The sequence below is a fragment of the Hemiscyllium ocellatum genome, chromosome 5 (assembly GCF_020745735.1).
Source record: "Hemiscyllium ocellatum isolate sHemOce1 chromosome 5, sHemOce1.pat.X.cur, whole genome shotgun sequence".
Lineage (NCBI taxonomy): Eukaryota > Metazoa > Chordata > Chondrichthyes > Orectolobiformes > Hemiscylliidae > Hemiscyllium > Hemiscyllium ocellatum.
The window spans coordinates 9843699-9915787 of NC_083405.1; positions in this window are offsets into that span (position 1 = coordinate 9843699).

Below are 72089 nucleotides of genomic sequence, written 5' to 3' on the forward strand. Positions count from 1 at the left end.
CCTCATTTAATCGAGAAAACTGTATTTCCTGCTCAGAATGTGATCTCTCTGCAATGGAGAGAGGAAAACAGAGTCGGTGACAAAATTGAGATCACTTACGTTCTTTCCAGAATCAACAAAGACTATCCCGATCTTTCAGTCTCTTGTAACTTCGACATTATACTGTTTTCCCACCCTTCAGTCTCTTTGCCTGTATTCCTGATGAAGGACTGTTGATTTTACTGTTCCTCGGATGCTGCCTGAACTACTGTACAATTCGAACCCCACTCTAATCGAGACGCTGTGTTCCCAGGCCACTATTCCGGTCTCTGGTTTGCTGCCGTGCACCTTCAAGGAATAACACAAGCTGGAAGACCTGCAACTCATTTTCTACCGACAGAGCATGCAAACTTTAGGTCCCAACATCGAGTTCAATCATTTTTGAACCCGTCTGCCCTCTTCCACATTCTTCACCCATGCTTCCATCCCGACAGTTCCGAAGACAGATCATTGGACTCGAAATATTAACTTTCCTTTCTCATGAAATATGGACAGGAGCTGCCGATTTTGTTCAGACCTTTTGGCTTTACTTCAGGGAAATTTGATTGTCCGTTGTAATCGCCAGACTGCCGGAAGCTTCTGATTGCAGGATGATATATTCAGAGGAGATGACAGGAATGGCAAGGGCTGGACCATTTCCATTGTGAAGGTTGGGGGATGTTTATCGAAGAGCAGAGAAAGATCTTTGACTAACCGATTAACGTGCACATTATATGAAGAGGATAGATATGTATGAGAGGGATCAGTCTGTATTTGGAAGGAATAGAGTGACATAAATGAAATACAGGAGACTGGATGTTTTGAGGAGAATGTGCAAGAATGCTTTCACCAGTCGAGTGTTGCTTATCTGGAAATCATTATCTGAGCATGTGGTAAAGGTACGTGTCATGAGAACGTTCCAGCAGTCTGTAGCCGAACACTTGAAGAGCCAGAGCACACGTGGAGAATGAACAGATGGGTGTCCCGAACGCAATGGGTCAAAGACAAATTTGTGTGCTAAAAGGAAGCGCCAGGCGTGGCTCTGTGGTGCAATGGATAGCGCGTTGGACTTTTATGCCGCTGCTTAGGTTGCAATTCAAAGGTTGTGGGTTCGAGTGTCATCAGAGTCGAATGTTGGTTTATGGTTTGGAAGGTGGTCAGAGCAGACTAGGCTGCTCATCTGCAAAACCAACAGTATTCGTACAGAAACCCAACTGTCTCGAAACGGAACATTTTCCTCTCACAAGTTTAAATTTTCGATGTCTATCAATGATAGAGACCAATAAACATCTGTTAGTCAGTAGGCAACACGATGATGTGTATCAGCTGGAAAAAGACACAAAATTGTTGTGTCAGCCATGATGATATTGAATCATGGAGCGGGACGAGATCGGAATTAATAATGGGCTCCTTTGTGTCTGTGCCATTTCTGGCCTTGCATAAACTTATTCAATCTTCACTGTTTATAAAAATCATGCCACGTCCTCGTGGGTGCAGTATGCTGAATATTGTTGTCGTTGTGTGCAGTGTGGGTCGATGCGTCATATGAACATGCCGATGGAAGTTGGTAAAATTTCAGTGAATCGAATTCCCTGACGAAGTGAAGCCGATCGATGGAAAACCCCAGTCCAGTGGCGACATAACATTTCCGGTGATCAACGCAGGACACTATGGTAAAAGTGTGCAGCATTCAACAAAGTCGACTTTCGCCACATTTTTCTATGCCACATTTTCACCACATTTCCGGGACGTTACTGTAATCTCTAAGCTCTCACGTTTAACAGGAAGAACATTCAAATGGCCGACTATCCATTACTAATGTCCTGAATTCACACACACACACGCGCATATATGCACATATTTTTATATCCACACAGATACAAATGTATGTGCGCATGCATGTATATGTCTGTGCATATATATTTAAAAGTTACAAAAGAACGTTGAGTAAAACCGCATTTATTCGAAAAAAAAAGATTTCTTGGAGTGCTCTGTCCTTGGGAAATGCCTCAGTTACTTAAGACCAGCCATAAATACTCCCTGAGTGAATATCCAACACTCAATAGAGATACAGAGGTGATTTTTACAAAAAATGACGTGTTTCATACCGCTGATCCTGCGCTGTGTTAAATTCTGGAAAGGATGTTTAGCTCTTTTCACATTACTGGTTTTGCTGCAAGCTCGCACAGGCCATTAAAGTAATCCACAAAATATTAGATTTATCTGATTGGACATTTTGACTGTTATCAGAAAAACTGGAATCGAAACGATAACGATGTTTTTAAGTATTGCTGTGAAAATTATTGAATTGCAGTATGAATATTTTTCATGGCTTGTTAATGGATATTTTGGGGGGAGATGAGTGAGACAGTATATGGACTCACTCCCTTCTCTGTGATTACAGCCAAATGTTCCAATGCAACACATGAAAGGATAAAGGTGCATTACATTGGCAGGTCAGTTCCCACTCATGATAGTATAGTTTCACTTTGATTATCGCCATCGTCTAAAGTATTAGCTGAGTTGGAAGATCATGATCCTGAGGGTATGCTGAGACATTGCGAGAATTAATCCCACACTGTTGGCTTCACTTTATATCATAAACCAGTTATGCAGCGGACTGAGCTAACCGGCTTCCTTTTCATGCTCAGTTTTATTTTCAATTTATAGAAGTTCACGTGGAACAAGCTGCTGAACCTTGCCTCACAATCAGCACATGCTGTTCTTAGTCGTACTCATTTGCAGGTGTTATGAAGTTTCTTTCCAATTAACTTTATTAATTACAGAGTGTGCACGTAACGCGTACCCATCATGGCCGCCCAGACTCCCTGTCACGGTGAAATTCATTCCTTGCGTGTCTGCACGCGTCTTCACAAATATATTAGGATCAGCTTCTCAATAATCTTTCCAGCAAAAAAAGTAATCATTTTCGAATTCAACTGCTGTAGAAGGAAAAGGATAACTTGCCAAACATCTCTTTATCATTCATCGCTGGTTTTGAAGTTCTAAAGTCTTGATATAGATCCATCCGAATGAAGGAATTTCCCTCCTGTTTACTCTCAGCAAATTCTCATCGCCTGGAAACCTTCCATACGGACACAACTCAGTTCTACCTGGTGTCACGCCGCATGATCTATTCGTTTTTTCCACCAACCCATGAAAACTCGCCTTGTCTTTTCAAATGGCATTACCCCTCAATACATCGATGGCTTCCTTTCCATTTTTTGTTTCCAAGTAAACGCTGTCCATTCTTCCTGACGTCTTTTCATTCCAGTTATCGCCATCCATGTCTTTTATTATCTCTTTATATCCCTGTATAGTCCATGTTGGGAAAGGATGCTGGGTCCAATGCAACACATTCATTATTTAAGGATTCTATCGCAGATACACTCAACACTATCCCCATCAAGGCTACTCTGACTGAGCTGCTTCGACCGATCGACATGTTGATTAAATTACTGCATGATAAGTACCATACATTTTTTTCATTTCTTATTTATGTCTTTGTTTACTGCCCTCACCAATGTCATCTTAAAGTTTGGAGGCGGATAGACTCCGACAGTCATTGACATTTTCTTCTTAAAACTTCTAATTTCCTCCCAAATAGATTCAATCACATTCTCCATAGAAACTAAATCATCTGTTTGCATCGGTCTGAGGTTGTCCTTCAATGTTTGGGTTACACGACCTTCCTTACTATCCTTTCTGTCCTTCCAAATTGTCTCATACCAGTGAATATATACCTCCCAGTCTTGACTATGCTGTCTCCAAGTCTCTGCAACGTGTATTAAGTGTTTTGCAGAATGCCAACTTCTATAGCCAAAAGTGTCCCTTATCTTCCGGTTCACTGCTCCTTTAGCACAGAACCATGTTTCCAAGCGAACGTCTCTATCTCATCTTACTGCAGTGTTGCACCATAGCTTAGCGCATGCTGAATAAGCAGCAGACCATTTTCTGCTTGAGGAACCCACGACCCTCCAGATCAATTTCAGTCATTTTAGAGGCCTGAAGTTTCCCATGTGTTGGCCCCCGACACACTCACCAAGCCTAGTCACACACTACCTTTGGTTAGTCATAAACAGTCTTTGTGAGCAGTTGATAATGCTCCAACAGATCATTATCAATTCCTATGTCCAACTGCTCGTGTCTCTCTTTCGGCTCTATCCCGACATCTCGTTTCCTCCTAATTTCTGCACCCCCACATATCTTCTGCATATCGACCGAAGTTTTCCTGGAAATCATCAGTGCCAAGGACGGGGTCACTGAATCAAAAATGTAAACTTCGATTTGTCTTTTCAGCATTTTTTCGTCTTGCCCCTGAGTAAGCTTGATACTGTGCTTCTGTAATGACCCGCTGCACATAAGACAGAACTGTTTTCATCCTGAAAGTTTCTCTTGTTGATGAATCCCATTACAATGTTTGCCACTGGCATCGACTTCGTAGGTCAATGAAAATAGAAATCATGTGTTTGGGATATGTGCCGCAGCTCTGTTCGAGATATGATAAACAACAAGAGAGCAACATCTCCGTCATGTCAGATGGGAACAGATAGGAATCTCCACAGGATTTGGAATTAAGTCAATGTCTTTCAGTTGGAGAAAATTCAAACCATTTCTCACTGTAATAGCCTGTGGTTATCAAAGCAAATATTTCATAACCACAAATGCTTAATACAGCGTTTTCAAGCTAAAATATCTGAATGACCTTCCTCCAGAGTGACAGTACAGTCGTGTCTGCAAATGGAATAACTGACTGAATCACTTTACTTGTTCAGCAAGCAAACAGTCCTCTTGTGGCAAGATATACGGGCAGAATGCAGGAGGAGGGATGGAAAAGTTCTTAAGCAGTTTGACATAGGGACTGAGGAAGTTTTCGCGGTTTTCTGGATTGAAATGGGCATATTCCCAATTCAGGATGAACTTGTATCTTATGTTCCTCTCTGTGACAAGGGAGGAAATTACAGGTGTTCGGAGCAATGGTTTACTTTCATCTTTGGGTTTGTAGTGGACTGGACTAACGCAAGATTGGGAGAGTTAAACCAGAGAATCACACAGCAGTGAGTCTCACATCAATTGAAGGGAACCTTTTGGGGCAAACCTTGAAGGAAAGTGTTAACTGCCACTTCAACAGGCAAGGTTTCATCAGGGCGAGTCATCATGGTTTTGTTTCAGAATGTCATACCTAACAGATTGGATTAAATACAATTTATTGGCAAGTGATCAGGTTTTTGTTTTGAACGAGGTTAGTGAAGTTGATGTTATTTGTGTGGATTCCAACATAGCCTTCAACACGACACCACTCTTATGATTGGTAGGAGGGTACAAGTGAAAAGGGATTTTAGTTCCCTGGCACTTGGATACAAACATAAATGGTGGTGGTAAGAGACACAGGATGGTGATGGAAGGCTGTTTCTTGTGACTGGAACTGGTGTTCAATGATGAAACACAAGGATGAATGCTGGGTCCCATGTCGTTTGTGAATGTGTGTAAAGAATGTAGAACAAGTTAGGAGGAAATGATAAGCAGAGTTGTCGATGATACGAATCTTAGCAAAGTTGTTAATAGTGAGGAAGATCCTTTTAGGATGGAGGAGCACAGAAATGGATTTATCAAATGTCACATTCAGAGAGGCGACGTTGAAACTAACCATGAAAAACATGAGGTGATGCACATTGGAAGAAACACATCAACTGATTACTCAATGATTGACAGGACACGAGGAAACCAAGGGGAACAGAGAGACTTTGCATGTTGGTCAACATATCCGTGAAGGCAGCAGAACATATTGACAATCACAACTTTATCAGTCAAGGCAAAATTTATAAAAGCAGATGAAGTGGTGCCACAAGGAGACAATGTGGTGAAGAAAGTACTTGGCACGCTTTTCGTTATTAGTCAGAAAGTCGATTATCCAAGTTGGAAGATCATGTTGTGGCGATATGGAGCATTGGTGAGATCACATTTAGAATACTGTTTACAATTATGGTCAACTTCTACAGGAAGGATTTTGTGAAAATTGAAACTGTGCACACTTGATTTACAAGGATGTTGGGGGAGCACAGGGCTTCAGATAAGCATGGAGATGGGGTCAGCAGGGGCTTTTTCGCTGGAATGTTCCAGCCAGTGTGTCACGTTCTCATCGTTTATGAAAACATGAGGGGCATGGATCGACAATTGGCCTAAATCATTTGCGCAATATGTTGAAGTTCAAAACTAGAGGGCACAGGTTTTAGGTGACAGGCATTGAGACACACTAAACAACAGATAGAGATTGACAGAATGATGGTTGATTTCCAACAGGCATTGGTTAAGCTCAGTCTTTGGTTTTAAAAATAAGCAATTTCTTTGTGAAAGCAGTTTGGCAGATAAGTCGTGAATAGAACATTAGTGGTATTAAAATTGAGTGATGTACCGTTGAATAAGTGAGTGGGTAAAATATTGTCCAATGAACTCTGAAATGAAGAATGCCGTATTTATAAGGAACAATCAATAAAAATCTTTTCAATTAACTGTGATATTGCAGGACTCTGAACTACACACCGAAATGGCTGTGCTGGGATATGAGTCACATTGACTTTTCTGCAGGAGCATCAACTGTTTCGGAAGTCAAATTAATATTTTTCATCTGTTCGGCAATGGCGAAGCCAATATCTATTCCACCATTCCTCTCAGAACCTGACAGGGTGAGCATGCATTGCCTGATTGAAACATTCCAGTTGATGAAACTCGTTTTTCCTTTGAGAAACAGAAGTAGCAGTTATTAAATAGAAGATTTCTCTTTTCCTTTACCAACTTTATATTCAAACATTCTGTTGCACTGAGAGAATGCAGAATTCTACAACAATTTTTATCCCTCAGATAATCAGCCTCTGCAGTTTTCTGTTCTTTAGTGATCTGAATGACCTGATATTCATGGGGAAAAGAATATTGCAGTTTTTCTCGCATGCGGCAGAAGAACCAACTGAGTGGTGACAGGTGCATCTTAAATTTCTAAAGCAGTTGAGTGGAGGTGGTGTCGTGTTAAAAGCGTGGATCTTGAAAAGTACCCCTGGTAAGGCAGCATCCATGGAGTAGGAAAATCGATTTTGGAGCATAAGTTCTTCGCTAGGTATGTTCGAAACGTTGACATTCCTGGTCCTCAGACGTTGCCTAAACACTGTGCTTTCTAGCGTTATCCTTCCTGACTACAATCTCACACATCTGCAATCCTCGCCTTCTACTTAGATGGGGGTAGTGTCAGATACTGTTCCTGAGAATTAACAACATATTCGTAATGATAGTTTGGATATGCAGTTGGAAGCGCATCACTGATGTAAATCATTCTCTACCTCCCAATCTGCCAAGCACATGCAGGTCCTGCACCTCCTTCATTGACATTCTCTAAACACCTGACGCCTGAAAGAAGAAGGCCTCATCTTCACGTTGGGACCTTGATGCCACATGGGATCACCAGTTTCCTCAATCACCCTTCGCTCACATTATTCTAGTTTCATGACTCCAACTCAGCATTGCCCTTATGTCATGCACGTCACCTTTCCAATCTACCCGCTCCACCTCCTGTCAGAACTCATATCTTACTTTCCACCTTTATCTGCTCATCACTTTCTCAGCTATCACGCCCCCAAATTCCCAAACCACCAATTTATCTCTCAGTCCCCACGGCCACAAACCTCTTTCCTGATTAGGCGTTTATGTCTGAAACTGGAATTCTCCCGCTCCTCGCATGCTGCCTGAGCAACTGTGTTTTCCATCGCCACACTGTCGGCTCTGAGTTCTGGCATCTGCAGTTCTCACTTTCTCCACGGCGCAGTATTGTGTAAAAGTCACATTATTGAAAAAGTGCAGTTTCCGTGCATTTCTAAGTTGTTAAGTTCATTTGCTCAATCGGTTCTAGATGGAGTATTGAGAGTCTTTCTGCAATTATCATTATGGCAGGGATGTGACAGCATGGAAACTGTGCAGTCCAAATTTACCAGGATATTCTGTTCGTAGAATTTCAGTGATGAAGATTGTTTGGACAGACTGCGCTGTCACAAAGATGCTCTCTTTTAAAAAAAACAACGAGCTGTACTTTTCCTCAAGGATTATGTGTCTTGACTTTTTTTTAATCTAAGGCATTGTAAATCAGTTCAGGCTCCGAATCAGATGAAGTGTTATAGTGATGCAATTCTTCGCTGTGAGGCCTTTTTTTTCTCCATCAACAGCTGAGGCTTGAGGCCAAAGACTCTATGTTTTAGAAATGAACTGTATAATGGTAAAAGAGTGGTCATTCTGGAATGCTGTATTCCAGTTTTTAGATCCTGCAGCAGTGGTGTACTAATTAATAACTTCTCTCCTTCTGCCGTTCGAATTTTTAACCGTAAGGTTCTGTTTCATTTTCACTGTGTTTAAGGTGCTTTTTTTCGGAATGTTGTGTACTTTCAGAACAACATAATTCAGTCTATTTTGGAAGGACTAAGTTCTGTGGGTATTCTATATATTTTTTTATTTTTCTATCCTTGATTTTGTGAATTTTTATAATTAGCTAATTCCGTAATTATCACTGTACACTTAACGAAAAAGAATATAATGTTACGATCTGGGTTGTCTGTTTAATAACATTTTGAATGATTTAGCCTAGCTCATAACAAATTGGAAGATAGTTGATGGATTAAAAGAGCAACCGATATGTGCCTGCGTCGTCATTCCGGGTGTTGATTTGGGTTGTCATAGACAGTTCTTGGGAAAGCATGTCTCATTTAGGTACAAAGGGTTGTTTGACTATGGACGATGAAAAGTTGGCATTTTTACAAAAAACTGATTCAGGCCAGGCTTCTGGAATAAGCAAAATGCTGGGGTTGTATTTGCCTCTTTCTGTGAGAAAAGGAGAGTTCACTCCCCGCAGTAGCTCAGCATTTCACCCAGATGGAAAACTCATGAGAAATTGCAGAGATGTTTAAATGTTAATTGAATATGAAGCAGCTTGAGGTAGACGCGAGAGATAAGGAAAAGAGACCAGATTTCAAAGAGTTTCATGTACGATTCGAAGAAGAGAGAGCAGAAGAGCAGAGAGAAAGGGAGACACAGATTGAACTTCAGAAATTGGCAATTACTAAAGGAATTCACATTAAAACGCTGGAGATAAATGCTGAAGATAAGCTTACACTGGAAGAGCATATTGTTAAAACGACAAAGAGTGCAGCTGAAATGGCTGATTGTAATGAACTGATCCATAAAACAAGGATGGGCTTCCAGAATCATTTTAAGACTGAGGGATAGAAATTGGGAAAAGAGAAATCCTCACGTGGAAAGGGAAAGTTAAATCTCTGTGAAGATCATGAGGATAACTTATCACAGGATATATAGGAAAACCTTGAAGGGAACAAGATCTGAGGTTTTCATTGCAATAAAGTAGGCCACATGAAATCAGTATTGGAGAACTATGGAAAGCACTGTAAAATCAAATGCACGAAAACAAAACAAGCCTGGATGTTTTGTTGGCATGGTAATAGAAAGCACAGTGGAGGCTGGAAAGCTGCATCAGAGTGCACAAACCGATCAGAGGTTGCTAAGGGGGAAGTGCAATGTCAGCTTTAAAAATATACCTGCAAAGTTAAAGGTTATTTACCTTGGCGAGGAGAAGCAAATAGACAGGTAACAGTATATAGGGACACAGGATCGTCTCAGTCTGTGATGCAGAAGGATGGGGAAATATGTACTCCTGAAGAACTATGTGTACAGGAATTCATGGTGGGATGAAACATTGCTCAGTGATGTACAGTGAAGCTAGAGTGGGCAGAAAAGAGTGGGGAGTTTTTAGTGGGAGTTCTGGACAAACTCTCAGCTCCAAGAATACAATTTGTGCTTGCAAATAATATAGCTCAATCACCGGTTAGCCTGCTCCATGCTCCAGTTGAAAAGCCAGTCGAGCTGCAGGCAAGAGTAGCAATGCAGGACGTTGATAAAGGAATTTTCCCAGATTGTGTCTTTACGCGATCACAGAGTCACAATCGAAAGCAGGAGAAATCAAAAGGCACGGATTAGGAAGCTGAAAAATGATTGCATCCATTTATGTTAATTAGGACTCATTCCCATCTTTTATTGAATGTAGGGAATCTACACAATGCATCAAGATTACAATGTTTTTAATATCAAGTAAGTGGGACACAGCAGGGGACAAACGTTAAAAATGCAAGTATATTCAGCTCAGCTATGCTACTGAGTTACAGCAGAAAGATGAAAAATTACAACACTTAGATCAGAAGACATATATTCTGAAGGAGAGTGAATGCATCCCTGTGTGATATTACTTAGCAAATGATATGTTAAGGAGGAAATGGAGACCAACATATATTCAAGCATGTGACAAATGGGCAGAATGTTTTTTTTTCCAGTAGGGTACAGAAAAGTGGTGCTGCGAGTGCCGCATGTGCCAACACATTGAATGTCACTTAGGCGTGAGGAAAATGGAAGTTAAACTACGAAGACATTTTGACTGGCCTGGATTGCAGATGAATGTAATTGAATTTTGCCTGACGTGTCATACATTTCAAACCATGGGAAATAATAAAGCCTGCACCTTTAATACATGCTGCAGCGTTCAAGGAATCTGTCTTAATTGTCTTGATGCATTGTGTAGGTTCCCTACGTCCAATAAAAGATGGGAATAAGTATTAATTAACATAAATGGATGTATTGACGAGATTTCCAAATGCTGTTCAATTCTGCAAGATGACAGCTAAAAGGATTGAGGAAAAATTACGATTTTTTAAAAAAAATCTAAATAAAGACTACTATCAGAGACACAATTAGATCAAGGGTCAAACTTCACATCCAACTTTCTAGGGAGTATATAGATAGCTTCGGATTAAAACGAATCAAATCCACTGTGCACCATTCAGAATCACATGGTGCACTGGAAAGGCGACGTCAATTATTAAAGACTGTGTTGAGGTTTTTTGGTTCGGAGTAGCCAGATTATTTCCATAAGGGAGTTGCGGCAGTGCTGTTTGCGATCTGAGATATATCAAAAGAATCCACAAAACTAAGATCATCTGAGACCAATTTGGGGCATAAAGAAAGAGGACCATTAAAATTTAATAAGGAATATTAATAAGTCAGGTTACAGAGACCACGCATTTGGACGATGTGTCAAATTTCAGAATTGGACTAAATAATGTTGGAGAGTTGTCGAGACAGCACTTGAAATTATCGCAGCAAATTGTGAAGCAGTATTTAAGTGTATGAGAAACAAAAAAATCTGAATTTTGCCACTGGGAACAATGTATTTATTTAAATTTCATTAATTGGTGAAACTTTAAAGCAAGGTTTCGAAGACCTTATCAAATTAAGAGGAAATCGAGTGAGGTTAGCTACTTGATAGGAACTCCTGGCATGAAGGAATCTCACAGAACGTGTGATGGGAATATGCGCTAATGGTATTTTAGCAGAGAACGAACGCAAGGGGAGAATGTGTTATTGAATACAACACACTGGGAAGAACCAATTTCAGCGAATTCTGCATTGGACGTTCCTGCTATAAAATTGGACAATGCAAAAGTTTTCCAGTATTGGTAAAGTTATTCAGTTCTCTTCCAGAAGAATATCGTAAGAGTTATTACTCTTGCATGCTGAAATAAACTGGGAATTAATAACCTATTTGTAGATTATGTAAATATAGGAGATGCTGTTCTGATTTCGTAACATCCTTGCAGGCATAACCCTATAAAGTTGGTGCAAGTTTATAAGGAGATGTCACGTATGTTCCAAGATGGCATAACCAAAGTGAGTTTCAATGAATGCAGTAAACCCATCATCATGGTGCCAAAGTCAGGTAAGACCCAAAAGTTATGTGTGGACTATCACAAAGTCAATGTTGTTAGAAAGACTGGTGCATCTACGCATCTGCAGTTGGAGGACCACGTGGAAGAGATTGGAAGAGCAACTTACATTTCCAAGTTGGACTTCCTCAAAGGTGACTGACAGTAAACTTTGTCGGAAAGATCAAAGTCAATTTTGTAACGCCAACTGGACTGCAGAAATTTATAGTAATGCCGTTTGTGCAAAACAAAATTCACTCGTATTTCAGAGGTTAACGGACAAGGTAATTGTTGGATACACAACAGTTTGGTGTGTGGTGTGCCTGGGACATTCAATCTCTCATGGATTGAATATTTACAGAATTTCTCGGGCTTGTTTGATCGAATACGGAAGTTAAACTGATTTGTAAACCTAACTGAAAGTATATCTGCCAAAGCCAAAGTCACCTTCCTGGGCTATGTCGTTGAACACGGACAAATAGCCCCACGGGATGTGAAAACGAAAGTTACGGGGTATTTTTATACATTGTTGACGAAAAGAGCAGTACGACGGTTTACCGGATTGAGTGACTTTTTCTGAAAGTTTGTGCTGACTGTTAGAAGTGGGACTGCTCAACTCACCTAATTGCTAAAAACAGGCAAGAAACCTCAGCGAACGCAAGAATTTCAAAATTTATTTGACAGCCTAAATATTTTGTTAACCATTGCCAAAGTCTCAGCCACACATAATTACACGAACGTTTTCAATGTGCCAGTGATGTGCATGTCTCTCATCTTCTGCCCCTCTAATATCGACCTGTAAACCAGTTTCATTTGTATTCTGTGTTTATGGGGTTTAATTATCAGGACTGTTGTGTATTTATTTGAAAAGCATAAGTAAGTCTACTTTAGATAGCTAAGATCTGTGGGTATTTTATATTCTGTTCATTGTGTTTCATTCCTTTGTTTTGTGAATAATTTTCTCTCTATTTTAAAAACTGGAAGTCAACTTAGCTAAAGTATTCTACGTAAATCTTACTACACACTCACCAAAACAAACAGCGATGTTATACTCTGAATTTCCTGCATAAGAATGTTTTTAGTGGTCTCGCCTAGGCACAACCGGAGTTATTTTTCTCAGAGCAGAGCTGATTGTGAGGAGACACGATTGACGTGTACAAAATAATGAGGAGCATGGAATTACAGATTGAAGGAAACAGTTGCTCTTGATCGATCACCAGGGTTCGTAGATTTCAGACAAGATGCTGAAAGCTTTGAATAGATTTGTCGGAAAACTTTATCAGTCTGCAGGTGGTAGACTCAGGAACTCCCTCTCTATAAAGATTAGTTGGACATTGAACTTTCCATTGTTCTCTGAATCCATGGGCCAAGGAGTTTCAAACAAATGCTCAAAACCGAGCATTCCCGAGAGCAACAGTGATGCGATCCGTGGCTTTGCGATATGGAAAGGTGCCCATGACCAACGTGTGCGACTATTCGGCTTCCCTCATGTGAAGACGCTGGAACATTGACCCTCAGGTTCTCGTGGACATTAATGAAGGCATTCTTATTCCTGCAGATTAAAAACGCACACCTTATTTCGGCTGAAGAGAAATCAGTTTTCAAATGCGTAGTAAATGCCTGCATTTCCCTCAAGCCAGGTAGGACTCGAACCTATAGTCTCAGGATCCATAGTCAGGCGCGTTATCCAGTGCGGCACTGGCCCGACGCAAAGGCAGCTGTATAAGAGCCGTGATGTTAGCAGTGATGTGGACGAATTGATCAAGAAACAAAGATAATCACTGTCACTGCTTCAGTCCAATCTTCGCCACCTTTCAAAGCAGGTTCTCGTTCCAAAAAAAGGACACGGATGTCCATTATTTTCGTATCTGAAACATTTACTGCAAAGTAAGGGACAGAGGTGTTCATGGGGTACACTTTCCCATCAATCCAAATCACTAATACACAGCAAAACGTTTCCCAACAACACCACATCCTCCTGGACCACAACAATGATTTCAAACAATATCATTTATTTTCATCTCTGTTCACACTAAAGATAGATAAACCAACAGTGACCTGATAAATTAAAACAAGATAAAACTGAACCAGGAATAGCGGCGGCTGACTGGGGTCTGTTTCTGGGAAGAAGACTCAGACTCTCTTTGGCTTAATTGGAGAGCCCAGAGCCACTGTGTTTGGGTCCAGAGTCATATAATGACCAAACATGAAACCTCTAACTGGGCTCTAGCACCTGGTGCTTCCCTCCCCTTTCGCCCTCACTCAGCAACTATCGATTGGAGACGACAACATTTCGTTCCAATGATCACTCGCCGCAAGCATGCTCTCCAATGATGTTAACCCTGTCCATCCTGCAGGACCCATCCGAACTGATGATGTATAATGCTCAACAGCGTAGAAGAGGCAGTTCTACATGACCAAGCTGTAGGCATTGGTGCTCCAACCAATCAGAGAAACTCATGGGCGCGCTGGGGGCTCTGATCAATCATAGAATGCTGTTGGGCTCAACTAATCTATCCAGAACTTCCACATCCCAACGTTCAATCAAACTTCGCTTGAAAAACTCTTCCAGTTCAAAACACAATTGTTAATGATGACTCTGTTCCCTTTCCTGCAGGTGAAAGTGAGGGCTGCAGATCCTGGAGATCGGAGTCAGCATGAGAGTGGTGCTCATGCAGACGTCTTCTTCCCCATCTAAAAAAATCAGCAGACAGTTCACCACAGTTTTCTATGAACAATTCTCTATGAACAATTCTATTTTATCTTTCCTGAATGAAACACATTTTCTTTCACGTGGCACCTCATTTTGTCTGGTATGACCGTTTGCAACATCTGTCACACAGCTTTAAACGGTAATCCTGTCAGTACTGAATTAATTGACAAAACTGTCGCATGGCAAACTGAAAGTGTGCATACCTTTTAAAGATGAGGAAATATGTCTGAATGTCTGAATGTGACTTGGATATGCTTACTGGTGACAGGAAGCGATAGACGGTATACATTCTTTCCCACTTTCACCAATATTCCATCCCACTGAACTCCACAACTTGCCAGCAAAATGCAGGACATTTTCTGTCGCGACCCTCTGGACCAGTATTCCTTGCATCCCAACAATTGCCCAGGGAACACCATTCCATAAAATCACAGAAGTTGCGGATTTACCACCTGGTAGGGTACCATCAAGTATTGCATGCAGCTCTGGTCACTGAATTTTGGAAAAACGTGAAATCTCTGGAAAGGGTTCAAAGGAGGTTTACTTGGATGGTGACAGGTGTGAATCGAAAGTCTTACGAGCAAGGTCTGAGGAGACTGAGGTTGGTTTCGTTGGAGAGAAAAAGGTTGACAGGTGACTTAATCAAGAGTGATATGATTATCAGAAGGTCAAATAGAGTGAAGAGTGAGAGCCTCTATCCTCAGATAGAGAAGGCCAACACGAGGAGCTACAGCATTAAATTGAATGCCGATTGATTTAGGACAGATAACTGTGCTAATTTCTTCACACAGAGAGGAGTACGGGCGTGGATCAGCCTGCCTGCAACAGTCGTAGACTCACTGAATGTGAATTGGACATATATACGGATAATAATGTAACGATGAAGGTTAGATGGGCATCACATTTTTTTCACAGGTCAGTGCAGGATCGAGGACCGAAGGACCAACTGCACTGTAACGTTCTAATGTTTAAGCTAGAGGACCTGCTGGGTTACCATACCTTTCCTCACTGTGTGACTTGCCAGACACTGTTTTTAGTGATTTGTCAGCACTATTTTCAATCCAGGCAACTGTATTTCCTCCTCTGAATTTTATCAGTGCACAATGGGGAGAGAAAAATAGAGTCAGTGACAAAGCTGAGATCACCGACGTTCTGTATGGAATCAACAAAAAATATCTTGATCTTCCAGTCTCCTGTGACTTCAATATTACACGGTGTTCCCAAGGCACTATTTCAGACTCTGGTCTGCTGCTGTGCTCCTTCAAGGCACAGCACAAGCTGGAAGAACGGCACCTCATTTTCTACTGACAGACTATGCAGTCTTCAGGACCCAGCATCGAGTTCAATCATTTCAGACCCGTCCGCCTTCTTTCACATTCTTTTTGCACCCGCATGTCCCATTAGTTTCAAAAACGGATCATTGGACTCGAAACATTAACTCTCCGTTCTCTCCATAGATGTAAAATAGCTGTTGAGTTTTGTTGAGACATTTTGTCTTTTCATCAGAGAACGTTTTTTCCATTGAAGGTTGCAGGAAGCGTCTGATTCCAGGAGAAGATGTTCTGAGGGGATGATAAGAATGACAAAGGGCTGGAACATTTCCACTGCAAAGTTAGACGAGCCAGCCTGGGGCTTTTTATCCAAGTGCAGAGAAGGCTGTGTGAGAAACTGATTAACGTGCACATAGTATAAAGAAGAGAGATATGTGTGACAGAAATAAGCATGTTTTGGGAAGTAATAATACGCAGTAGCATAGATTAAAAGCAAGAGATAAGCGATTAAGCGGAAATTTAGAATAAATAATTTCAAACAGACAGTGGTATTTGTCTGGACTTCACTATCTGAACGTGCGGCATAGCTACATGTCAGTAGAATATTTCAACAGTATGTAGCCAAACACTTGAATAGCCAGAGCACACTTGGATAAGCACCTGGTACTGGAAAGTGTGACGAAGGCAGACCTACGTGAAATGGGAGTCCCGAGGCAAAGGCAACCCTGTGTGCTTAAAAGTGCCTGCTTGTGTGGCACTGTGTCGCAAGAGAAAGCCCGTTGGATTTCCTCGTGATTGCTGAAGTTGACATTCCAAGATCATCGATATGCGTCTCAGCAGAAACGTGGTTTAGTTCATGGTTTGATATGTGATCAGACTAGACTCGGCTGCTCCATTGCAAAACCTGCAATATTGGAGCAGGAACCCAAATGCCTTGAAACGGACCTTCTTTATTCGCACAAATGAACAATTTCGATGTCTATTGAAGATAGAGCTCGATTATTATATCTGTTAGACAGTAGGAAACACGATGATGTCGATAGGCTGAAAAGAACATTAACATTCTGGCTCAGCCATGATGATATCGAATGGCGGGGCGGGGCAGGAGCGGTGTGAAGAATGGCCTCCTCATGTTCAGTCCTGACTGGGCTGTTTCTGGCCCAGGTCTTTAAACACTAACATAATGAGGGCAATGTGAATCTACAGCAAGAAATATTAAGGTCGCACGTGCACCACGCTGCCCTCTCAGCTGGATTAGACAGATCCTGTCGCAGCTTCAGATCAGAAAATGGATATTTCTCACAATTGCTCTGTCAGGCTGAACATAGGTTTCCAGGTGGACCAATGGACAGGCGTCCACGTGGATTCTGGGGATTCAGGGGCAGACTCGCCCTTTTCAAGGCTAGAATTCTGGCCAAGGTAATGAATGTGAATATCTGACATTTTGAATATTATGCTGGATTCTTGCTACTTTGCACTCTGCCTCACAGGTGGCATAGCTTTCATTGATTAGCATTGCTGCCTCACAGTCTTGGGCAACTGACTGTGTGGATTTTGCACGTTCTCCCTGTGACTGAGTGGGTTTGCTCTGGGTACTCCGGTTTCCTCCTTCAATACAAAGATATGCAGTTCAGGTTAATTGGTCATGCTAAATTTCCCGTAGTGTTCGATGCATCTGTCAAGGGAAATGGGTCTGGGTGGGTTAAACTTAGGAGGTGTGGACTGGATGGGCCGAAAGGCCTGTTTCCACACAGCAGGGAATGTAATCTCATCTAAACTGGAATTCAATCAGCTCTTGCATATCATTGCTCTTTGTATACTATTTATGCAAACCATGCCACATGCTCTTGGATGTTGTAATGCTGAAGATTGTTGACGTTGTGTGCAATGTGTGTCATTGTGTCGTATGAACTTTCCAAAGGAACTCGGTGCATTGTCAGTGAATCGAATTCTGTGACGAATTGAAACTGATAGAAGGAAAATCCCAGTACAGTAGTGACCAAAAATTGCCCGTGATCAACGCAGGAAGCCACGGTAAACTTACATTCAGTAATCCCTCCCCCACTCAACTATTGTACTCTATGCTACTTTCTCCCCAGCCCCACCGTCCTCTCGCTTATCTCTCCACGCTCAGGCTCTCTGCCTTTATTCCTGATGAAACGCTTTTGTCCGAAACGTCGATTTCGCTGTTCTTTGGATGCTGCCTGAACTGCTGTGCTCTTCCAGCACCACTAATCAAGAATTATATTCAATAGCATCTTCTTTTCACACGTTTTTCTCTGTCCTTTTCCTGAACCTGATACGACATAATGGATGATCCATAATCAGTACAACCACCTCTGAGGTGGGTTTCAATTCAGATCCACAGCAAAAAATTGAGTAATTGGATTTCTGGCCTCAGTGGCAAGAACAGGAGCCGTTGGACATCCTCTGATGCCAGCTCCATTGGGGCAATTGATCAGGTTGCCGTGCTTCTATAGCAGACTAGAAGTGTCTAAACTGCCGATGTTGAGAGGATGATCTACGCCAGGTGCTCATTTCACTGATATTGGCCAGGATGATTGCAACATCAGGCTGAGAACAGCTCGAGGAACGAATATTACTGTGCAATAAAGGCTCTTTGGCCCTTGATATTGCACCCAACGCGATCCTAATCAGAAGTCCAGCTTAACGACATTTTATCATTATGACTCTAAAGATTATCCCCTGATCATTTAAAAGCCCTAAAAGTTGGTGCGACTCCGACCGTTGAATGCTAGGTGTTCTGCACCTTTTCTACTCACTGAGAGTAGAACATACCTCGGCATCTATCAGCCTCAATTTAAAGCTGTGTGCTCTTGTGCCGACCATCACCATTCGTAAAAAGGTCCTTCACTGCCCACGATAAGAAAGCATCTGATCATCTTGTATGTCTCTATTAAATCATCTCTCAAACTTCTTCTCTCTGTCATAAACAGCCCCAGGTCCCTCAGTCTTTCCTCGTAAGACTTTCCCTCCAAAAAAGATAGCATCGTAGTTAATGCACCCTTGCCAATAATTGTACATCCGTCCGATGATGTGGCGACCAGAACTGTATGCAATTCCACAGTTGCTGTCACCAGAGAATTTCTGGAGTGCAACATGATCTCATGGCTCTGAAAATCAATCCCTATCCCAATAAATCAAACATTCTGTTCTCCTTCCAAACAAACCTGTCAACACGGGTGGTAATTTTCAGATTTTTTTGCACAGTAGCACCGAGTCTCTCTGCTCATCTTAACTTCCAAGAATATTACTTTGAGCCCAGAACTCTTTCTTCTTGTTGCTCCTTCCAAAGTGAATGACCTCACATTTTCCCACATTAATTTCCATTTGACACCTCTGAGCTCAGCTGTGCAGGTTGTTCATGTCCTACTGCAACCTGCAGAAACGTTTGGCACTGTTGACAATTCCATTGAGCTTCGTGTCATTGGGAATTTTACTGACCCATCATTACATGCCCTATTCGAGGTTATTTATAAAAATGACAAACAGCAGTGGACCGAAAAAAAATCCTTCTGCTATACCACTAGTTTCTGAAATCCAGGACGAACATTTCCCATCAAGTACCCATTCTGTCTTCTTTCGGTTTGCCACTTTCTGATCCAAACCAATTAAAAAACCCTTCATTCATATGCCTATGTATTTTATGCAATAGCCTACCGTGGCGAATATTATCAATGCCTTACTGAAAACTATATCCACCATTTTAATCGCTTCACCCTCTTCCATCTCAAAGCTCAAATTCTGAAAGAGCTCACTCAGGTTCGTGAAGCATAAACTAATCTTCACAAAATAGAATTGACTGTACCGGAACAACTTTTTCCTTATTAGATGGTCATAAATCCTACCTCTCATAACTTGTTCCAAAACGTTATCTACAACGAATCTAAGACTCATTGTTGTGCAATTATCAAAGTTTTCTCTCCCCCTCTTCTTGGAGAAGGGGTCAATATTTACTAATTTTGAGTCTTCTCGCACTAATCACATAGACGCCAATGACATAAAGTTCACAGTTAAATGTCTCCACCCAAGATTCTCAGAGAATCCAAGGATACATCCAATCTGGCCCAACTGTCAGATCTTTTTTCACACTTTCAGGAATTGCCAACACAAACTCCTTACGAGCATTAATTTCGCGTATTCTAATCGATTGTAGCACAATATTCTCCGCGACAGCATTGCCTTTTTTAAATTGTGACACAGATGAATAGGTACCACCTATTCCTATCACCAAAGTGCTCACTTCCCTCCACATAGAACAGATGGCTTGGTTCATTACCATGTGCCAATTCCAATGTGACTTTGCTTCTTGTTGGCCTGACTATATGCTATGTCAGGAAACCCTCCTGCACACATTGGACAAAAACTTACTGATCAGATTTACTCAAACTATAAACTTTCCAATCATTATTGGTCAAGTTAAACTTCCCCATAACAACTACGCGTTATTTTCACTCCTATTCAAAATCATCTTTGCAATCTTTTCCTCTCCATCTCTGGAATGTTTCAGTGGGCTATTGAAAACTCCATTCACAGTGATCTCTCCTTTCCTGAGTATAATATTTGACTTTTCTAGCACAGTAGACTCCGTAGAGTGCTCATCAAATATTCTTTTCGCTCCCGTAATGCTGTCCTTGGCTATTCATGCCAAACCTCGCCCTCCTTAACCACTTTCCTTGTTCTTACTGAAAAATTGAAACTGCGGCACTAAGAATTCCCAGTCCTTTCACTGTGCCATTCATGTCCCTGAAATGGCAACAACGTCGAACTCCCAGTTAACAACCCATGCTCTAAGTTCATCTACCTTATTCTAGATGCTCCTGGCGATGAAGTAAACACCCTTCGAACCATCTTCATCCTTGCCAGTAAACTGTTGCAAACCTGAAAACCTATTTATGTCCTCACTACTCAAAACCTCCTGTAACCTTGAGCTTCAATTCATGTTCCCATTGCGCCGTTGAGTTCGCTAAAGCCCTCTTGAAGAGCACTTACAAATTATTCCCTCTCCCCTCACTACCCCCCAGAATATTGGTTCTCCTGTGGTTCAGGTGAAAACCATCCTGTTTGTAGAGGTACCATCTACTTCAGAAAAAAGACCCAATTGTCAACGTAGCCAAATCCTGCCCCCCTGTATCATCCCGGTAGAGTTATGTTCGAAAGCCCTCTCCCTATTCTTCATCTCTGCACGACGTATCATGTGTAACAAATCAGAGAGAACAACTCTGTTTGATCTAGATCGAAGATGCCACTCTGGCTCACTGAATTTCAGCCTTATATGCCTTTTCTTAACAATGTTGTTGTTGCATATGTGGACCATGACTTGGGACTACTCCCCCTCTCCCTTAAGAATCGCACAAACATAATGCGAGACATTACAAACCCTGGGAGCTGGGAGGCAACATACCAAGCATAAGTATTTCCCCAGCCACTGAATCTGCAATCTGTTTCTCTCACTATGAAGTCTCCAAAAATAATGCTCTCTACCTGTCTCGCTCAATTCCTTTTGAGCAAAAGTAACAAACCCTGTGCCACAGACCTGTACCCCATGTTTTACCCCTCCTAAGTCATTCCCTCTCAAAAGTACCAATAACGGTACGCTATGCTTGCAACCGAGGAGCACTACCACAGTGGATGCATGCACTGTCTGCCAGTTCCCTCTTCGTTTACTGACTGAAACCCATCGATCTTTCCTTGTACCTGAGGTGATATAGCCTGCCAAAAACTCCTCTCAATTATCTCCTCAGTTTCCCAAATGATCCAACGTCCAGCTCCAGTTTCCTTTGACACTTACCAAGAAACTAGAGTTGGATGCACTTCCCACAGATACCTGGGACATTACTACTGACTCTTGCCTCCCACAGTCTCCAGGAAGAACATTCATTTGGCTGACCATCAATTCCCAACGTTCTGAATTCTTACACACACACCACACACACACACACATATATATATGTTGCAATAGAACGTTGAATAAAGCAGCATTCACTCTAAAGATCTAACTTCTGATTTTGTGGAGTGCTCTGTCCTTGGGAAATGCCTCCGTTACTTACGACCACAAAGAAATATTCCCCAGCAGAATATCCAACTCTCAATAGAGGTACGGGGTGACGTTTGATATGGATTCGATTTCTCAAAACGCTCATCATACACTGTATTAAATTGTGGAAAGGACGCTTCTATCGTTTCATGTTATTGCAATTGTTGTAAACTCATACAGGTTATTAAAACAATAGAAAAAGAATGATATTTTTCTCATTGGACATTTTCAATGTTGTTGGAAAAACTCGAATCGAAATGTTTTTTTTAAATTACTGCTGTGAAGCTTAGAGAATTCAAACAAGAATATGTTTCGAGTCTTGTCACTGGTAATTTTTGGGGGAGATATGTGAGCAGCAAATTCACTCAATACCTCCTCTGTGATTGCAGCCAAATTTCCAACGCAACAGATGAAAAAAATGTTGCATTTCTCAACACGTCAGTTCCAACTCACTATGGCATAATTTCCCTTTGATTCTCGCTATTGTCTAATAGATTAGGTGAGTGGGATATCAGAATCGTTGTGGTAAACTGAGACGTTGCGAGAATTAATCCCACACTGTTGGTAACACTTTGTATCGTAAAACAGTTATGCAGCAGACTGAGCCAAACAGCTTTGCTTTAATGCTGAGCTAATACAAACAGCTCAGTTCTTCTAAAATTTATAGAAGTTCACTTAGATCGAGTTGCTAAACCGTTCATAATAATCTTCACACTTAGTCGTATTCAGTTGTATGTGGTATACAATTTCTTTCCAATTAACGTTAACCAATAAGAGAGTGTGGAGTTAACACAATCCCATTCCTACAGAGCAGACCCTCTGACCCCGTTAAATTCATTCCTTGTGTGTCTGTCCGCGCCTGAAATTACTTTTCTCTGAAAAAAAGAAATAATTCCCAATTGCAAACACATTAGAATGAAAAAAAACAAGCCGTGCTCCAAATCTTTCTTTATCATGCATCACTGGTTTCGAAGTTCTAAACTCCAGTTGTAGAGCCATCTGTATGAGGACATTTTCTTCCTGTTTACTCTCACCAAATTCACATCATCTGGAAAATTTCCGTATGGACACAAATCACTTATTCCTGGTTTCATGCCACACGATCTATTTGTCTGCTCCACTGCCCCATGAAACCCTGTCTTGCCTTTTCTAATGGCTTTCTCCCGCAGGATCTCAGTGGATCCCTTTGCAATATTTTTATTTCCAAGTAAACGTTGTTCATTCTTCCTGACGTCTTCTGATTCCAGGCATATCCCTTGATGTGTTTTGCCAGGTCTTTATATCCCAGTAAAGTCCGTCTTCAGAAAGAATGCTGTGTCCAGTTAAAAACAGGCAAACCCATTGTAATGGTGTATAATGCCATTACTAGAGTAAGTGGATGGAGCTGTATCAGTCACAGGTGATTCGGTTGGTTATCATATAATGGATCGATCCCTCACGGGGAAGTGACTGTTATTCCTCACTTTACTCCCTTCTCTGAAAATTATGAATGGCATGCTTAGGGGAAACCTATGTGGTGGGGGAGTCCAGAACTAAAGGGCATAGGTTGAGGGTGCGAGGGGTCGGATATAAAAAGGCCTAAGGGGCAAACTTTTCACACAGAGTGCTGTAGATTATGAAAAGAGCAACCAGAGGAAGGGGTGGAAGCTGGTGTAATTGCATCATTTAACAGGCATCTGAATGGGTATATAAATAGGAAGGATTTGGAGGGGTATGGGCCAGGTGCTGGCTGGTGGGGCAAGATTGGTTTGGGATATCTTGTCAGCATGGAATGGTTGGACCGAAGGGTCTGTTTCCATGCTGCACAAGTTCAGAAATAGTCCATTTAGTGCAACAAATCCACACCGACCCTCGTGGGAATAGCCCTCCCAAAACAATTACCTCGCTCGTGACTCTCCATTCGCTCCTGAAATAGTCACCTCACCTACAGTTGACCCAGTTGGAGTCAAAGTAGGCCTCTGACGCTGTAAGGCAGTAGTGCTAACCAGTCAGCCACTGTGCGGACCTGCAGCAAAATTGCAAGTCACATGCAAACGCGTGTGAAATGCATTCCCTTTCAGAGATGCTCTGCTTCTGTTGTTTTCCCTGACAGGAACAATAAATCCTGATTCCCTAACTAGGAAATGAACCCAAACCACAATGGTGGAAGAGCTGAATCAAAAAACGCTAATCGACCAGGTTGCACGACTTGTGCAAATGCATCTTCTGTGAACATAATAGCTTTCTTAATCTGCGATGAGAAGTTTCTTCCAAAAAAAATGTTCGTGACACACGTCGTTTTACAGCATAGAATAATGCACGATGTCATTTCCACTCATCAAACATCCATGCATTCTCATTTCCAGTTTGCAGTGTTTGGCCTGCAGTCTTGCGTTTGAAGTGTTCATCTCAATGATACTTTCCCTGCAAACCATTAATCTCAAATGAACCAACGTATGGGAGTGAAGTCAGATTCGGTTAGATTTGACCCGAAACAGAAATGAACCTCATTTTCACCTGTAAAGATAAATATAGAGACACACCTGGCGAGAGTGACAAATGCCTCAGGAGATACCGACTTCATTAGGAATTTCACCATTTGGCTTCTTATTCCTTCACTTTAGACTTTAAAACCAGAGCCTGTTTACGTAAGCAAAGGGGTAATCAGACAGTCAACTGTCATTCGAGGACAGGCCCAGACATGAAGAATTGCTACATGCTGAAAGTAAACCTCCTGAGGCAGCGTGGCTTCCTGTGATCTTGCAGGCTCCTGCCTGTTGACTTCGTAGTTGTTTAGTCGCTACATAAGGAACAGAATCATTAATTCGCTTACCCGTACGTTTCCTTCGCCACTGTTTCCACTTTGCTCTACGGCTTCTACAATCTCACGTTGTTCTTCCTGATAAACTGGAGCATTCTTCGCTTCAGCTGTGTGTTATTCTCATGTTCGTCGAAGTGGAACTGCAAACTCAAACAGATTAGCCCTGGAGAAAATGGCTTCACGTTTTTTTCATCAGAAAGAATTCTGAACAACAGTGAGAAAGCACGTTCGGATGTTTGCTGCAGTATATGTGCCAAAACGCAGCAAAGTCCCAGTGGAACTCGATCTCATGGCCATGAGAAAACAAGGTTCGAGCTCTAATCACTGATCTGCAGAGCCATGAGCGGAAGTGGTGCTTTTATACTGTCATAGCAATGATGACCTCTCGCAGAACAAACTCCATCAACAGAGGTTTGTGATGCAAACTGAGATTTGTAGTGTAAAATACTACTTGAAACCTACTTGTTTGATGTAACACTTTGTCAGCTTCGCAATATCTCGTTATACGACTGCGATCAAGGTGTGCTTAAACTCCAGTCAGAGGAAAGCCTTTGAATTTCCATTATACTGATGGAATGTTACTGCCATTGATTTAAACACGTATCAGTTTTTCTTCTTCACTTGGTGAGTAACTCATTTCCTAACGGCATTATGAGATCTCCTTAATGAAGAGATTTCATGCTTTATGGCTTTGATACATGAAATTTCGGGCGATAGGCAAAAAAGAGTTAAAATCAAGTATGATCAAAAGGTTGGAATTCGAGGAAATGCAGATATCTGAGACAGCATTAATTCAAAAAAATCTTAGATGTCGGATTCGCTGACTGGGTTGGCATTTAGTGACCACCTCTAATTGTTGTTGAGTGGGCTGGAGGACATTACAACGATAGATGGAGCGGAGACAGTGAAAAGGTTTGAATAAACTGACGAAAACTTTGATAATTAGTTGAGGTGATGGATGATCAACCCCTGTTGTGAATTCTCCATGTGGGCATCAGATTTGTTCGAAGACCTCAGGATTGCATCATTGGGTGAACAGTCTGCAACTTCATGCCTTCCACCATGTGGGAGCGCGTGTGGAAAGGTAAAGCTGCGAAGGCAGCAGCACACGGTTGTGAAAACAGGCGGTGCTAAAAACGTCATTCAGATAAGTCACAATAAAACACTCTACAGCCATCAAGTACAGGCATGCATAGAGGCAGAGGGCGTGAGACCAGAGTAGAGTGGGAATATGAGAGGATGGATGGAAGTGCATTAGGATAGTTTAGACCAAAGCAATGGAAGAGAATTTGAGCTGCAGAAGAGCAGAGACGTCGAAGAACCGTATGATGTTCATAAGGTACAAGTATGCATACTTGGGGAGGTATCTCACCATGGTCATGACGTGACTCATTCAGACTCAGACAATTGTCAAGGAGAAATTGAGTCAGAGGTGAGGAATTTCTACACCAACGAGGCCAAAGCTGCCTTCCAGAGCATCTCATCCACTTCCAGCAACTCCGTACTCAAGACCGAACCCTCCAACTATGACAAAGGTAGAATCCCCCGGTCACTACCTTCCACCTCACCAATCTCCGTTGACATCACATCATCCTCCACCATTTCCAGCACGTGCAAACGGACTCCACTAACAGACATGCATTTCGTTCCACACCACTAGACGTTTTCTTTGAAGATAATTCCCTCCGTGACTCCCTTATCAGCTCCATGACACCCACCAAACGACCCTCCCCTCCAGGCACTTTCCCATTCCATCATAGGATTTGTAAAAGCCATCCACACCTTCATTTTAACTCTGTCCAAATACAAAAGATTCTTCCACATCCATCAGAGTTTTACTTGCAAATCCACACATGACATTTACTCTATCCGTTGCTTCCAATGAAGTCTCCTTTACATTGGAGAGACTGGATGCCTAATTGGACAGCGCTTCAGAGAACATCGCCAGGATACCCACACCAAGCGACATCACTGCCTGTGGCCGAGCACTTTAACTCTCCCTCGCTCTCAGCCAACTATTTGCAGGTCCTGAGCATCCACCATCGCTATACTTTTACCACCCGTCGCCAGGAGGAAGAAGGCTTAATCTTTCACGGGGTCGTTCAACCACACGGCATCAATGTGGACTTCAATATATTTCTCATTTCAACTCCGCCATCTTATCCCAGTTCGATCGTTTCACGTTGGCACCGCTCTCATGAACTTTTCTATCTGTCCATCTTCCTTCTCGCTGATCCACTCCACCATGCTCTCTGACCTAACAGAATTACCCCCACCTCAACCCACCTATCACACTCTCAGATACCTTGCCTCCTCCGATTTGTCTTTCTACCACCTCGGCTCACAAGCCTCTTTCCAAGTGAAAGACTCATGCCTGAAACGTCGATTCTTCTGCTCCTCGAATGCTGCCTGTTCTGCTGTGCTTTTCCAAGACCATACTCAGTTGCGAGGCAGTGGATTTGTGTTGGGGAATGAAGACTGAGGCCTCAGTTTTGCATGATTCAATTGTAGGAAATGTCTGCTCCAACAGGTTAATAATTGAAACCTCATTTCGGCTTTGGAACAATGCGGTAGATTAGCAGGCATGTGAGTTTGAAGCCTGGAGTCTTGCTTCTGAACCAAGTGGAAAGCTTAACTGCCATCTCTAGACCGTCATCAAGCGCATTATCCATTCTGACATTGTGCTCGCGCCTGCTTAAGTTTGGCATTCTGCAGAGTTGTGATCTAAAGACGGACACGACCAATCGGACTCATGTTCCAAGTTGAATAACCAGGAAAGATAGCCACCTTTACTGCTTCATTCCAATGATCCACTGTTTGTGCAACGGCAAGTTTTGTAACGAAAAAACATTCATCCTCATGAAACTTCCATTCACTTTATGTCTACTCATAATTCAATGGGATCTCCGCTCATCTGATGTAGTTCAAATTCACATTACTAATTGTGCTCCATTACAGGTGATAAACTAATGCCTAATCACAACATCGTATTCCCGCTAATTTTCGAAGTTTAAGAGTATTTTAACGACCGGTGCGAGTTTACAAGAAATTGAATAAAATGGAATGAGCAAAAAAAAATTCTCTTGCTGCCCAGAGCAGCTTTAGTCAAATGAGAAAGTTCAGAGAGCGAAAAAATTACCTCCTTTTCTCTCTGTGCAGATGTAAATAGAAGCTGCTCCAGGAAAAGTTGGAAATGCCAGCTTGATGTCCCAATGCTCTCTGCTTCGTGTCAATGGAAGCTGCTGCAGTCGATTTTGGAGCTCCCAGCCTCATGCGACGTATACCATATCAACAGAAGCTGTTCCACGCAATGTTGGAACCCCCAGTCCCTGGCATTTCAAGTGACTCTATACTTTCAGAGAAATACTTCACACTCACTGATGTCACTACTGATCCCATATCCATTAGCTCATCCCCAAACACATTTTCAGTTTAGTTTTCTCTGCTGCAACACACAGTTTCTTGTACCACGCCTGAAAACTGGAACGATACGATATTCCACATCAGTTGTCACTTCCTTGAATGAGGAAATTGGTAAAGTAGCCGATGGTAAACTGCATTTCTTTTGCAGAAATACATTCCAGCAATTCCCTGCGCTATTTCCTAATGCTTTCATTTTCTGGAGAAGTATATCAATCTTCTCTTTCAACAAACTAAGTGATGAAATATCCATCGGCTCTGGAGATACTGAAGTTAACCATTCAGTCCACCATGTGCTTGCATGTCTCACTCACTATCTGTCAAGTATTCCTACTGTTCATGTGTTTCTATTCCTAACATATCCTCCGCCACTATCTTTACTGTTTTTTGCATCATGCTATTCCATGTGGTGCCGGTATCGTGCAGTGTTTAGCGCTTTGCAGCAGCAGCAGAAAGATCATCTCCAATTTGACTTCCAGTATTGTCATTTGTTACCGTTTTATACAGAGTAAGACATGCTTAACAAATGCAGGATGGAATCAATCTTTTCTAACATGAAAATATTCGTCGAGGTGATGAGGCCCTTTCACACCTCTGCTTTCTATGTATCAGGATTCAAATCCACCCATTCTCGGAGATTTCTCCCTATCCCACGATCAGTAACCCTGCTTTTGGTCCATCCTCCAATTTCACTGAGGCATTTGGCAATCAAGCACTGGCATTGACATTGTTCTGTCTGTGCAGCTGCAGTCAATGTTCTTGTAATAACGTGACCCAATCTCACAATTAGGACCTTACAATCAGTCGATCCATTGATATCCTGCTCTTGTGAGATCAGTGCTCATTTCGGAATTTTCACTGGAACATCAGGCTCAGGAAAAGGACACAATGCAGTATTCAGCAAACGATTTGTTTTTAAAAGATCAGTTTCTCTATTCTAATCTTAATGGAGAAGCGGAGATTGTGAGGAAACATGATTGAAATGTGCAAAACAATGAGAGTGAAGGCAAGTTCGGCTGAAAGAAATGTTTCTTCTCGGTCAAATACCAAGGGGTGTAGACTAAATGTATGATGCAGAAAGTTTTCAGTAGATAAGCAGCAAATAATTTATCCACCATTGTGGTGGGTAAATCTGCAACTCATTGCGATGAAATCAACACAACCTTTAGAGGCATTCAGTCTGTATTTGTGATGATAAGGCATACAAGGCAAAGGGATGTAAACAGGAATGAGGACAGTCAAGCAGTTGTTTCTTCCAAGAACGCGTCCAACGCGTTTGAGAGCTGCCACTCTACGTGCGTCTGACCGCTGTACTCGTCCCTGGTCGTGTCGTGGTTCTGAATTGCCACTTTTACCACTGCAGCCCGGGGTCAATTCCCAGTAAGAGCAGTTTTATTCAGCATCAACAACATGGGCATCTGTGATAGGATTACTTTCAATGCTTCGAATCAAACAATGTATCTACGAACATCAGAGTCAACGTCCCAGCCTTTTAAAGAAAGAGAAGGTGCCTCGGCACTCCATTAACCAGCATGAGACTGAGATATTTATTTTGTTTCCTTACCATTTCGAGAAGCCACAGCGATTGGTTCGTTGGCTCTGTGAAATTGAAAAGTGCCGATTCGCAGTGTGTGGGAATATTTGATCTTCCTCACTTCTGATGACACTGCGACATTGTAATATTCTCCGGGACGTGTACTGAAAGAAGTTCTCGTGTCTGTATATCAGGAGTTCAAACGTCATCTCGGCTTCAGAACAATGAGGAAGATTAGGTTGTGAGTGGAGTGAAGTACCCACATTCTCAATCCTGTGCCTTGCCTGAGGCACAACGACTCTCAGGTTAAAGCACCATCAGTCAACCCGCGAGATTTCACTTCTCTCTCTCTCTCTCTCTCTCTAATTGGACAGTAGACTTGGGAATATGTGAACTTTGATTTCAAAGCTTGATTTTTATATATGAAAAAGAATAATTGAAATCTATCTGTATACGATTCCTCATGGAAGAGTGCAGAAGTCAGTGAGAGAAGTCTTCATTAAAGTGGAGAGTGATAGAGTTGATTGAGATTATGAGCCGAAATCGAAATAGAAGAAATGACACTGATAAGAAGCGTGAGCAGAGTACAACGAAATAGGGATCAGAATTTTAAGGAATGACAAGTACTTAAAAAGCATTTGCAGGAACTGCAACTGCTTCTCACTCCTGTCAGACACAAAGAAAACTGGGAATGTGGCCATGTCATGGCTAACTAGGGATATGAGGGCATAGCACTGCACTCAAGAAGGAGGCTGACGAAGTGGCTGAAAATAGCAGACAGCATTAAGACTGGGAGCAGTTCAGATGTCAGCACAAGATGAAGAAAGAATTAATGCAGAGCGAAATCTCGCTTGACAGTAAGCTTGAGAGAAGCAAACAATGAATTGTTAAAGCTCTTGAAGTTAAACGAAGGGAGAAAGATACGATTATTGAAAACAAATCCCTTACAATGAGAAACAGTGGATGTAATAATGTGGGATACATATATGGCATACCAAAGAAATATGTATATTGGTCCTGTCATCACAAATGATGACACAAGTAATATTCGTAAAGTGTTGAGAAGAAAACGTGAGGGAGGAACTGAAGGAAATCAGTATTTTCAGGGAGATGGTATTTTGGAAATTGGGGAGATTAAAAGACAATAAATTCCACCAACTGCGAATCAAACACCAGTGTACTTAAAGTCACCCTAAATGCAGCGAAGGCGTTCTGTAACTAGAGTGTGGAGTCTAAATAGAGTAAATTCATTGTCATATTTCCATATTCTATCGACTCTGAAACTATATCAATGGCTTGGAGGACAGTTGTTGTGACTCCACTATTTATAAAAGAGAGTAGCGAGAAAACATGGAATGACAGAAAAGTTAGCCTAACAATGGAAAACTGTAACTGAATTGATCAGAGCCAGCATAAATTTACGACACTAAAATAGGAAAGGAGATATTGTTTTCTTGTGCACAAATCGCTGAATATATGCATGCAGGCGCAGCAGCAGATAAGGAAGGCAAGTGGTGTGTTAGCCTTTGTACTTAGAGGATTTGAACACAGGAGAAGGGAAGACTTGCTGAGATTGTGACGGGTCTTGTGGACACCACAACGGAGAGTGTTGTGTGCAGTTTTGGAATCCTTATCTGGTAAAGGATGTTCTCCATACGGAGACAGTATAACACAGGTTTACCAGACTGATCCATGGCATGGCAGGACTGACGTATGAGGACAGAATGGATTCGTTAGAATGAAAATTACTCAAGTTTAAAATGATGAAGTAGGATATCACAGAAAGGAATACAATCCTAAAATGTACACATAAGGTAAATGCAGGAAGGATGTTTTCAATAACCAGGGCGTGCCCTAGAATGTGGGGAGGTGGCGTCACTTCTAAGAATATGGGGTAATCCATTTAAGACTGAGATGAGGATTTTATTATTTAATCAAATACTGGTTACTCAGTGAGATTTGCTGGCACAGAAAGCAATTTAAGCCAGAACGTGCAATGTTGACAAGATGAAGATATCAGTAGTTTTGACGGCAAGAGGTATCAAAAGGTAAAGGCCTAAGTGGTCGCAGGTTACTGTGCAGAAGGATCAGGCAAGATCATATGAATTACGGAGAAGGATCAAGTATCACAACAAGCCAGTCCTGTTCTAATTTTTCATATTTCCATTCTGTTAAAGGTTGGATATAAAGACCAATTGTTTTTAACTGACACGGGTATCAGTGACACATTATCTAGATGTAAAAAAAATCCTGTAAATATTTCCCAAACAGCAATCAGGGAGCAATTTTAGCATACGAACGTCAGCAATTCGAGGAGGTGCAAAGTAATGTTTGAGGTTCGTACACTGGCTGTTCTGTATCTCAATTTCAATCCAATTCTCAAATTACTGAATGTTCTGATAAAAGCGACATAGTATGTATAAAATCAGTAAACGTCTTTAAAACGTTGCTGGTACTGGGTGGAGGGAGTGTTAGGAAAGGGTGGGGAAGGGGAGCAGTGAGAAAACAATGAGTCGGGTTTTTGTTGAGCGATTGGCACCGAATGACCCCAAATTCCAAAACTTCTGAGACCCGCTATCCTGCTCAGGCCTTCTGTCCCTCCACTTTCTGCTTCATTATTTCCGTCTATGAAACATTTACAGCAAGGTAAGAGACAGAGGTGTTCATGGGGTACACTTTCCCATCAATCACAGTCACGATTACACAGACAAACGTCTCCCAACAACACCACATCCTCATGAACCACAGCAATTATTTCAAACAATGTCGTTTATTTTCAGTTCTATTCACACTAAAGATAGATAACCCAACAGTGACCCAAAACTGAACCAGGAATAGCGGCCGCTGACTGGGGTCTGTTTCTGTGAAGAAGACTCAGACTCTCTTTGGCTGAATTGGCGACACCAGATACACTGTGTTTGGGTCCAGAGTCATATAATGACAAAACATGAAACCTTTAACTGGGCTATAGCACGTGGTGCTTCCCTCCCCTTTAGCCCTTACTAACCGAATATCTATTGGAGACAACAACATTTCGTTTCAATGATCACTCGCCGAAAGCATGCTCGTCAATCATGTTCACCCTATGCATGCTGCAGTACCCATCCGAATTAATGACGTATAATGTCCAACAGCGAAGAAAATGGAGTCCTACAGGACCAAGCTGGAGGCACTGGTCCTCCACACAGTCAGAGAAACTCATGGGCGCGCTGGGGGCACTGATCAGTCATAGAATGCTGTTGGGCTAAACTAATCTATCCAGAACTTTCACATCCCAACTCTGAGTCAAAGTTTGCTTGAAAAATTCTTCCAGTTCAAAACACAATTGTTAATGATGAGTCTGTTCCCTTTCCCGCAGGTGAAAGTGAGGACTGCACATGCTGGAGATCAGAGTCAGCATGAGAGTGGTGCTCAAAAAGCACAGCATGTCACCAGCATCCGAGGAGCATGAAAATCGAAGTTTCAGGCAGGCACACTTCATCAGTACCATTTTACGCAGCCAATTTATGATCAATATTGCTATTATCCCTTATATTCCTTCATCCCCAGATTTCAGGCACAATGGTCTCACAGAACTTTTGTCTTTTGATTTGCCAATCTATATTTATCTGATCGTTTTGGATTAGCTTCATGAAGACTTCTTCTTACCTCATCAAAAAAATCAGCAGACAGTTCACCACAATTTTCTATGAATAATTCTATTTTTGCTTTACTGAATGAAACACGCATTTTTTGACGAGGCACCTCATTTTGTTTGGTATGACCGTTTGTAACGTCTTTCACACAGCTTTAAACGGCAATCCTGTCAGTATTGAATTAATTGACAAACCGTTTCTCATGGCAAACTGACAGCGTGCATACCTTTTCAAGATGAGGAAATATATCTGAATGAGTTGTGACTCGGACATTAGTTATCGTGAATACAAAGTGAATACAATCAGATTGTGATGATGTTGATCTCTACCACTCTTTCAGAAGCTGCGAGACAAGCTGAATACGTCCAGCGTTTTCTGTGTTTTTTTTAAATATATATGTGTTTGCCTTTTTTTTGCTTCTGCACATGTTCTTGGGTCGAAAGGTATGAAAAGATGTGGGTCGAAAGCAGGAGCAGTCGCCCCTTTCCGTCATGCAACTCCCAGCACTTCCTCCGCCTTTGTAGTTTTGTGAAAGCACTAACTGGCTTTAATATTGGATTTTAATGATAATCTAAATGTTAACATGTTATTCTTGCTGCCCAAATATGGAATAAAACAATACATCAATTTTGATCAATTTCACGATTTATGTATGCATGTCCAGATCATAATTCTACTTTTAAGGAGAAGGCAGCATTACATATTGGTAACAATAAATGCTAACGATTTACAGGCCATGGCTGTCAGAGCACGTAATCCAAATTACGAGTCTTCCAGGGACGGTCTCTGCTTCTTTCACCCTGGAAACTGTCTGATTCGGCATTACAGTCTTACATCCTTCTGCACATGATGCCTTCAGTTGTGTCTTGATTTTGTTACGACTGTTTTCTAATACATGGGCTATTCAATCATCTATTATGTTGCAGTTTCAAAAGAATGAGAATCATTCTCTCAGGGCACACTGCCTCCGGAGCTCAATGCTTAGATCGGGGAGGAACATGGACAAATGAATGGCTGAATGCTTCATTTCTTTGCTGTAACCAGACTCTTGTGTTGATATCTGAAATGAGTCAAAATAAGCCAATTGAATGCAATTCTACTTTCTGGCTGATATCTCCTGAGGCCACAGTCACTTTGCCAGAACGTGTCTGTGCGTTTGCCTCTGTAAGTGAAAAGGGATTCAGATCACCGAGGGAGTGTAAACACAGGTGATCCATCTTAAACTGCAGTCGCGTACATTGTAAAACGTGACTGGACAATAGCATTGCGATGAGTGCTTGAAACATTTAGGAACACAAGGGGACACACCAAGAGCTGAAAACTTGGATGACGGGCCTCTTTCCGTTCTGGAAACAGTCGATGCCTTGCTCAAACGTATGACCTGATAAAAAAAAACGCCATATGCTTTGCCATTAAGAAGCAGTCAAATAGCGTGGGAGGCAGCAGTTGTGGTGTATTGATTAAGAGTCGGTGTTTTCCTCATCGCGGCCAGAGTTGGGTGCCTGATCAGAGAATCAGGTTTTATTGTTCCTGACTGATAATAGCGAGAGTGGAGCAGCTCTGATGGGAATGCTTTCAATGTCTCAGATCAGTTAATGCCTCGAGAACATCAGAGTTCATGTCCCTGCTCCTGCAAGAAGGGGAAGGTACCTTGACAGTTTCTGCTCAGTCGGTCAGTCCACCCTTCATTCCCCTCTCACATAGTTTGTAAAGATTCCCAGAGTTGAAACAGTGCTCTGTTTAATTGTTTCCTTTACACGCCCACTGGTTGCACGTATTGGGTTGTTTGAAATTGATAACGTGCTCAAGAGCAGCGTGCGAGACGATTCTATCTTCCCCTCCTCTGACAGTACTGTAAGGTTGACTCTGATGTTCTCAGTTGCATTCATCGATTGGAGACTTTAACCGGTATTTAAAACGTGCCACAAATAATTCCAAACAGCATGAAATTCTTTCAACTGTTCTGCCTGCAAAGTACTCAGAAACGGCTCATTTTTGAGAGGTATTTAGGAAAACCATGCTTAAGAAGATAAACAACTTGCTTTGCAAGGTGCTTCTAATGAAGACGTCAATTCCTTTGCACCATCCGGTGGAAATTTGTTGATCATTTTAGTTCTTTATATTACCACACCGACCCCTTGTTTAAAAACGAATCTGTTAAACAAAGAATTGAGGTATAATCGACAATACTTACAAGTGAACAATAGGTTGAAGGTGGGTATGCATTCCTATCAATAGTTCTAACATCCCAGCAGTTCAAAGATTCTTCGTCCTGCAGATCAGTAATTCAAAGCACATTTCGGATTCGGGGCAATGTGTTTGTAAGTGTAATAGAGATCAGGAGTGTTTTTGAGACAGTGAATAGTCGAATGAACAACCCCCAGATTTGCAAATAAGCAAATCATTGAGCCACTGATTCAAGTGCGCTTGCTGCAGTTCTGTGATGATATCAGGGCCAGGAGAAACAATTGTAACCGTTCACAGGGTGAACAAGTAGTAAATATAATCAAATTCATCACTTCACTCCAATTGATCCCACATTGTGAAGCGGACAATTTCGCAAAGAAAACACACTTGTTCTCATGAAGCTTTCATTCACCCTGTGCTTGTGCAGCTATTCAATGGGATTACCGCTGATCTGATAAAATTTAACTCTAGTTTCGTGCTTTTCCTCGATAGCTCGAGGTAAAGTTATCCTGAAAAAAAAGTTGTGTATTCTCATTAATTTGGGAGTTTCACGGCCGTACCAATCAGTTTCTCTGAATGGTAACTGAGAATATGTGATAATTATCAGCAGTGGTTATTTCCACATGTGAGGTAACTGGTGAAGTAAATGATGTTAAACTTCCTTATTACTGAAACATGCATTTCAACAATATCCTAGGCTATCCTATCACCCTTTGATATTCCCTATAAATAAATAAGGAGTGGGATTATTAAGTCTGGAGTAATATAAAGGAAGACTGTAACAGTTTCCTTCGGTATATAAAGTACAAAAGAGCAGCAAAAGTGAACATTAGATTGCTGGAAAATGATACTGGGAAGATAGTAGTGGGGAACGAGAAAATGACCAAGGAGCTGAATAATTACTTTGCTCAGCCTTGGCGGTGAAAGACACGAGTAATACCTTAAACATTCTAGATATTGTGGGGCCAGAACTGAGTATCTTGACCACCACCATGGAGAACATGCAAGAAAAATTGAATGGTCTGAAGGTGGGGGTTAAATAACCTTGACCAGATGGACTACATCCCAGTGTTATAAGGGAGGTAGCTGAAGAAAGAATGGAGGCGATCGTGGGGATCTTTCAGGAATCACTAGAATAATGAACAATCTCAGAACACTGGAAACCCACTAACGTGACACCCCTCTTTAACGAGGGAGTAAAGAAAAAGGCAAAAGGTCCACAATGAATAGCTTAAACTCGGTCGTGGGTAACATCCTGGAATCCATTGTGAACGACGAGATTTCTGAATACTTGGAACTGTTTGGAAAAATAGTACAAAGTCACTATGGTTCCTTCAAGGGAAGAACATGCTTGAAAAATCTGTTGGAATTCTTTGAAATGAAATTAAGCAGGCTTGACCAAGCACTGCCAATGGATATTGTCCACCTGGACTTCAAGAAGGCCTTTGACAATGTGTCACACAGGAGATGACTGAGTACGATAAGAACCCCTGATGTTAGAGGCCAAGTAGTGGCTGTCTGGCAGAAAGGAGAAAGTGAGGACTGCAGATACTGGAGATCAGAGTTGAAAAATGTGTTGCTGGAAAGGCCCAGCAGGGCAGGCAGTATCAAAGGCGCAGGAGAATCAATGTTTCGGGCAGAAGCCCTTCTTCAGGAATGAGAAGGATGTGCCAAGTAGGCTAAGCATCTTAGCCTGCTTGGCACACCCTCCTCATTCCTGACGAAGGGCTTATGCCCAAAACGTCGATTCTCCTGCTCCTTTCATGCTGCCTGACCTGTCTGACAGAAAGCAGAGGGTTGGGATGAATTGATCCTCGTCAGGATGGCAGTCGGTGACAAGTTGTGTTCCACAAGGCTCGTGTTGGAAACGTAGCTTTTTACTCGTTACATTAACAATCTAGATGAGAGAATTGAGGGCACTCTGACTAAATTTGCAAGCGATAAAAAGATAGAAAAATGGACAGGTCGCATTGAGGAGGCTGGAGGCTGAATAAGGATTTCGACACGTAAAGAGATTGGCAGATGCCTTCAATGTGGGAAAGTGTGAAGTCATGAACTTTGGCACGAAGAATAGAGGCATGGTCTATTTTTAGAATGGGAAGAAAATTCAGAAATCAGGAAGGACTTGAGAGTTCTGGTGCAGGGTTCTCTCAAGGTAAGCTTGCAGGTTGAGGCAGTGGTTAGGGGTGCAATTGCTTTTATTATTGATGGCATTTATTACGAGAGAAATTGAATATAAAACAGGTTGTATACTTCTCTGGTCAGGCCACATTTGGAGTATTGTGCGTAATGTTGAGCGCCATATCTCAGGAACGAAGTACTGGCCCTGGAGCGTGTTCACAAGATCTTCACGAGAATGCTCATAGGGATGAAAAGCTTATCGTATGAGGCATGCTTGAGGGCTCTGGGTCTATACTCGATAAAGTTTAGATGAATGAGAGGGATTGAAATGGAATCATGCAAAGTACTGAATGACCTGGACAGAATGGATGTTGGTAAGATGTTTCCATTGGACGAGGACCCGCGGGCACAGCCTTAGATGAAAGGGAACACCGTTTAAAACAGTGATAAGGAGAAATGTCTTTGACCAGAGATTGGAGAATCTTTTCAATTTATTGTCACAGAAGGCTGTGGGGGCCAGATCATTGAGTATATCTGAGACGGAGTTAAATAAGCTTTAGATTATCCCGGGGATCAAGGATTACAAGGAGTAGGTCAGTGAATGGGTTAGAGAAAACTGTCAGCGATAACTGAATGGTGGTGCAGACTCGATGGGCTAACTGGCCTAATTTCTGCTCCTATGTCTGATCGTCTTATGGTCCAAAGCTCAAGGAGGCACCTTGTATCTATGAGAAGATGGATTCATGTTCTTCATGAAGGTGAGAAGCTGGAAGGAATAGTTAACTGTTTTAGAATGAAGGCATTGTGGCTGCTGTCGGGGTGATGGATAATATTACATTCAGTGCAGGATCACATACCAAGTGCACTGTATTAATGTGGGAGAGTATTTTCAAAACCTGGAACTCTCTGTCTCTGTCAATCACCGTGAGGAGTGGGGGTTGGGGTAGGAGGGCGTAACGTCATCCCAGGCACTTAAACTATCCTTAAGCATGCATCCTGAGTGAAAGAATAGTCATGGAATTGATCACATTCTCATTGTTTAGAATATAATGAGTGATTGCCCATCGCACTCAGTGTTCAATGCATTTACCTCACATTCTCTCACGGCACTACAGATCAACCTTCACTCACTCCTCATGGTGCCATCATCCCAGGGATTAATCTGGTGGAACCCTTGTTCACTCTCTCAGTGGGAAAGAGATCACTCCTTATAAAGGGAGAAAATCTATCCACAATACCCCAAATACTTCCTCAACAACACTCTCAGGTTTGATCGCAAGAATTACTTGCACTCATTTCGCTGGCTCTGTTTATTTTGTGTGAAATAGGAAACTATTCATTTACGATGCACGGTCAATGATTTGGAATTTAAAACATCTTTACATCTGTAGGTCAGCATTTTTAAAGCTTGCACCGGAAGTGCCAATTCAGATGGGCATCACTCTAGGGGAGGGAATCAATCACAAATAATGCATCAAAATCAGTGAATGGCCACCTACCTGAATGGAAATGAGCTGCTGGAATATGGGATACAGGCAGAAGTAGGGAGTGATCTTTCCTTTTGATTTGCCATCACGTGATGTGTGCAGACCTGGTCAGGGCAGCATCTTATGCCGACCTTGAAGTGAGTGGTTAGTTCAGCTGTTCCACAGGGCAGAAAAGAGTAAAACACAGTGCTGTGGGTTTGCAGTCGCACAGAGACCCGACCAGGTAAGGGTGACCCACTGCTTTCTCGAAAGAGCATGAGGCAAGCCGATATCCACAGATCACTATTCTGTGGGTCTAGATTATGAGCCAATGATGTGACCACCATACACTATCTTCCCATCTTTCAGATTCTGTGCAGAGAACAAGTTTAACATCCCAAGTGCAATTGTTTCGTAATGGACATGTAGTAAGAAGGGACTTGAAACAGATGTATCCAGAATTAGCAAAGGCACAAACGATGGTTTATTCAGGAGTTGCGCTGAGGCTGAGGAAAAGACTGGATGTCATAATGTTGGTAGTGGACAGGATTGGCGAGTGTGGAGGATATGGAGATGTAAACAGTGCAGGAGAAAATGAATCAAGACGGTTGAGGACTGTGTGTTTCATCCTCGCATCGTGGGGAGTAATTTGCAAATAATAATTTGCTAGTTATTATTTCTAAGGAATGGAATCTTTGATTGGGACTGAAAAAGTTGACTTGCACCTTTCCAAAATTTATATATTATCAGCATCAATTCAGTTCAATCGACAGACAGAGTGACTTACTGAGTGAATCAAGGAGGTTGAGAACAGTTTCTTTCATCCTCGCATATTGATGAGCAATTTGTATTGAGTAATTTGCGAGTTATAATTCCTAAGGAATGGAATCGTTGATTGGAAACGAAAACGTTGACTTGCACTATTCCAAAATTTACATATCATGAGCATCAATTCAGTTCAGACCGTTTCACTAGACAGCTCGAATGATTTACCAGGAACACCGGCTTTAGCAAAGTTAGTTTAGTAAACAGCTTGAATAGCCATCAGTATATCTTCAATCCGCAATGCTAAAGATAATGCCTCTTTTGAATCCGACAGTGGACAGGATGCCTTGTGGGCCCCAAATATTTCTTCACAGGCCAAGCAGGTGTTTGGCTTATGCGAGGAGTGGGGGCTGGTGGATATTTGGAGGTGTCTTCATCCTCCCGGGAGGGACTTCAGCTTTTTTCAAACCAACAAAAATGTCGCACAAGGATTGGCCTCTTTCTGCCTCTCTCGCCCGACTGGATTCTATTATGGGTTGCAAAGTTGTGAATATAGCTATCGCTGATCACGAACCAGTCTATTTGGAGGTTAAGGCCAAGAGTGAAGGGCTAGGTTTGTGGCACTGGCATTTGGGCCCTTTTCCCCTTAAGTATTCCAAATTTGTGCAATACTTTTTGAAGGACTTTCAGGAATTCTTGACTATCCACTCGGGCATGGCTAGTAGTCTGTCCATGCAATGGGAGACTCCAAAAATCTTTGCTAGGGATTAGGTATTTCCTATTCGGCTAGCCAGAAATGACAGAGGAGGAACAGCAGCGTCTACTTGAGACGTGGTTGAAAGCCGCGGAGGTGGGACGTTTTACGCAGCCTTCGTATCTAACCTACAGCAGATCACGGCCTTTCAGGCTGCCTTGAATTCAATACTGACACAAAACGCAAAGGAAGAACTTGCCTTTGCTAGGCAAAGGGCGTTCGAATATGGGGATAGGCCAGGGTAGTATTTAGCATATCTGACTAGGAAAAAGCGTGCTCCCCCATCCATTACTGCAATCAGACATAGCGCCGGGATTCTTACATACGGTGCTAAAAAGATTAATGAGGTTTTAGGGAGCTTTTACTCTGAATTGTATCGGTTTGACGGTTGTGAAAACTGCAGGTATAAAATTGAAAGCTTTTTTAAAAACCTTGTCCTCCCAGGGGTAACCTTGGAACAGGTCGCTCTCCTTACTGGCCCCTTGACAGTTCGCGAAATATAGGATACAGCAAGGCAACTTCAGAGTGAGTAAGTGCCTGGCCCTGATGGTCCTCCGGGCGAGTTTCATAAGGAGTTTATAGGGATTCTGTCAGACCCGATGTTAGAGTTGCCCAATCACTCCTATATGATTGCCTATTATCATCTTTGAGAGAAGCTCATATTTCCTTAATTCTTGAGATGCAGAAGGTTCCTGAGGAATGTGCCTCATACAGGCCCATCTCCCTATTAAAACCAGATTGCAATTTCTGTCAAAGGCCCTGGCGCTGAGACTGCAAATGGTGTTGCCTCATATTATTTAAATGGGACCAGACAGGCTTTATAAGGGGCCAAGAAAATAACCAGTTCCTTTGCATCTGTCATCAAGGAGGAACATCCTTAAAATCGCTGAGTAATACCAAATGCTCACATGGAACTTGTGGAACTAAAGACATAAAGTTAATTCAGATCAGTAACAAGGTAATAGTTCAAGGCTAGCATAGTAGTATTGCAGCTGGATTGAGCATTGCTAAGTCTGATGAGCCAGTTGTACTTCGTATCAAAATATTAGAAATAAATCAGCAATAGACGCATTTATTATACTGTAGATGACTGTTTTATTTTGCTGTACATTCTGCAGAGGCTGGAAGTTAGAAAATGTGTTTCAAGCGTTGGAGATAAGTGAAAGGGATTCAAGCATCTGCAAAGGGAAGAAGAGATAGTGTGAAGAACTTCAGACCAATTAATTTGACATCTGTAGGTAAACTAATGGAACCTATTATGTAGGATCTGATATTGGATATTTAGAAATTATCAGCAACATTGGAGAGAATCAGTATACACTGACAGAGTCTGACAGAGTCTTCATATTTGACAGACTTCAGAATGATTTGAACTTGTTTATTGCAAAATAGAAATGGCGGATTTCGATTTTCAGAAGCTTTTTTTATAAGAACTCATGCAGTGAATTCATAAGTAAAGTAATGTGAATGGTAATTGGAGGAATATACAAAAGTGAACAGTTAAAGTCAGATTCGCCTTCATTTAAGAGAATCAGAACATTGTTGGAAGATCATGCTGAAGCAGTTTCACGGCTTGCTAATGAAACTGTACATAGAGGATTGAGTCTAGTGTTGATGACCCAATCTGAGAAAGAATATAACGGCCACGGAGGGTGTGCAATGGATATTCTCCAGATTAATCCCTCAGATGGCGATATTGCCTTATGTGGGAACTCGGCACAGTTTCAAAGAATGGGAGGTGATCATAGTGAAATTTAGAGAAGTCACTAAACATATGGCAAGTTGGATTTTTCTCTGGCTGTCTACTCTACATTTAAGGCAAAGGACAGACCATTTCAGGCTGCAATTAGAAGACAATTCTTCATTTGATGGGGACTGACGAACACAGCGACATGGAAACCTGTGGCAAGGCAAGATTAGGGAGAATCCCCAGATATTCTACAGGTACGTCAAGTGGAGCAGAATAACCAGGAAACAGGTAGGACTCATTAGTAATTTGCCAAGTTGTAGCTAAATCAACTTAGTGGTAGGAGACAGAAGGTCTGCTGATAGAAATCTGGTTGTTTGACTGGAGAGCAGTGTCCAATCGTGTACCACAGGGATCAGTGCTGCGTCCCATTTTATTTGTGATTCGGATATACCAGTGTTGGACTGGCTTGGGCAAAGTTAAAAATTTACAGAACACTCGATGATAGTCCAACTGTTTATTTAAGCACGACATTTCGAACAGCACAATTAGGAGATGAAGAAGCAGCGCTGCGAAAGCTAGTGCGTGCAAATAAAACTGTTGAATTATAACCTGGTGTTGTGTGATTTTTAACCTTATTGTTTGTAGCATTCATAAATGATGCAGGTGTGAATTTGCAGGGGTTTAGAGTGAGTGTGATAAATCAGTTTGCGTTTGACACAAAGTTTGGCTGGTTGGTTGGCAGTGAGGAGGAAGGCCTTATATAAGAGGAAGATACAGATGGAATGATCAAATGGGTGGATCAATGGGCAATGCAATGTAGCCCTGATAAATATGAGGTGATGTACTTTGGAAGAAGGAACCAGACAGGGGAGGACACAATGTCCTAGTAAGCTCAGAGGGTGCTGGAAACATCCCTGAATGTGATTAAACAAGTTAATGGACAAGTTGACAAAGCATAGTGACCATAAACATAGCCTTTATTAATGGAGGCACAGATTACAAGAGCTATGTGGAACTTCGGTGAGGCCAAATGGAATACTATGTACAGTTCTGGGAGCCACAAAACTGGAAGTATGTGATTTCACTGGACAGGGTACAGTAGATTCACCAGGTTGTTCCTTTGAATGGAGTAAATCAGCTCGGGTTGTTTACTTTGAAGCAGATAAGGCTGAGATGGATGTGCTTCACAAGGATATGATTACCAGAGGCATGGACAGCATGGATAGACAGGAGCTGTTCCTTTCAGTCAAAGGTCGAAGAACAAGAGAGTACCATGTTAAAGTGAAGGGTTTGATGTTTAGTGAGGATTTGACGGTTGGTTTTCATCCAGAGCCTGTTGGGTTCAGGAATGCACTTCCTGAGAGGGCAGGTAACCTCACAACCGTTAATAAATACGTGGTCGTGCCTTTAAAGTGCCATAACATACATGGCTATGGGCCTCATTTTGGAAAGTGGAACTAATGTAGATCATGCTGTATTTATGACAGTACAGAGCCAGTGCTTCTGTGATCGTATGGGTTGAACGGTCAATCATTGAGCAGCATAAGACATGAATTGATGAGCTTCTGAAGAATGTATTAACTAGGGTTATAAAAGTGAACTTGTCTCCATGAGCTAGAAGGAAAGCTAAAAGTGTCTAATACCCTGCTCCCTTCCTGATCTTTCTGTGCATTCTGGGGGAAAGCTCTGTCATTGTTGTCACAAGCTCTCAAACATTAGGAAGGCAGCATCTGTCTGGTCGACCGGACTGTGTTTCCCGTTCCCTTTTCCAAAACCAAGCTTGTTGCCGTGTTCTGTCTGGTTTTATTCTTTGAGAACTCAGAGCAATTTGATACAATTGAGTGTCTTGCTCGGCCATTTCAGAGACCATTGCAGAGTTTATCACATGTCTGTGTGTCTGGAGACACTTGTAGGCCAGACCAGGAAGCACGGGAGAGTCACTTCCTGAAACAGAGTACAACAGAGTATTACAAGGGGACATCAATTTCAAGTGAAGGGTGGACGGTATAGGGGAGATGTCAGGAGTGGGTTCTTTACCCAGAGAGTGGTGCGGGCATGGAATGCGCTGCCTGTGGGAGTGGTAGAGTCAGAATCATTGACGACCTTTAAGCGGCAACTGGATAGGTACATGGATGGGTGCTTAATCTAGGATAGATGTTCGGCACAACATCGTGGGCCGAAGGGCTTGTTCTGTGCTGTATTTTTCTATGTTCTATGTTCTAAGTATATTGGGGAAGGAACAGATGTTTACAATGGGCATTATATTCAAGGTCGATATTACTGGCACCAGATTTTATGTCTCGATATTTTGTTAATTGTTTTTAACTTCCACCAGCTGCTGGAGCATTATCCCGCTCTGGACCAGTAATCCAGTGACATTTCCACAACAGCACCATCTCCACATGGGGACCTATCGGAAACAAGACTGAGCACATTATTTCTGTGCTGTATGACAGCTCTGTCAAAAAGAACTCCCACCAATGTGATAATCGTGATGGGACTGAGGGTGTGGTAAATGGTCAGACTGTAGTCATTCCCTTGTTATGGGACTGGATATTGTTGAGGAACTTCCCACGTGGCCAGGCAGATGTCGGAGTTGGAGCTGAATTGAAACAGCTTCCCCAGTGACATGGCTTGTTGTGCAGCACAATTTTCAGTCCTATTACAGGAATGGTGTCAGGGCCCATTGTCGTCGTCACATCTACTGTGTTCAGCCGTTTCTTCATGTCACGTGCAGTGAATCGATTTGGTTGCAGACTGGCATCTGTGATTCTGTGGGCATCATGGCGAGGGTGAGGTGGATTATCGACTCAACACTTCTGGCTCAGGATGGTGCAAATACTACAACCTTGTCTTGTACACTGATGTACAGGGCTGGGGATATTTGTGGAGTCCTCTCCTCCTGTAGGTTGTTTATTAATCCATCGACATTGAAGACTGAATGTGGCTTGACTGCAGAGTTTCGATCATATCAGTTTGTCTTGGGATCATTTCCCCCTCTCCATCACATGGTAGTTCTGCTGTTTGTAATGTAACCAGTCAAGTGCGGTAGCATTAGTGGGTTGTCATCAGGTTTAGATACACATGGTTCTGACTCTGGCATGTTCAGCACTGAACCATCACTCGGCTTGTTGGTAATGGTAGAATGATAGATTACCCCGGGGGAAAGGTTATGGATTGTGATTGAATGCAATTCTGCTGCGGCTGCTGCTGTAATTTACAGCATCACATGATAACCCAGTGTGAGTTGCAATATCTGCAAATCAATTCTACTGACTTCCCCCCCAGTTCACACCGAGACGCAATCACCCATCAGTCCTGTACTCAGTAACCTAACCTGGTTTTTGATGTGAGAGCACATCCAGTTTCATAATCTCAGTCTGCTGAGGGTCTCTCCCTGATGTCACGCCTCCAATTTGTTACATGACTCAGATACTTTAACATATTAATCTGAATCATTTTCTTTCCTGAAATACCATTTGATGTGTTTGAAGTGAATGTGTGACAACAGATGAACAGGCTTTTAGCTGTGGTGCACGAGAACATGATATAAACTGAGTTTAAATTAAGATGAGAATGAGGATAGGGATTCTCTCTATTGAGTGCAAGATAAAGAAAACACTACCACATAAAGTCATATGGAGGCCAGGAGGGAGAATGTTGAACATGTAGAATTACATAGATCTGGCCTGAGATACATTTTCACTGGAGAAATCATCACAGGAATCAGACAAAGGAATTCAGGTGCTTGCCGGCTTATTGGCACTAGGAAGATTTCCATGCTGCCTTAGTATTGTAACATAAAGAAGAAAGCAAATGACAGTACGAAGTTTGGGCCGAGGGCTGTTTACCCGTCACTTTTAACATTGTTTCAAATTTACAGTGATAAACTTGCAATGCTTGTTCTTGAAGTTAGTATCAGATGGAAAGTAGGAGGTTGAGGGGTGACATTATAGAAATTTACAAAATCAGGGGAGGCATGGTCAGGGTGAAAAGCCAAGATCTTTTCCACAGGATAGGAAAATTAAATCATAGAGCCATAGGTTTATGCTGGAAGATGGAAGGAGGAAGGGAGGAAGAGGGAACTTCTTTTTTTTACACAGAGGGTGATGTGTTTATGGAATGAGCTGCCAGAGGAAGACTGGCAGATGCAGGTACAGCTCCAATATTTAAAAGACATTTGGACAAACATATAAATGCGAACCTTTTAGAGGCATATGTCCCAAATGAAAGCTGATGGGAATAGTCCAGTTTGGAAAACCTGGCCGTCATGGACAAGTTGGACCAAAGAGTGTGCTTGTATGCGATATGACTGTATGAATATAGAAAGCGAAGAAAAGGGAAGAAAAGATGTGATGTAAGCAAATTGGCAAGAAATATAAAAACAAGCAGCTCGAGCTTTTCCATGTATGTGAGAAGAGTTAAAGAGCTGTGTCTGATCTTTGGTAGAAAGAAAGTCAGGAAAGTATATTGAAGACATTTGGAGGGTGTGACTGGGGAACTGGATACAGGGAACAAACAGATAATTTACACCAGTATTTTACATCGTTCCTCACAGGGGAAGGTGCTGCAAATATTTCAATGGTATGAACAAAATAGTGATAGGAGGGAAGATCTTGAGTTGTCTCTAACAAAAGGAACAAGGCAATACTCAAACAGATAAGACCAAGGGTAAACAGGTCATCAGCAATTCATAGCTGGTTTTAAATAAGTGGTCACAGGGTGGCTGGTGGCACTGTGTGAAATATTCCATAACTCTCTGGATTAAAGGTGTGATCCAGTGAAAAAAGAGACCCTCCAATGTGGCGCCTGTCTTCAAGAAACGAGCGAGATTGAAAGCAGGAACCACTTAGCCTAACCATTATTGCTGGGAATCTGTAAGAGTCTGTTATTAAGGAAGGAACTGCAGAGCATCTGGAAAAGCTTCACACAGAGTCAGCATGGTCTTGTTAAAGGCGAACTACATTTTGCCTGTAAAATCATGCAAAGTTTTTCTGGAAATCCATGAGAATGTAACAAGTGACCTTGATAAAGGGGGACTGGTAGACATGAGGCTTTCCAGAGATTTTCCACAAGGTATCACTTAATAAAGGTTCCTACGCAAGACAGAAGCTCATAGTATGGTGGATAATGCATGAGCATGGGATGACACTTGGTAAACACTTAGAAATCAGAGAGTCACGCCTCATCGAACTTGATGAAAAAAATGTATCTACTGGAGGACCACAAATATCTGTCCAATGGCAAGAGCTGCTTACAACAGCTACACTCAGCTCCTGACGGCGGGAGCTGCGTGCAATATACATTTGAATTTGAGGATGACAGTGACAATCATAAGGCAGGCTGTTATTAAATGTGGAGAACTTCCAAAAAGGAGCAGCACAACGGAGTGGCCTGTTTCTGTATATGAAACATAACGTCAGCATGTTGATGCGGAAATGTTGGTTCATTAGACTGGTCCCTCGGATGAAAGGATTGAACTATTGAATACATCAAAAATGCTGAGGCAATTATTCATTGTGGTTTAAGTGAGTAAGACTGTCATTACTGAAAGGGACAATATACAGAGGGGGCTTGACAAGGTCGTTATTGAGAATGTGGTTCCACACCGGGGCAGAGTCTCGAAGTCAGGGATGTAGATACAGAATAAGGAATATCGATTTCAAACTGAGATGTAAAGAAATGTTTTCTTTCAGAAGGTAGTGAATGACAGGAATTTCCTAACCCCGAGAGTTGAGGAGGTTGGGTCACTGATTGTATTTACAGACAGGTGGATTGGTTTGTGGCATTTCAGCAAGTTGAGGGATGCAATGGGGTTAGTCAGGAAAGTGGAGTTGAGCAGTGGAGTAGATCCGCCATGTTCTTCTTGAATGACAGTGCACTTTCCTATTTCTTACGTTCTTATTTATGTTTTGGAAAATAATTGATTATTTTCCTGGAAGTCATGATGTAAAATGTTGCATTCACAGACAGCAGAGGATTTGTCTGAGTTGACCTTGTGTGGGGAATGGGGGCTGTATTCAATGCGAATCTGGGCCTGTAACATGACCTATATAGGAGCAGAAGTGACTCAGAGGGGAAGCCTGCAAAGAGGGATTGGGGGAAGGGGGTCACTGCCTGACCCAGCCTGGATTTTCCAATACATTTGCCAAACTACACCAAACCATCGGAGTGGCCTCAATCTGCTCCTGCACAGCAGGACCGAAGGGCTGAATGGAACATCAGAACATGGGGCTGACAGACACAACTGGGCAATTCGGCCCTTTGACACTATTCCACCAGTCAATAAGGTTATGATTCATCTCATTGTGTTCCCAGCTGCACTTTTCTCTGATTTCACTATGATCCCTGATTCACCTGTCTATGGAAAATCAGACAAAGTCAGCCTCGATATAATATGAAGATTCAGCCCTCCCAATCTTCTGGGAGAGAGAATTCCCACTTGAATGAATTCCCAATTCATGAATTCCTCTTCGTTCCGGTTCTGACTGAGGTTGGAGGGTGTCACTGTTTTCATTTCTAGTCCCATTCCTACACTGCTCACAACAAATTTTAAATGTAACCAGGTTGGTAATATGACCGATTGTAAAGGTCTAAGACTGTGTCAGGTTTGCTTATCAGAACAAGCCAATTGGATTTCTTCAGTCAGCTACAAGTAATTAGCAGAACCAACTGAGGAGTATGATGGATATGTGGTTAGCACTGCGGCCGCACATCACCAAGGAGCTGGGTTCAATTCCAACCTCAGGTGAGTTTGACATTCTTCACATACCTGTGTGGGTTCACTCCCAGTGCTCCAGAGTACAGAGATGTGCAGCTTAGAGTGGATTGATCATGCTCGATGGCCCTTTGTTGAGAGAGCGTCCCCTTCATGGTAACCCCAGTCAGTGTGGGGGAATTGAACCTGCTCTGCTGGCCTCCCTCTGCATTACAAACCAGCCATACAGCCAACTGAGTGGGAGACAGTTACAGACAGAAACAGGCACAGGCAAAGGGCAAGAGAAACTTTCCTAATAAGGAAAATGGTACAATTCAGATAACGGTCAAGATAACAGCTGAGGATAAAACGTTCTCTGCTCAAAATTGTGTTTCATAACAGGACAAGTGTTTAGAAGCAGTGTTTGGCTGAATACAATAAAGTGAGACAAAGTGAAATAGCCAGAATTACTAATTGTGATTGGATAAAAAATAAGTGCATATTTTTGCAGGAACCTAGGAGGTTGAATGGCTCAGTCACTGTATCTGAAAATGGGAATTCTTTGGAACACTACCTGGAATTCATATTAAAGCGTGTGCGTGTGTGTGAGGGAGAGAGAGAGAGACTGCAGGTACTGCACTGAGCTGGTTGGTGAGCTCAGACCACGCTCGGGCCTCCTCTGGGAAGAGAATGGACACCACATACTAGCCCATCCACTCGGACCTCTGTGCCCCTGTTGAAAAATCGTGGTGTTAGTTCCCCTTATCTGCCATGCTCAGGGTCACCTGTGGAGGGTGGCTCCAAACTGAGGAAGTACAACAATGTGCCCAATGGCCTTTGAAAGATGACACCAGTGTCAGTGATTATAGAATATCTAGGGGCATCAGTGCGATGATGAGTCACTTCAACCATGTTGGCTTGGAGAATTGGGGTGGCATTGAATGCGAGGAACACTATGAAACTGAATGGGTAGTTAATGTGGTGAGTTCGATAAGATAGCACCATGAAACTAATTCAGCCTGGTACAGACAATCCCTCTGTCACACTCAATAAAAATGTCACTGAGACAAACTATTGTTAGATTCAGCCCAATGAGTCGAAGACTCTGATGAACCCACACCCAGTTACAAAATTGCAGAACAAATGTTCATCTAAAATTCTCTCTCATCTTTATTGACGCCAATATGCCCTTCACCTATCATTCCTAGGAATACTGTCTCATGTTGCAGGATGCTGTCGAAATGTCTTCATTTCAGCATACTGAAACCTGTGATCTTACATGAAATTGTCTCTCAATCTCTCTTTCGCTTTTTTCCCCAAAATCCATTTGATTGTTGGTAGTTAAACTGATTTCTCCGCCATCTCTCTCTGGTAGGAACTAAGGAATACGGACTAGACAATAAGGACTCTGTATCAAAATGATCATGTAACTAGACGGGTAATTCAGAGGCACGGGCTGTGACTCCAAGGCAGTGTTTAAAATCCTACCACAGCCGATGACAGAGCTTAAATTCGAATGAAATTGGAATGAATCCTAATTTCACTCATGGAAACCAGAAACCGTTCAGATTTATTTTCATTATTTCCTTGATAGTCTTTGCTAAAGAAACTTAACATTATTACCCAGTCTGAACTCGGTGTGACTTCAGACCCACAACAACATTGCTGGCTCCATTTTGTCTTGACAAATGGCCGTGTAGTCACAGACAATTAGTGATGGACAACAAATGCTGCCCTTGCCCGTGATGCTGGCATCCCGAGAAACAACATCATGAAAGGTGAAATAAACCAAGGAACGGTTGGTGCTAGAGATCGAAAATAAAATTCTCCAGCGTCTGAAAGTGTTGGAGAATCTCAGCAGGTATGGCAGCCTCTGTCAGGAGACATGCAGATAACGGTTTGATTCCAGTGACCCTGTTTCACAACTGAAAGCAAACTGGGAAGTTATATTATTTATCCTGGTATCATGGATGGTTAGGTTGGAGAGAGAGATGGGGGCCAGGTTTAAATTGAATGGGTGGAGAAATGGGCAGAAAAAGAGAGGAAAAGAAATAAAAAGTGAGCAAAGGGATTGCTGATGATGAACTGAAAGGAAAACAAAATGGCAAGTTATTCTCACATTTCCTCGTTTTCCCATATTCCTGAATATTGCATCCATTTAGATTTGTCCCTGTTTAAAGTGAGTTAGGTTCCCTGTACCTCTCTCCTCTGAGTGTGGTGAAGAAATCCATGAACAATACTGGTGCTGCCCTTGTAGTTGCTGAGATGTAGAGAAAGGTAATGTTGCATTGTCAACTGATTCTTTGGAGAGAGAAACTGTTAGTGTGGGAGTGTGCAGAGATGCAACGGCTTTCTCAACCAGGAAGAGAAACTCAGGAGTGGAAACACTTTTCAACACTGAAAACGTGCACATTCCATGTGGGGAATTGACTTGTTCCTGTCATTGGAAAATCAGTGGAGTTTCTGTGGATGCTTATCTCGGGTTTGTATTGTCAGCTGCTGGGTCTGGTGACCCCACTCTGTACTCTGCATTTGCAGAGTGTCTGGGTCCATGGTAAACAAATGGAGATGAGGCTCCACAGAAGGGAAGCTCTATAAATATGGAGGTGCAGGACAGTGCATTATCTTTCCTTCGATTTCCCCCGACATTTGTTTAAGTTGGACCAGGAGTCAGGTATGAAACCAAAATTGAGGTTGTCACTGAGCTGTGTCCCTTCCTTCAGTATACTGTGTAGCCTCACACCAGTGACAGGACTGTGCTGATGCTAACCATGAATTAAACTGGATTAATTCTAGAACTTTCCAGGCAGGAGTGAATAACATATACATCATCACTGGAGTGCAGTCCTCTGATATATTCACTGGCTGACAGAACCTATCTGTCCGCTGAGAGCAATATATTGTGTCCATCTCCCTGACGAAGATACAGAAAGAAACTTCCAGAAATACAGGGGAACAGAGTGACTGGTGAAAGTGGGGAACAGCCGGAAATTAGAATTAATTGAAGGTATGTCTTTCAAAACCTCACTGAATTTATGGTTGGTATATTGCTGCATCTGATGGGCTACATCCCAGAGTATTGAGGAGGTGGCAGTCGTGTTAGCGAACAAATTACTGATTATTATTCAAAGCTGGTTAGATTCTGGAAAGGATCCTCCAGACTGGAAAGCAGCGATTGTAAACCTAAATATCTAAAACAGGACGGAGAGAGCAAACAACAAACTAAATAGTGGTTAGCTTGCTGTAAGCTGTAAGAAAAACATTGGAACCTTTTGTAAGGAATGGAAAATAATGGACACTTGGAAAATAATGTCATGATTCGGAAGAATCAACCTAGATTCAGGAAGGGGAAATGATCTTGATATTGTGGAGGTTGTCCGTTGTGTCATCGACAATTGAGAACCAGTGGAAATGAGGTATTTGAATTTTCAAAAGACGGTTGACGTGGTTGAATAGAAGTGAGTAGAGAATGTTGGAGTCCATGGGTAGGTAGGGGTGGAATACACCGAATGTATTAAAAGTTGGATAATCGAGGGAATAGAGAGAGTAGTATAATTATCTGGAGTGAAGGCTTTGGGGTATCAGAAGGATCAGTGTTTGGCCAATAGCTCTTTGCAAGATATTTCAGATATGAACAACAAATATCATCATTCACGTTTATGTTCATTAAATAGTGAGAGGTTGGGAAATGCTGTTGTTGAAACAAACCCGCATGTGCATGGTCATAAGTCACAAATATATTTTTTACACAGCAGGAAGTAAATGATATGTGGCTGGTCATGCAAAATGATTAAAGTACCAGAGTAAATGTATCTTTCCCAATGATAGTGTTTTGTTGAGAGACTGTTAGATGTATTGTGTACAGGTTTAATCAGCAAAGGGGTTTCACCAGACTAAATCCTGGCATGATGTTACCATGAGGGGAATGGGAAGAAACTTGTGCTTAATAAAGTGTGTTAAGGTGTTTGTGAGTTTATATTTAAAAAAGTGCTGAAGCACATTGAATGTTGAAGATAAAAAATTGCCTTATTAGACCCATTAAAGAAATGCCCAGGCAAATTCACATTTCCTATGTATTGGAGTGCAAATATATCCACTGTAAACATATTGGCTGGTGCCTGTTCTAGTAGAGGAGAGATCTGCACGGTAACAGTATGTAGATTCTGGTTTTTGAGGGTGGTGGTGGTGCGAGGTTCAACCGGTTACAGTATTGCAAATGGACAACGCAGCAGTATCATCTAGCCTGCGGTAAGAAAACATGCATCATTCTCCCTCACTACTAACTTCACGAGAGCAATGGGTGATGGGAAATGTGATCAATAGCCGGCAGTGCCAACATTCAATCCAGTCCAGTAGTTTTTGTGAACTGAAGGAACCATACTGAAAGGGGTTAAATGGAGCTGTTTGTTCAGTGACTGTGATTGATGCCAGTCTCCATGGATCCTAGCTATGTCACTTTATGTTTTCCGTCTCCTATTAGTAAGGGGCCTCTTGCAATGGTTTATGCCATTGTAGCAGCAGATGCATTAACTCCAGCGCTCAAAGGGATCAGCAGTTGCAGAGACAGAAAAAAGGAGATTTAAACATCTGAGAATAATCTGGAACGATCCATTCATGGATCAGAATCTGAGAACATGCGACTGGAATGCTGCAACAATGGACAGGAGTTTATCCTCGGGTCTTTCCTTGTTTTCCTTGTCTCGGTTTATATATCGGTTATGGGGTGCATTGATGATTATCCAGGCGGGTTACTATCCTATCCTCGCTATTGTTGGTGTTCCTGGTAAGTTTCTTCATCTGTATCCATGTATTAATCTCTTGAACCATGGCGAACTTCTTTGCTATTTCTGTTATCTTTATTTGACAAAGACGGAAACTATTATCTTCAGTTTCAAATGCAAATTCTATTGATTACCCACAAATTTCAGAACCGCCCACATCCCCGCCCTCACAAACATCTGAGAACGAGACTGCTCACAATACCGAATTTAAATAAATAAAATTCATTTGTGTCTCGGTATTCTGTCCATCACAAAACCTATCCACTACCAGCTCGATTATATGCCCAGTCACCATCTTGGCTTCAACGCTGACGCCTAATAAACCATTATCTATGCTTTGGTAAAATTCAGACGTTATGGTTACACTTCTCCTTTAAGACAAATATTTCAATCGCAACTTTGTTCTTGTCTCTAAAATAACTTAATGGCAGAAACACTCTCTCAGCGCAGTAATGTCGGAAGAAATGTAATTCAGATGCACAGGTTATCACACAGAAAGATGCTATTCCACATCCTACCACAGACATGGTCAGAAAGTAAATACAAAAGGCAGGAATTGGGAATAACAACCATAATATTTCCAGTATTTTGTCCATACGTTTATCTATTTCACTGATGTCCTTTGGTAAATAGAACTTGCGTTATTATCTGGTCTGGCTTAAGATTTATGTAACTCCCACAGCAATGTGCATGGTTCTGTACTGTCTGAAAGAATGACTTCACAGTAAATGACATTGGGTTAGATCAAAAAATGCTGCCCCTGTCAGTGATGCAGACATTCCAAGTGATAACAAAATTAAAAGTTAAATAGGCAAAGAATCGTACAACAGATCAGAAACAATAAAGAACGAGAAAGTGCCAGACAAACTGAGCAGATTTGGCAGCCCCCTCGGGTCGAGAGAAAAATAGAATTGGCAATTCGATTCGAATGATCATACATCAGAACTGAACACAGTTGGGAAATAGCGTGATCGATGTTGATGAGACCGGCATCTGACATGAAAGGGAGAAGGACTGAGTTGAATAGATGGAGAAAGAGAGAGATAGAGAGAAAGAAGCAAAGAGATTGTTGATGATCAGCTGGGATGGAAATAAAAAATAAAATTAAACCTTACTTATGTTTCTCCTGTTCCCATATTACTGATAATAATGACCATGTAAGGTATATGTCAAAGTCCCTGTTTAACATTATTTATGTCTGTTTTTCTCTTTTCCCTGAGTGTGATAGAACATAGAACATAGAAGGATACAGCGCAGTACAGGCCCTTCGGCCCTCGATGTTGCGCCGACCGAGTCCTACCTAACCTATACTAGCCCAATAACTTCCAAATGCCTATCCAATGCCTGCTTAAATGAACATAAAGAAGGAGAGTTCACCACTGATACGGGCAGGGCATTCCATGAACTCACAACCCGCTGTGTGAAGAATCTACCCCTAACATCTGTCCTATACCTACCACCCCTTAATTTAAAGCTATGTCCCCTAGTAACACCTGACTCCATTAGCGGTAAAAGGTTCTTAGTATCTACCCTATCTAAACCCCTAATCATCTTATACACTTCTATCAGATCTCCCCTAAACCTTCTCTTCTCCAATGAGAACAGCCCCAAGTGCCTCAGCCTTTCCTCATAAGATTTTCCTACCATTCCAGGCAACATCCTGGTAAACCTCCTCTGCACTCGTTCTAAAGCTTCCACATCCTTCCTATAGTATGGCGACCAAAACTGCACACAATACTCCAGATGAGGCCTCACCAGAGTCTTATACAACTGCAACATGACCTCAGGACTCCGGAACTCAATTCCTCTGCCAATAAAGCCCAGTACACCATATGCCTTCCTCACAGCACTATTTACCTGGGTGGCAACTTTCAGAGATCTGTGTACATAGACACCAAGATCCCTCTGCTCATCCACACTACCAAGTAGCCTACCATTAGCCCAGTAATCCATCATCTTGTTATTCCTACCAAAGTGAACGACTTCGCACTTAGCTACATTGAATTCCATTTGCCACATTTCCGCCCAGCTCTGCAACTTATCTATATCCCGCTGTAACCTACCACTTCCTTCCTCACTATCCACAACTCCACCGACTTTCGTGTCATCCGCAAACTTGCTTACCCAGCTTTCAAGTCTTCTTTTATGTATTAATGATCATCTTCTTTTATGTATTAATGGGATGCTGGCCCAGTATTTAATTCCCTTTCTTCATTGTCCTTGAGAAGGTGGTGGTGAGCTGCCTTCCTGACCCACTGCAGTCCGTGGGCTGTAAGTAGTCAGTGCTGAGGTCCATCCGTTTTCCTCTCTTTGAGGCTTTGAAGTGAGTGATATAACTGAGTGGCTGGCTTGGCCATTTCAAACAGCAACTGAGAGTTAACCACATTGCTGTGGGTCTGCAGTTACATGTAAGCCCGACCAGCTGAAGAAGGTAGATTTCCTTTCCTGAAGGGCATGAGGGTTCTAGGTAGGACAATCGACAATGGTTTCATTGTTTCATTTAATTCTTAATTGCTGATATTTTATTGAATTCAATTTCCAACATTTGCCGTTGTGGTGATTCGGATCCGGTGTCTGGATAATTACCTGATTCCCTGGATTCATACTCAGAGATAATACAGCTGGATCATCTCCTCCTCAGTATCTCCAATCAACTCCAATGGCAATAGTGATGTTATTGTTGGTGTGACTTTGCTTCATAAGGCAAATAAATGATTGGCAAAAAATGCAATCCTTCTCATTTTGTATTTATGAGAAGGCGAGATGATGGAAAGTGCTCTTGGTGAAAAGGAGCTGGATGTCCTTGATCATGAGGCACTAACAGGATTCCTATGGAGCAGTGGGGTACTGGCAGGTGGGACTAGATTGGATTGGGATATCTGCTCGGCATGGAGGGGTCGGTCCGAAGGATCTGTTTCCATGTTGTGCATCTCTATCACTCTATGACTCAGCAAGTAATCAGCACAATAATGAGTAGTATCGTTCATTACAAAATGATTAAAGAAAAAGAGTGAAGACACCGTCCTGCAGTTGTGGAGTGTACTTGAGGCAGTATTTTCTTTCATTTATAATCAATGATCTCCTTGCTACAGAGAGATGGTGTAATGGAGTTTCACCAGACAATTCCCTGCAGTGATGGTACCATGAGGAGAGTGTGAAGGAAATGAGAGTTTAATCTGTAATGCTACAAAAAGAATAAAAACGTGATTGCATTAACACTGGAATGTTATCAATCAACACTCATTATTTCCAAAACAAAACACGGATAGCATTAGATATACCATGTTTTCCATGATATGTGTCTTCACATTTGGACAAATATATAGATAGAAAAGGTTTAGAAGGATATGGACGAAGAGCAGGGAAATGGAGTTAGCATGGATGGACATTTTGATCAGCATGAACGAGTTTGTGCTAATGGCCTGTCTCCATGCCATGGTTCGCCATGGTTCTGGTGAATTCTATGACTCTATGATAATTTACAGAGCTCTATGGAGCCCCCATGTTCGTTGAGAGAGAGAGCTCCAGATTCTGAAGGAACTATCACCGTCTGGATGTACAGTTGGTATGTGACCTTGCATTGAACGTCATGTTGTTCACAAATCTGTCATCAGCCACACTCTGACAGTATTAGCCATTCCCGCCATATTCTGAACTCCATACAGAACACGAGCCTGTCTTCTCTGTCACAAACCGATCCTTCTTTTTTGCTAAAAGCTGTTCATTGGCTCGAGTAGACTCTGTCCTTGATGTTTTTCAGAGCATCAATAAAACGGGGCCAGGCTATGATCAGTCTGGTTTGGTACAGACATAAAAGGGATTTTCAGAGGCCTTTTATTTATATGTAAACAGATGAAACTACTGGCCAAAGTGGTCATGCTTTCGAAGTGACTTGTACAATGAACGGGGAGTTGTCAGCTCTTTTAACTGAGCTAGCTGAGTTGAGTTGAGCTGGGCAGTTTTCAGTTGATTGTGTGGAAACTCTGTCTGTTTTCTGCCATTTAGCTTCAACCTGTAAACATGCATTCCATTATGACGTTATTTCAAGTGAGTTTGATTATTGGGACTATTGTGTGTATTTGGAATAGCATAATTAAGTCTAGCTGGATCAGTTGAATTCTGTAGGGGTTCATTATTCTGTTCATTGTGTTTCATTGTGTAATTTTGTGAATAATGTTTTTCTCTGATTTAAAATCTAGTCGTCACCCTAGCTAAATTACTCCGGGTAATTTTCATTGGATAATTACCAAAACAAACTGCAAAGTTCTGCTCTGGGCTGCTTGCTTAAGAATGTTTTGAGTGGTCTAGCCTCGTCCATAACAGACTGGGGGGTTGATTGCTAGATTTTCCACAGCGAGTGGGAGGTGCTAGTGTCTTTAGTTCGGGTATTCATTTGACTGGGTTGACAAAGCTTCGAATAGTAATGGCAATTTCAGTCGCCAAATGTTTCCTCGGTGTGCATGCAGTGACTTTGGATATTTTACGATAAGTGAATAAGACCAATTTGCAATTGGAACTGACTGCTTCTGTGAGGAAAGGAGAGGTAATTACAGCAGTAGCTCGTCAATTAAACTTGCTGGAGACACCATTCGAATCTATAGAGATGGGAAGAGTTCAGTTGCAAATGAAACATCTTGCGTTAGCGGCGAGATGTAAGGAGAGGGCAGCCAAAATGAAACATTTGACTTTCAATAAAATGCAGAAGAAGGGGGAAATGAGAGAGCAGCAGAACAGAGAGTCAAAAAGAAAGAATGACAAAAGAGAAACCAGCAGGGGAGAGAGAAAGAGGGAGGTTTTGAAGAGCAAAAACTGACACTTAAAAAGGGAAGTCAGTGGAGATAACGACTGAGGGTGGGCTTAGTAAGGAAGAGAGTGCGGATGAGCAACCCCTGGTAGTCAGAAGCCTAGTGAGAATTTGTTTGCTTATGTTCAAGCATTGCCTCAATTTGATGAGAAGAATGTGATGCCCTTTTCATCTCATTTGGAAAGTTGGCTCAACAAACGAAGTGGCCAGAGGCAATGTGGGATTTGTTGATCCAAACGAAACTTGTACGTAGGACTGGTGAGGTATTCACATCTCTATCAGAGGAGGAATCTCGGGAGTCTGAAGAGATTAAAAAAAATTAAGTCAACATAGGCAACCTTTCAGGAATCTAATGAGGATCCTGGTCAACCCTACACTGAGATTCTAAGGACCAAACAGACTAATTTCGATAGTTGGATAAGGGCTTTAAAATTCAGGCAAAGCTATACTGCCCTTAGAGAGGTTAGTATTTGGAGGAATTCAAAAATTCACTACCTGAAGTAGTGCAAACTCAGGTGGAAGAGCAGAGAGTGCAAACAGCAAGGTTAGCTGCTGAAATGGCTGATGATTATGAACTGGTCCATAAACTTGATTTGCTTTCCAGAACCAGTTATGGTCTCTGAGGGACAGAAATTGGAGCAAATAGATATCCTCATGTGCAAAGGGAAAGGTAGATCACAGTGTAGAATGTAAGGATAATTTACCACGGTAATAAAGAAAACCTTGAGGGGGACAAAGAAGTTTAAATACTATGGTGTTTTCATTGTAATTAAGATGGCCACACAAATTCACAGTGTTGGTGAGCTGGGAGAAATCCAGCTGTAGGATAACAAGACAAGCCTGGACGTTTCGTTGAACTAGTAACAAAAAGCATAGGGGGAGTTAGGCAACTGCCTCAGAGTGTACTAGGTGATCAGTGGACATGCTAAATCTGCGTAAAAAATCTACATGGAAGGGTAAAGTTTATTCACATAGGCCAGGAGTAATTGGTAAGGAGGTTCCAATATTAATTTACACAGGATATTTTCAGTCTGTAATGATGAGGGGTGAGGCTTTATGAACTCTTGAGAGACTATTGCCAGAAAATGTGCTGGGAACAGGAATTCATAGTGAGGCAAAAAGTGCTCAGTTATGTAAAGTGAGGCAATGGAGTCCAGAGAAGAGCGGGGAATGTGTGGTAGGTGTACTGGACCCCTAACTTTCAGCTCCAGGAATAAAAATTGTCCTTGAAAATAATATGGCTGATTCACTGGTAGGCGTGCTGCCTACTCTAGTTGAAAAGTAAGTGAAGATGCAGGCAACTGAAGACCTGGAGAATGTTTATCCAGGAATTTTCCCTGATTACGTCATCAGAAGATCACAATGCACTGGTTGAAGCAGGATAAAGCCACCAATAAGGAAGCTGACATTGAGTTGTCCGAAAGTTTCTTTTTGACGAGATAAGTGGAACAGAAGGAGCAAGTATGAAAACATGAAAGTACTTTAGCTCTACTAAGTTGATTAAATTAAGCAGAAAGATGATGAGTTACAAAAGTTATATCAAAAAACATTTAGCAAGACAGAGAATGAATGCATCCTGTGTGTTATTACTAAAATGATATTTTAATGTGGATATGGAGATCAGCGCATATTGAAGCAGATCAGGCGTGGACAGAAATTCTTCAAATTGTTTTGCCTGTTGGGTATAGAAAGGAGGCGCTGCGAGTGGCAATGAGCTACCACTTGGATATCATTTCGGGGTTAGGATATTACAGGCTGGAATACAAAGATACTTTCACTGGCCTGGACAACACAAAGATGTAGTTGAATTTTGCCAGATGTCTCAAACATTCACACAGACAGTAATAAAACCTGCAACTTTAATACCTATTCCAACATTTGAGGAACATTTCGCAAGAGTCTTGATAGATTGTGTATGCCCCTTGCTCAAACAAAAAGTGGAAATAAGTATTTATTAACAATAATGAATGTGTCGACTAGATTTCCAGGGGCAGACCCATTATGCAGCATCACAGCTAAAAGAGTTGTAGAAAAATGCTTATTTTTTTACTCGGTACGGACTACCAATAGAGATCCAGACAGATCACACCTCACACCCGAACTATTCAAGGAGACGATGGATAACTTGGGAGTAAAGCAATTCAAATTTACTGCGTACTATTTGGAATGACAGGGAGCATGAGAGAGATGGCATCAAACACTGAAGACCATGTTGAGGTTTTATGATCAGGATTATCCAGATGATTGCGATAAGGAAATTCCTTTTGAACTATTTGTGATCACAGATGCACAGAATGAATCGACCAAATTCAGTCTATTTAAATTAATTTGTGGGCATAAAGTAAAAGGACCATTAACATTGGTTAAGGAGAAATTAATAAGTCAGAATTCAGAGACCATCCATTTGGATGATGTGTCAAATTTTAGGGAACGATTAAATAGAGATGGAGAGTTGGGTAGACAGAATTTAAAAGGATTGCAGCGTACAATGAAACAGGAAGTGGATCAGAAATCATAAATTGGCAATTTTGCAATTGGGAGTAAAGTATTGGTGTTACCTTCAGTAACAGTTGAACCTTGAAAAGCAAGTTTTGGCGTACCTTATCAAATTGGGAAGAAATTGAATGAGGTGAATTATTTGATACGGACTCCAGACAGGATGAGATCTCACTGAGTGTGTCATGTGAATATTCTCAAAAGGTATTTTGATAGGGAAGGAAAGCAAGAGGAGAAGGTGTTAATGATTACAGCACAGAAGGAAGAACCAAGTTCAGAGGATTCCGAATTGGACATTCCTCAAATCAAATTGGAGAATGAGGAAGCTGTCAAAAAATGGGATAAATTATTGAGTTACCTTACACAAGAAAAGAAAAATGACCTGAAAGAGTTTTTACTATCTTGTGGAGAGATATGCGGTAATAAACTGGGAAGTACGAACATAATTGTGCATGATGTAGACACAGGAGATGCTGTTCTGATTAAGCAACATCCTTACGGGTATGACTCTCCAAAATTGGCACAGGTTCAGAAGGAGATAGAGCGCACACTCCAATATGTCATAATCGAAGTGAGTTACAGTGACTGGAGTTCACATATAGTCATGGTACCAAAGCCAGATGGTACCCAACGGTCATGTGTGGATGATCACAAAGTCAATGCCATTACAAAGACTGATGCAGATCAAATTCCATGTTTGGAAAACTGTTCCGAAAAAGTGGGAGAAGCTACTTACATTTCTAAGTTGGATTTGCTCAGAGGCTACTGGCACGGAACTCTGTCAGAAAAAGCAAAGGCAATTTCGGCTTTCATAACACCAAATGGACAGTTCAAATTGTGGCATTTTGTATGAAAAGCGATCCAGCCACATTTCAGAGACTGATAATAAGGTCATTGCCTGATTTCCCAACTGTATGGTCTATGTTGATGACCAGGTGGTTTTTAGTCACTCATGGAAGGAACATTCACAGCATTTATCGGACTTGTGCGATCAACTTTAGAAGGCAGGCTGGGTGGTATACTTAGCTAAAAGTGAATTTGAGAAACTCCAAGTCACGTCCCTGGGTCACATTATTGGACATGGACAAATGGCCCCATGAGATACGAAAACGAAAGTAGTTGGGGAATGTTTCACACCGTCGACAAAAAAATAAAATATGCAGTACTACGGTTCATGGGATTGACTGGATTTTACCGAAAGTTTGTGCCAAACTTTAAGCAGTGCGGCGGCTCCACTCACCAATTTGTCAAGGGCAAGAACTCTCAGTGGACAGTGGACTGTCAAAAGGCATTTTACAATCTAAAGACTGTGTTAACACTGCTCCCAGAAGAGCTACACTAGATTATCCAATTCCTTGCCAGTGATGTGGGTATTGGCCCAGTGTTCCTACAGGAGGATGATGGGGAATAGAAAGGCCCATCGGGTATTATTCTGGGAAGTCTAACGTTCATCAACAGAAATGTTCAACGGTGGAAAAAAAAGACTTTAAAGTTAATGTTGGCATTACACCATAACTGTGTTTATATTACCAGCAATGCATCTGAGACAATCGTATACAATGATCACAACACATTTGTGGGAAAAACTAAGGACAAAAATGCCAGATTGTTAAGATGGAGCTTCTTGTTGCAGCCATTCAATCTGACAATTGTGCATGTGGAAGGTCGCGAAAGAGTGAAAGCTGATGAGTTATTGAGACTCGAATGAGATACAGAGGTGTTTGGTGGTGGGTGTACCGCTGCCTGAATTTGAAAGGGTTTGTGCATGTTTGAATGTTTAGAGTTAGTATAGTGTATCTGTCTGTTTTGAGACTACTAACTGGGTTTGAAGGGTTAAAAATGCAGCCATCTTTTAGCATTGATGGTTCTTTTTTTTAGTGGGGGGAGACATGTCACAAAGCAAGTCCCTTATTTGTCAAAAAGCTGTTCCTTGGCTCAAGGAGACTCTATCCTTGGTTTCTATCGCAGGGACAATAAAACGGGGCCAAGCTCCTATCAGTCTGGTTTGGTACATAAGTGAAAAGGATTTTTAGAGGCCTTTTGTTTATATGGAAACAGATGACACTTCAGGCCAAAGTGGTCATGCTTTATAAGTGACCAGTATAATGAACAGAGAGTGGTGAGCTATTTTAGCTGAATTAGTTGCGCTTAATTGAGTTGAGCAGTTTTCAGCTGAAAATGTGCTGCTGGTTCAAGCACAGCAGGTTAGGCAGCATCCAAGGAATAGGAAATTCGACGTTTCGGGCATAAGCCTTTCATCAGGAATGAGGAGTGTGTGCCAAGCAGGCTAAGATAAAAGGTAAGGAGGAGAGACTTGGGGGAGGGGCGATGGAGATGTGATAAGTGGAAGGAGGTCAAGGTGAGGGTGATAGGCCGGAGTGGGGTGGGGGGCGGAGAGGTCAGGAAGAAGATTGCAGGTTAGGAGGGCGGTGCTGAGTTGAGGGAACCGACTGAGACAAGGTGGGGGGAGGGGAAATGAGGAAACTGGAGAAATCTGAGTTCATTCCTTGTGGTTGGAGGGTTCCCAGGCGGAAGATGAGGCGCTCCTCCTCCAGCCGTCGTGTTGTTATGTTCTGCCGGTGGAGGAGTCCAAGGACCTGCATGTCCTCGGTGGAGTGGGAGGGAGAGTTAAAGTGTTGAGCCACGGGGTGTTGGGTTGGTTGGTCCGGACGTCCCAGAGGTGTTCTCTGAAGCGTTCCGCAAGTAAGCGGCCCATCTCCCCAATATTGAGGAGGCCACATCGGGTCCAGCAGATGCAATAGATGATGTGTGTGGAGGTACAGATGAACTTGTGGCGGATATGGAAGGATCCCTTGGGGCCTTGGAGGGAAGTGAGGGAGGAGGTGTGGGCGCAAGTTTTACATTTCCTGCGGTTGCAGGGGAAGGTGCCGGGAGTGGAGGTTGGGTTCGTGGGGTGTGTGGACCTGACGATGGAGTCACGAAGGAAGTGGTCTTTGCGGAACGCTGATGGGGTAGGGGAGGGAAATATATCCCTGGTGGTGGGGTCCGTTTGGAGGTGGCGGAAATGACGGCGGATGATACGTTGTATACGGAGGTTGGTGGGGTGGTAGGTGAGAACCAGTGGGGGGTGGGGTGGTAGGTGAGAACCAGAGGCTCCATCGCCCCTCCGCCAAGTCCCTCCTCCCTACCTTTTATCTTAGCCTGCTTGGCACACTCTCCTCATTCCTGATGAAGGGCTTATGCCCGAAACGTCGTATTTCCTCTTCCTTGGATGCTGCCTAACCTGCTGTGGTTTAACCAGCAACACATTTTCAGCTATGATCTCCAGCATCTGCAGACCTCATTCTTTACCCTGAGCAGTTTTCAGTTGAGTTTTGACCTGGGAAGTTCATCTGGGAGCTGTGTGGAAACTCTCTCTCTTTCCTGACCTTCAATGTCAACCTGGAAGGATATGTTCCGTTTGTACTGGTTTTAGTTGGGAGTTTGATTATTGGGACAGTTGTGTATGCTCGGAACAGCATAATTAAGTCTAGTTGAATAGGTTGAATTCTGGTGTGATTCTTTATTCTGATCTTTGTGTTTCATTGTGTAATTTTATGAATAAAGTTTTTGTCTGTTTTAAAATGTAGTCGTCATCCTAGCTAAATTACTCCTATTTCAATTCTTTTTCTCAGTCCTTTTCCAACATGGCCATCCTTGGCGTCCTCCATTGCCACAACGAACCAAACCATGATTTGGAAGAAAAAGATCTCATCTGTCTCCTGTGTAGCCTACACCCCGGGGACTCAACATTGAATTCTCCAATTGCAAATAACCTCCCTTCCAATCCCTTGACTCCCTTCCCAGACTCTCCCCTCCCTTCCATTCCTCTGAGCAAGCTTTTGTCAAGCTACCTACCAACTGGACTCAGCCATCCCATCACCAACTCGCTGATACCTTTGATCTGTGTTCACTTATTCCCCACCTCGCCACTCTGCCTCCTCCTTCCTCACCCGCACTTTATCTATAGACTCCCTTACTCCCATCCACAGTCCTGACGAATGGTTATATCCAAAGCGTTCACTTCTCAACGTCTTGTTGCTGCCTTGCTTATTTTGTTCTTCCAGCTTCCTGCGTGTGTATTTTGGATTCCAACATCTACTGTTTTTTTTAAATTGTCTTCTTGTGTAATAGGCAGGAGTGAGTTAACGCATTGCGCCTGTTGTTATCGAACAGATCAGGTGGGTGGAATGGCTTTCTTATATTACTGTGAAACCAGCTAGAATGGCTGAAGGAGTTCCTCTTTCTTTTAACCATGGAAATGTTTAGTGCACAGCAGTGCTTTTGATCAATGTTACCTATACATTAAGAGCACAAGCTTGAATGTTGTCCAGATTTGATACCTGAGTACATTAGGAGGTGACTCATTATTCTGAATATTGTATAATCTTCACAGAACATCCCCACCTCTGATCGTATGACAGAGGTAAAGATATTGATGAAGCAGCTGATGATGTTTATGCCGAAGAAGCTACCCTGAGGATTGCCCACAGAGACATCCTGGACTGGGAGGATTGGTGTCCACCAGCCACATTGTGTTCTGAATGATTCAACCAGTGGGGAGTTTACAACTGATTCCCATCAAGTTCAATTTTGTTCAGTCTCCTTGACATCTCGCTCAATCAAATACTGCCATGATATCAGAGCCAGTCATTTTACGCTGTGTTCATATCTTCTATCCATTTCAATAGGCCAAGTTATATGTGTGGGGAGTGTTTCCTTCTCTCAGCGAGTAGTGACAGTTGGCACCAGACAGTTGGGGAGGCCAAATCACTGAAATGTTTGGGGGGTGTGAGTGGGTGTCAATGGATTTTGACCCGTCAGAGAGTTGAGGGCCACAAAGAATTGGGCATAAAAGAGGAATTGCGGCCGAGTGAAGATCGGCCCTGACTTGCTGAATGGAATGGCAGGTCTGATGGGCTATGTAGCCTGGTTTTATTCCAGTATACTCCATAGTCCAGTCACTTTGTTTCCTCTTCAATTTCCTGTGTTACCTACTTCAAGTAACTGAATAGACTGATCCTGTTGCTGTGTAACTGATACTAGTGCTGCATGATCTGGTTACAGTTTTATAGGCCCGAGGGGTTTATTGGCCTACTCCTGTAAGTGTACATCAAGCTGCAGGTGTTGAAAGGCCTCTTTCCGTTCTGCTGTAACTGAAATCCATATTGACTAAATCTTGGAGAAAGTGAGCTCTGTAAATGCTGGAGATTAGTGTCGAAAAGTGTGGCACTGAAAAAACACCGCAGGTCAGGCAGCATCAGAGGAACAGGAGAATCGACATATTGGACGTTCCTGATAAAGGGCTTATGTCCGAAACATAGATTCTCCTGCCCCTAAAATGCAGCCTGACCTGCTGTGCTTTTCCAACATCACATGTTTCAACATCTACTGCCCTACCCAAGACAATCTTCTTGGTCACATCATCCAATTACATTAAGAAAATTGTCAAGCACAAACTTCCTCGCACAAAGCCACACTTACTCTTCCTAATCAAAGCCTGTCTTTCTAAATGCATGTACATCTTATCCCCCAGAACCTTCTCAAGTAACTTACCGACCACGGATGTTCAACCTACTGGTCTGTAGTTCCAAGGCTTTTTTGTGCAGTCCTCCTTGAATAAGGGCATGGTATTTGCTACCCTCCAGTCTTCCTGGACGTCCACTGTGGTCAGTGATGATCAACATTATAGTCCAGGGTCGCTGAAAAGTCTTCTGGAGCCACTTGAGGTGTTCTTGTATATACCGGGTAAGGACCATGAGATTTATCTACTTTCAAACATTCTAGTATGTCCAAATCTCCTCTACTATGACATGGATTGTCCATAAGATATCATAACTAACTTGCTCAAGTTCTGAAGTCATCATGTCTTTCTCCACAGTAAACATAGAGTAGAAATATTCGGTGAGGATTTCACCCATCTCTTATAGCTCCACACATACTTGTCCACATTGGTCTTCGATGGGTCCTATTTTCTCTCCAGTTACTGTTTTTTTCTTTTAATATATTTAAGTACCTTTTTGGATTCAACCTAATCTTCTCAGCCAAGGCTCTTTCTTGCCCCCTTTTCACCCGACTGATTTCTTTCTTCAGTGAACTCCTGTATCTCTTATATATCTCCAGGGATTCCCTTGATCCCAGCTGCCTGTACCTGAACCACGCCCGAAGTTCGAACATGAACCTGTTGACCAGTTTTGTCCCTCTCCATAACTATATGAAAACTAATAGAACTATGGTTACTGGTCCCAAAGTGCTCCTCCACTATTAATTCAGTCACCTGTCCAACCCGATTTCCTAAGAAAAGTTTGAGTTTTGCCCCTTCCCGAGTAGGATACTCTATATGCTGCTTGAGGAAACTTTCCTGATGCATTTAACTGATTCTATCTCATCAAATCCCTTAATGCTCTGGCCGTTCCAGTCTCTATTAGAAAAATTAAAATCCCCTAGTATTATAAACCTATTGCTCCTGCAGGTCTCCCCTCTCTCCCTGCATATTTGTTACTCTCATTCCTGTTGACTTTTTGGGGGCCGATATTAACCCCAATACCTCACCATTCCATTCCTATTTCTTAACTCCACCCACAAAGCCTCATGGGGTCATCCATCAGTTATTTTATCTCTGATTACTGCTGTGGTACTCCCCTTAATCAGAAATGCAACTCCCCCTACCCTCCTTCCACCATCTCTGTCTCACCTAAAGCACCTGTTCCATAGTACATTAAACTGTCTGTCATTTCCATCACTTAGCCATGTTTCTGTAATGGCTATAATATCCCAGTCCCACTTACATATCCACACCCTGAGTTCATCGGCCTTACCTGTCAGCCTCGTGCATTGAAACAGATGCAATTTAATCCAAAATGCATTACTTTATCTCTGTCGTTTTCCAGCCTAACCTTACTATTTCTGATGATTGTATCTCCTTCCACTTGCCTCCCTGCTCTTGAGGATATGACCACTTGCCAATCTAGTTTGAACCCTCCCTTGTAACCCGAGCAAAACTGGCCGCCAATATATTGGAATCCCCTTCAGTGCAAGTCTCTGACGTTAATCTCCCTCTCAGGAGATTATCACTGTCAAGGTATTTTTAAAGAATGATTCTCCTAGCTCTCTGTAATTACACCGCAGTACCTCATCCCTATTTTTATAGATAGCATTTGTGCCAACGTGCATAATGATTTCTTCTGCTCACCCTCCCCCTTGAGAATGTTCTGCAGCCACTTGGAAACATCCTGAACCCTAGCACCTGGGAGGTAACACACCATCTTGGATTCCCGTTTGTGACCACAGAATCTTTGATCTGTCCTATTAACAATCGACCCTCTTAACTTTAACGCCCTGTTTACCTTTACCCTTTCCTGCTGTGCCCAAGAGCCAGTGGTCGTACCACCAACCTGGCAACTGCTGCTTTCCCCTGAACAGGCATCGCCCCCAACAATCCAAAATGGTCTACTTGTTTTAGAGGGTAATAGCCACAGGGGATTCCTGCAATCCCTGCCTACTCCCTTTGCCATTCATGGTGGTCGCCCATCTACTCTCTGCCTGGAATATTACAGGAAGCAAGGAACGCCTGTTGGATTAAATTGTGTTCATTTAAATACAACAGGACTGACATATAAGGCTAATGAACTCAGGACGATGAACTTTGGACTGGAATATTACAGTCATTAAAGAAACATAACTGGGGCGTGTCTATGAATTTGTCGGTATCTCGGATGACCCTCAGTGCATCCTAGATTAGATTACCTACAGTGCGTAAACAGGCCCTTCAGTCCAACAAGCTCGCACCGACCCACCGAAGAGCAGCCCACCCAGACCCATTCCCCTACAAGCAACACTACGGGTAATTAGCATGACCAATTCACCTAACCTGCACATCTTTGGACTGTGGGAGGAAACCGCAGCACCCAGAGGAAACCAATGCAGACACGGGGAGAATGTGCATACTCCACACAGACAGTTGCCCGAGACAGGATTTGAACCCTGTTACCTGGTGCTCTGAGGTAGCTGTGCTTACCCGTGATCCACCTTGCCGCCCAGTGTCGCTCCAGAACACGGTCTCCCTGGAGCTGAAGCTGGGTGCAGTGCCCACACGTGTAGCCATTAGGGATGGTTGAATTCTCCCTGAGCTACCACATCTCACAAGATGGAGCGTGCAACTGCCCTAAATGCTATCTTGACTGCTGTAACAATAAAGTTAAAAAGACTGTATTTGAGTTTCCCTGTACATTTTGCTGAGCTAAGCTATCCGAAGCCTCTCATGTCAAAGCCTTCCTGCTTACTCTGCTACAACGGCATGTCTCCCTCCCCCTTCACATTTAATCTTGGTCAGGGAAGGAAGGAGACACCACAGTGATGTAGTGTTTAGGTCTTCAGCACTCCTTGACACCTGGCCCCAGTCTACCTGCTCCCCAGTGCAGGTCTGCTCTTGGCCTTATAGGGTGTCTTGCTGAGGTCTTTATTCTGGTAGTGGTGATTGTGTCGATGCAAATCCTCACCCTAACAGGCAATCCGTATTATTGCAGTCCTCTCGTACTTTCTGTCCATTTGTATTGCATTTATGAATTCCTTGAATCCCTCGATTGCATTCCAAACTGTGTCTCACTCCATAGTGAGAGAGGTTGATGTTCTTGTCAATACAAGGTTATTGGAAAAGAACACTATTAGACGTAGGGGCAACAATATGTCTATCCGCTCACTGAGTCTGCTTTTCCTTCCATTAGGTTATATTTATTTTGTTAATCCCTCATTCCACTTTCCTGTGATTTCCCCGTATCGCTTGTATAAAAATCTGTCTGTCTCAGCCTTGAAGATATTTAATGATCCAGCCTCAACAGTCCTCCAAATTTTCTACAATTGTTTCCCTCTCACTGATGTGAGACTTGGTGGTCTTTAATCTGGTGATATGCCCACTCCATCTTGCATAAAATTCTAATTCTTCCTCAGCTCCTGTGTCAATTTGCTCAAGGGTCAAACGGTCACTCTCCCTGAATCCAGGAACTGCTTCTCCAAACTGAAGACCGATTTGTAGGATGTGTTTAACATATTCTCTGGCTCTGTGAACAGGCTGTGCCCTTAGTCTCTAATACTCCCATTCTTTCTCACGTTATCCTCTTCCCCTTAATTATCCAAAAAAATGTGACTGTGGATTCTTGCTAATCTTACCCGTTAATGTTTTATCAACCCTCTTTCTGCTCTTCCACTGACTGTTTAAGTTTAACCCTCCACTTGCTATATTCTTTTAGGACCTTCATTGACCTGCTCACTTGGTACCAGATTTAAGCTTCTCTTTCCCTTTTCATCCAGTTCGGAATTTGTGTTGACATCTGAGGTTCACTGGGTTTGTTTTCCTAAATTTTATCTTCGGTCTAACATGCTGGGCCGACGCTGTCATCAATTCCATTTTAAACAAATGATTCCCCCAACGCCCGCCCCACCTGGTTCTGCTACAGTTTCACCCAGAAGCAACTGCACTTTGGCCAGATCATGTCATGGTTTTCCATAAAATCTGTCTTCCCAATGCAAAAAGCTCTTATTTTTCTCACATTTCTGTGGTCTTTTCCTTCGCAAAGTCAAAATGTGTGACATCACGGTCAATGGTCCTATAATGCTCTCCCACTTCTGCCTGGAACAGCTGACAGGCTTCGTTCCTCACAGTGAGGCCCTGCACTGCACTGCCCATTGTTGTATCTGCTCTGTGTTGATATAAGAAGCTCTCTGGAATATATTTCAAAGCACCTGCCCCTCTTAAAAATTTATCACTGACCGAATGAATGTTTGGAATTGAAATGCTTGATTTTACACACCTCAATAACTTGGTTATATTCCTGCTCCCGTACCTTCCTTTATCTGAGGGTATATAATATATCCCTAGCAGTGTTTCTGTCATGGTTTTGATCCTGAGCTCTAACCACCAAGCCTCTTTAGAAGATCCTTTCAAGACATCGTCCCTTCTTACGCCAGTAACTGACTCCATAATTAATAAGGCAACACCATCTCCTCTTTTACCCTCTCTTCTGTCCTGACTCTTGTTCTGGTACCACACAATATTGAGTTGTTAGCCCCGACCTCCCTTAAACACATCTCTGTAACGGCAATAATGTCATACTTCCACATGTCACCTCGTTTCCTTATCATATCTGTCTGTCTGATAATATTACCAGCAGTAAGGTAAAGCACATCCAACCTGGAATATATCACCTGGAATACTCTGTACCTCGGAGTTCTTCAGTCATTCACTGCTCATCATCAACCTGTCCAATTCATGAACCAAAACTGTAACACTGGGACTGAATGAATATTTGTTGAATTTGAAGTTCGTTTTTAGTAAATGTGTTCATCAAATGCAACTTTCCAGAACTGAACAGTCAGCTCCAGACTGAGTTTCTGCTAATTAGTTCCCTGCTCAGTGTGCAGAGGAGACAGCCCTCAGTGATGGAGAAAGTGAGAACTGGTGACCAGAGTCGAAAATTGTGGCGCTGGAAAAGCACAGCAGTCAGGCTGCATCTGAGGAGCAGCAGAATCAAAGCTTCCCATGTTTTCCATTCCATAATACACAGGATATTGGGAACCATACTTGCTCAGGAAGGCAGCGCTGTACAGAGCTCGGAAATGGAAAGCAGTCAATAATTTGGTTGGACAGGGAGTAAAAAGTTGAGGTGAAATACAGTACAAACATTAGGATAGATAAATCCCTCGGCCAGACGGGAAACACTCTAGGTTACTACAGGAAGAGAGGAAAGAGATTTCTGTGCCTTTGTCGATGGTCTTTGTGCCTTCACTCTCCATTGGAGTAGCGTCGGTTGATTGGAGGGTAGCAAATGTAATCCCTTGTTCCGGCAAGGAAACAGGGATTTTCTTGAGAATGACAGACCAGTCAGTCTTACAACAGTATTGGGCAAACTATTGGTGAGGATTCTGGAAAACAAGGTTTAATTAGAAATAGTCAGCATGGATTTATGAGGGGCAGGTCATACCTCACAACTCATTATTAGATTATTTGAGGATGGGATTAAACACACTGAAGAAGGTAGAGCAGTGAATGCGGAGTGCATGGATTTTAACAAGGTGTTTGATAATCT